Raw genomic sequence first — 50,958 nt, 5'->3', positions numbered from 1 at the left:
GCTTTTATTTTATATTTGCTCATAATATGATGTTTCATTAGGGATGCACATAGTTCGGATTGGTTCAGATTTTAGCAAAATTGGAACCGAACCAAATATAATCGATTCTACAAATTTAGAACCGAACCAATCCAATTACCCTATAGAACCGAACCAATCCAAACCAACCTTAGTTCAGATCGAATCTCAATTCTCATACTTATTATTTTTAGTAGTAAAATTAAAATAGTTAAAACTTAAAACTAAGCAAAATAAATATTAAACAAAGCATCACGCATAAACAAAACATAAACAAAGCATCGTGCATAACACAAAAATAACAAATCTTTAGTCTGATCTTACATTGGTTTATCGATGCACCCAAAATTACTAGAATTTATTTTTAAAAATGAAAATTCCATGGATATTTCAAATGAGGGAGTGATCGATAGAGAAATTCTTATAATTCAAATATCTGTAATTAATGAAAAGGCAAAAAAAAAAATATTAAAATCATATTCAATTATGAGTGTGACATAAAACACTCATAAAATGAAATAAAAAGAAAGTTGAAATTCATTAAGAAAATTGTTATTTTTTTAAAATCTATTGTTAAAGCATATAAAAATTAGTACAAATATATATATATATATATATATATATGGGGGCGGTTCATGGGACGTCCCGTAAACCAGCTGAGAAACAGATGATTGAGAGTCGTTGGATATGATGAAAACAATGGTTCGGATCGCATGGGACGTCAAATCATTTTTTTTATAATAAATGTAACGAATTTCAAATACCTCATTCTATTTTATTTTAATTTTTTTAAAACCCTCCTCCTCTCTCTCTCTCTCTCACTGCTGTCTCACTGTGTAACACGAAACCCTCACATTCCTCTCTCTCTCTCTCTCTCTCTCTCTCTCTCTCTCTCTCACTGTGTAATACGAATGACGAAGCCCTCTAATTAATTTATTTTAATTATTTTTTTTTTAAAACCTTCTTCTCTCTCACTGTCTCACTGTGTAACACAAATGACGAAGCCCTCTCATTCCTCATTCTCTTCTCTACTTATCTCTTTCAATCTTTATCCTCTATTCCCTCTATCAAACAATATTCCATTCACGGTTCCTCTCCATCCAAACAAAATACCTCACTTCATGGACGATGTTATCATGTAAAAAGTGAACACAGGGCGTATGTTACTATTTTTTTTTTTTTTTTTTATAAGTGTAAAAATATATTAAAGAGAAATTTGATGTCCCCGTTACATAAACACTTGACTTCACCACCTGAAATTATCTCTTGGTGGACCTGAACAGAAGAAATACCCAACATATACTCAAACACAATGGTTAGAAATCCCCAATAAAGCTGAATTTGTTGTATCCTCAGTGGGGGGCTCAAGCTTACTTAATCAAATAACAAAGTTGCCAACATTTCAGATTATATAAGTGGGGACCCAATAGAGAGAGAGAGAGAGAGGAATGAGAGGGCTTCATCGATTTGTGTTACACAGTGAGACAGTGAGAGAGAGAAGAGGGTTTTAAAAAAATTAAAATAAAATAGAATGATGTACTTGAAATTCGTTACATTTATTATAAAAGAAATGATTTGATGTCCCATGCGATTCAAACCATTGTTTTCATCATATCCAACAACTCTCAACCATTTGTTTCTCAGCTGGTTTATGGGACGTCCCACGAACCGCCCCCTATATATATATATATATATACTTCGGATTAGTTCGGTTCTCGAATTAGTTTGATTCTATTATACCCCTAATCCAGAATTGAACAAAATCAATCGGATTTTTTTTTTTACAATCCGCACCCGAACCAAGTCATGCTCAATCCAAATCAATCCAATCCAAAAGGCTTCGGATTGGTTCGGTTATCGGATTTACCCAATCCAGTGTGCACCCCTATGTTTCATATTCACTTACATCCTCTTGCAATTGCATGGTCTTTTGAAAAAAGAGCATACAATTGATTTTAAATAACCACTTTTGACCTCATGAAAAAATTGATAACGAATTGCCGCAAGTAATAAATCGAGTTTGATTGTGGTTATTGTTTATCCGTGAAGTCTATCATTATCACATCTCACTCATTTTTGACCCTGTTAGAGTCGATGACACACTAAATCAGGTCCATCATGATCTCTCCCATAAGCATACAAATTAGGATTGCATGACTTAAATAGGAAAGTCTCATTAAATAGATTTTAAATAAAATGATATTTGAGACCGTGAGACATAAGTTTTTGGATTAGTAAGGTTTGTATAAAAATAGAGGAAGGTGTGATTTTTATTGAAGAAAATAATAATAATTATTATAATTATTATTATGATAAAGAATGTTAAAAAAAAAAGATTTAGGTCTGGCGATGGCGCCATCAAGATCAATGTGCTCAATAGAGCTTAAGCCATGATACCATGAAAAAAAAACTAATTTAGTGATGAATTCTTGAATGATTATTACATGAACCCTACTAAGGTATTTATAGAGATTACATCAATCAAGATATAAAAACTAACCTAATAGAGATATACTAATTATCTATAATTTCCTAATGTAGAATATCTTAATAAATATTGCTATATATATTTTTCTCAATCACAACTTCATCCTTCATTTTATTATGAGATACATTAACAATGAAACAATGTATCTAATGCTTCATAATATGATGCATCCTATTCTCTTATAATCATCATCAATAGGATTATCATAATAATCATCATGGTCTTCGTTATCATCATTATAATCGCAGTCACAATCACAAGGTTAGTCATCATCTCCAAGAAAATGAAGATTGGGATAAAAACTCAAATGTTTTTAAATTACTTTTCATTAGTCTATAAGTGAAGACCAAAGTCAAGGGGCACGTCACCATTTCGTATATAGTAATATCGAATATTCATTGATTATATTATCATCAATGTCTTTGTTAACTTGATTTCATCATCATCACCATGACAGGGAAGAAAAATCAAGGGTTTTTAAGTCATTTTTCATTATATTAGAAATAAACACTGAGGTCAAGGGGCATCTCACCATTTTAAAAACACGAATATTTCAAATATAAAACAAAACATGGAGGAGCAATTTTAAAACATAGCACCAATGGCTTCCACGTGCTTTGCACATCCAAGCCCTAATTAGTATTTTTTTTTTTTTTTCAAAATTACTGAATTAGTCGTATTTTTAATATTTGCAAAAATTATTTGTATCCTATTTTGTAATTATATTTTCCTTTTATGAAAATGGTGATCTAACGTAGGGTCAACTTTGGGCCGGGTTTAGCTCAACCCGTCCCCAACCCTGATTATTAGTGTTCACCTTGAAGTTGTGCCAGCCTCGACTCGGGCCTAAATGTTTTAATCTATCCCTACCCCTAATGGTATTTCTAAACCCAAACCTACCCCGCGCTCTAATCATGGTTTTTAAACTCGTTCAAGACTGAAACGTATCACTCGAGTGAACTCGATATCAGAGCTGAATGAGACCAACTCATAAAGTATTTTGAGACGACTGCGTATCGTGAGATAGGCGAGTTGAATGATATTTTTTAATATCTCGGGTGATACAAAAGGACAATGTAGAAAATAATTAACTCATGAGTTAAAAGAGACGTATCGGATGAGATTTTCAAAATCTCATCTAAGTTAACCGAAACAAACAAGTTAAAGCCTCAACCCTCTATTCTTTCACCCCCAAATCGATTTTTTTAGGTTTATTTTTTAATAGGAATCATTTCTGAATTTTTTTTCAAAATTTTCAGATTTTTTAAATGGTTAAAAATCATTGTCTCAATGTCGAATGAGACAACTCGAACAAGACGAGATGTACCATCCAAGTCATCTTGATATCATAGTTGAACGAGATGAGACGTGATAATAAGTTTAAAAACCATGTTTTTAACACAATTTTTTTTCTTTTTCTTAATCAAATTGAAAAATCTCCAATTTTTTTATCAAAGCAAATCTTTATAAGATTTTAGAAGATGCATATCCACATATAGATAAACCTCAATTCCAAGAGAAGTAGAGAATGGAATGGAGAGCTCTAAATTTCTTACGAGGGGCATATATATTTTAAAAATCAGTGCAGGTGTATCAAAACCGTCCCGGCCCTGAATCCAACTCGATTTTTCATTTTCAAGCTGATGATATACCCCTTGACTGCAGTCTTCTTAAAGATTAGTAAAATGATCCAAATATCCCTCATCTTTAATCTCTAATTATAAGAACTCGTGAATTTTAGTCATCGAGAATCCATTGTTTTCAACCCCAAAGGATTGGTGAGATGGCCAAGACCATACCTCCGCATGCAGAGATCTTGAATTTGATTTACCCCTTAGGAACCACATCAGAGATTTATCCTAGAAATTACCTTGTGTGTGTGTGCGTGCACATGTGTGTGCGTGTGTGTGTGTGTGTGTGTGTGTGTGTGTGTGTGTGTGTGTGTGTGTGGAGGGTACTGCACGTGCTCGAAGATTAGTAGGGTGCTCTAAGAGTCCAGATACCTAGGTCTCAAGAAAGAAAATAAAAAAAATTTGTTTCAACTTTTGCTGACTGCAGTCTTCTGTGCTCGACTAATTTGAAAATGAATGAAATACCCTACTTTCAACAGCTCTTAGGGGGTACATGAAAAAGGAGAGTTCACTACGAATGTTGAACATTCAAGAGTTCAGCTCTAAGGTTCAGCTCTCAAAAGTTTACAGTGAGAGTTTATTATAACTGTGGTGTTCGGTTGTTGTGAGAGTTCAATTTCTATCCTATATTTCTTCCCCAAATTGCAAAAAAAATCTAAAAGCTTCAAAACCAATGATGGCATTTTGAAAAAAGAAAATTCATCGACCTGTATGAAATAAGTTAAAAATTCCATTGCTCAAATAAATGCATTGGACATATGCAATTACAGTACATACATAATTATTATAATACACCAAATCTTTGGGACAAGGCTTCAATGATGATGATAAAACATAATTATGGCAACTGTTGCGTTACTATCCTATATTTGAACAGAATACATCAATGGCTACATATAAGAGTTAAGTATACATACCACCAACGTTCGCTCGAGACTGAAGTGAGACATGGATATTAAATCTTCTTATTAACTGTTTCCCCTGGTCTTCGGTCAGGGTTGGTAGCTTCCGAATGATTTGATGGTCTAGTCTGTGACAAACCAAACATTCTCACCACTGTTAGAAGTATGTTAGGTAAATCTAGGAGGTCATGTCATAACTTTGATTGTTGTCTCCAAGGGCATCCGCCTTCAAATGCCTGCTCCAATACATCTTCCATCCGCTTTGCCAACAATATCTGTTCAAACAATCAGCAGTGAGGCTTCAACCATATTACATTTCAACGAAATGGATCTCTTTTTATCATTTTTTATTTTTATTTTTTGGTTTCTGCTATTGCCACTATAGGTAAGTCGGGGATTGAACCTGGGAACACAAAGTTCCAGTGCAACTGGCTTGGAATCTAAGAGGGACTCTTATTAAAAGAATAAATATTACTTAGTTTTGAAAGGATGGCCTCCTATGCCAAGGCTAACTTGATAATATGACCAAAAGTACCTGACTATCATCATTTTGTAGAAGAAAAAATTGGTGGCACAGTAGAATTTTCACATCGGGTATGTTACGTTTCATTAATAGGATATACATAAGGACACTAGTATTTCCCAAATGAATATTTCGATGAGAAAGTAGAATTTATATTTAAGGGAAATAAAGTTTTGAATCCAAAATTAGGTCGTCTCCAAATTCTAGACATGGAACATGCTTAAACCATCTAGAAAAACTAGTACTAGTTACTGGGATGAATCAAGGTTACATGCAATTTTATGTGACTATGTTGCACATTTGTATCTTGTGAACATATTCTCTTGGATATATCTAATTCTGAGAAAATGTCCCAACCATTTAATGAAAACTAATAGTATCTCATCTGTGCATATGTGCCCATGGATGCATGCACTTATATTTTGTATTTTGCGCATGATTTTTCTTGAATTAATCTTGTAAGAAAGTGCCATAAGCATTCGACAGAAACAGAAATACCTCTAGGCTGGCAAGAACATGTGATGGTACTTCAACCAAATCTTTTAAGTTTCTTTCTGGCAGGATAACTCTTTTGATCCCATAACGATGCGCAGCCAATATCTGTAGATTCAAGTAAACAAAATACACATAATGGCATAAGCACTTTTTTTCTGCTAGACTTGATTTCTAAGATCTGGTTAAATAATTATTTCAAACCAAATGCATGCATATAATGGATGTGAAACAACTGAACTCATCATCATTGCCGGTCCAAAGCCCAGATAAAGGAGTTAAATCAGGCTGGAAGCTGGTCTAAAAATTCTCTCAACTCCTAACATAAATCCTAATCATAAAATTAAAAAACAATACTAAATTATTAATATTTCTGAAATCCCTAACCACTATAATACATATGGTGCACATCCTCATCAATCTGCAATATCCAACTGACAGGATACTTTCTTGTATTGGGCATGGCCACAAATCATAGGACAGCGGCTGATTAAATGATTCTAAATATCTGATTGTGGACTATTGCTTAGAGTATACTGAACATTCAGGTATGGACCATGATGAAAAATTTATAAAACAATAAATAGGTGATGATAATGCAGTTGGCGCAGATAGTTGATCTCAATCAGTGTGGGTTTTTTTTTTTTATACAAATATAATATATTGGAAAAAGACGGAAAATAAGATACAAGGAGGCCGAGAAAGCCTCACAAAGAGCAGCAAAGAAAAGGAAAACTACAGCATCAGTGATTGCATAAAGAGTTCCATCTAAAAACAAAGTCATCAAAAGTAATCCCCACGAATTCTATGTTCTGTTTAGACCAAAGGTATAAAAAGCCCAAGATCTCCAAGAAACCTGAATGAGAGCTACTAATCTTACTCTTGAACACCCTGTTATTTCTCTCGTTCCAAACCCCACAAGCAATAGCCAAGGGCCTTTGTAATATAAATAGAGTTGCCCGTGCCTATGGCACATGGGTGGAAGAGGAAAAAGAATAAATTTGGAAGGATATTATTCGAAAAGGGCAAAAGAGGAAAAGTGATACAGAAAGTTATAAGGGTGGTTTTTGGAAAAGGGGAAGAAGAGAAAAGACAATAAAGTTGGGGGTATTCTTGGGAAGGGGAAGAATAAAGAGGACAAAGGAGGAAAGACAACCATCCTCGAGATACATTGTTTAAGTGGTATAAATCCTGAAATAAAGGAGTGGGGTCCACTGTCCACTGTTGTGTTTTATTATACATGGTGTATATTAGAGAAGAGCTCACAGATAAGTTCATGAGGAACACACCTTATCCTTTATACCACCAACAGGTAATACAAGACCCCTTAGAGTCATTTCTCCAGTCATTGCTGTGTCTGCTCTCACTTTCTTCTGACTGAACAGTGAAACCAATGATGTTACCAGAGTCACACCTGCTGAGGGTCCATCCTTAGGTACTGCTCCAGCAGGAAAATGTATATGAATATCACGGTTTTCCATCAAATTCATTTCACCAGCATCTGTCAAATTAAGATCTGCTGCTCTCGCTCTCACCTATTAAATTAAAGAACATTAGAATACAAGATAATAATGGAACATATACAATTACAACTTCTTCCAAGGAAAATGGATAAAAAGGAAATCAACCCCATGTACAGTCCCTTTTATGCTGGCAAACATGAGCATATAAGCTCTTCTACAAAGCATCTTAATTTGTGACTGAATTAACTCAGATTTATGCTTAAATCAAATTTTATATATTTTAATAGTAAAGACATTTCTGCATTTTGGACGTGTGACGTGTCATATCAAACAATGACGTATGCGTGTGCCGACAGTGACAAACGTGTCTGTCATTGTTACACTAGCAGGTGTTTGTTTATTCGTGATAAACAGCGGCACCATATATTTTATTAAATCAGGCTATACTTGATCCCTGATAGCACTCTTGCTTGTGGGGCCCATATGGACATCATTTTGGACGATCCAACCGCACAATAATTCATTCTCAACATAAAGATCGTCATCACCAAGAAGGCAAAAACTAGTACATATTAATATTATTAACTATATGAAAAAAGACTGCCTTACATGAACAATCCAGATTCTTCGTATTCAAGTGAAGTTTTGATGAAGTAACCCAGAATGGGTTGAAATTTTGTGAGGATGTTCAAGGAATGAACAATTTACTATTCGACTAGATGGTCTAAAATATTATTCCCTAGGCCCCATGGGAGGGAGGACAAACAGGGAGTATCTCCATTATCTATATTTATATATAAAGCAAGAGGTTGAAATTAAAATACTTGTATAAAATACAGAGACATGAATAAAGAATACCCATGTTAGTGCTATCTGTGCTGATTCTTTGATAACATCGCCAAGTTGCCCAGTAAGATGCAAATCACCCTTTCCCACTGTTGCTGTGGCCTCAACAAACTGAACCTCCCCCCCAAAGGTGGTCCACACAAGCCCAACTGATACTCCGGGAGTTGTAACTCGTTCTGCAGTTTCTTTGTCATCAAATCTTGGAGGCTGCATTCCAATATATCAACAAACTGTACTGTCAGAACTGTTTAGTATAGCAACAAACTTAAAGTGGTATATTAGTATAAAAGGAAATCTGGGTATTTGTGACAGAACACACTCAGCCTTATTTCAAGTGTCATTCTAATAACAAATGTGCCCAAAGGAAGAATAAATTACCCCTAAGACTTTTTCCAGCATTGTCTCGTCAACAACCAAAGCCGAGGTACTCCTAAAAGCATTTGATATCTCATGATTGTTCACACCCATTGGAATCACTTCCATCTCTACCTCAGCCCCATCAGCAAGCCTGGTATCCAGCAGTGGTGCAGCCATTGGGTGCAAATCTTTGCTGAGTGGGGATGTATGTTGTTGCTCAGCAACTCTAACAGCAGCTGCACGTGCCAAGGCAGCTAAGCTCCTCTCCAGATTCCTCACACCGGCTTCTCTAGTATATCTCTGAATTACAAGTTTCACCATAGCCTAACACAACAACAGTCTTATTGAGACAAAAGTTACAATAAGATTATGTGCAATGCAGGTTTTAATAGACAAATCACATGTTAATAGAATAACATCTGATAAGACATTTCACATAGAGAAAAGAATTCCATGAAGCTACATTGCCTAAACACGAAGAGAAGTGTCATGTTGCAATAGGTGCATCAGCATTTTATGGATCTAATGTGCTAGTCCTTTTCTAGGCATCAGAAAATCTAAGTGGCTTGATATCTAAACAAGATTTCCAACTTGATTAGCCAGGTCAAGGACAATCTAAGGCAACCCATTGATGAAGGAAGAAAATGTTCCAAATTTTGGATCCGATCCAGGAAAGTATCAATCACTAAACCCTTTTCTTGGCATGTAGAGGGCTGGTGTACCTAATCCAGACATTCTTTCATGGATTTTGTGTTTAGATGGGATAGTTTCTGTAACTAGTAGTTTTGTTTTGGTTGTTTTTGTTTTTCCTTGGGGGCTATCTCAGCCTCCTTTGTATTCTCCTTTTTGATATTTATAAAATTGTTATACTTATAAAAAAAAAAAAGCATTCTATATGATAGAAGACCCTTCAGATAGTCCTTGTGCACAGTGAACTTTACCAGGCCACACATGCAGTCCAAGGTATATCACTTTTTCCCCCAAGGCATAACAGCCCCTAAATACTTCAATTTTATGAAATAAAAAGGGTATAAAAGTTTTTCTCTCTTTTTGCCATATGGGGGAGACAGTTACGTAGCAAAAAGATGAATAATGCTGAAGTGACCTCAGGCTGGAACCTCACACTTCTTGACGTGAAAGTGTATGGGTACCATCGATGCTTTTCATCGAGATATGAGTGAAAAAGCATCTATGGTTCCTATCCACTTTCACGTCAAAAAGCGTGATATAAGGTTCCAGCTTGAGGTCACTCCAGCACGACTCCAAAAATATTGATCCCTTTAGAATGCCAATTCAGCAATACTATCCTTCCCAGAATTCTTTTCTATATGAACCCATGCGCATGCACTATTTCAGCCTAATGTCATGGACGTGTTTTGAATGAGCCAAGAAGGTGTCAGGGGTGGAAATTTTGGACAAACTGCAAAGTGGCATGAAACCTTCATTATCTATGAGGAAAAAGATAGAAAAAGAGGACCAAAAGCAATTTCCATCGTCCACAATTGCTTGAGTCTAGTATATCATCCAATTCATGTAGAATACCATCGACGTACCAGAGGAAAATCATTTTAAAAATGTTGAATGAATCACTAAAGAAATAGGAGAAAGCATCATGTGAAATGGAGGCATACTTTAAATGGTTAAAACAAAACAAAAGTCCTAATTCAATAAAAAGAAAAATGCATGAGCTACAACACTGCAGTATGATTTGATAGTATGCGCTACAGTACCAAATGTATACAATCAACAGACTTAAACCATGGAAAGGTTTTTATTGATATCTTTAGATGCCAAGTAGGCTATGATGGCATGTATCTGGAGAACTATTAATACATAATCACCTCATTTAAAATGTTTCAAGTTGAACTACCTCAGGAATCTGGAGAAAATCAGAGCTCAATCCATGCTGATCCAGAACTCGTGGTATTAAATGCCGCATGGCTATTTTTAGCTTTTCCTCAGGTGTATATCCAGGCAGCTCAATGACTTCCATTCGATCTAGAAGTGGTGGAGGAATAGGCTGTATCCTATTTGCAGTTGCAACAAAAATCACCTTTGAAATGTCAAATGGAACATTCAAATAACTGATGATACTCGGTTAAGGAATCCATTTAGATATTACAAGTCAATTGATAAGACGCGAAATAGTAAGATTGATATAATGTATCAATCAACGTGCCTGCATGCCACATGAACATTAATACATTAGTAGAATATAAACATGGGCTATAAGATTTAGAGCTTATATTTTCCTCTTCTCTAAATGTTTACACATGTTTAAAACCTTGTCGAATAAACACGGCCTTAAATATAGATAATCAGTCAAACAACAAATGCCAAACTTCACTCTAAGTAGGTAGTTGTTTTGTACATATTTCAACATGTCAAACAGAAAACACTAGATAAATAGTGATCATAAGAGCCAAACTGCATGCAAAAGACCAGAAAATCGAACCCATCTTCCCAATGGTTTTACCATTGAAAATGCTTAATTTATTCGAGAGAGGAATTTGGTTAACAAGCTTTGGTAGAAATGACTGAAGGACAAGGGACTGGTAAGTCAAACTTGAGAATGTTAAAAACAAGTAATAATCATTAGTGAAAAAAGAAAACAGATAAACAAAGGAACAATTTAAAGAACTTGTCACTGGAATTCACTGTAGAGAAAACAGGATACTGATCATTGAATGATTTGTTCTGCTCTGGATCAAGAACCTCCAGAAGTGCAGAAGCAGGATCTCCGCGAACGTCAGAGCCGGTTTTATCAATCTCATCAAGCAGCATAACTGGATTGTTAACAGCTACTCGCTACAATTTAAAACATTAAATATATGTTTTAGTATTTACCAAAAAGAAATAAAAGCCAAAATAAATCACATTGGAACAAGCCCAAATGCTGAATTAAGTGAAGCACAACCTGAATCTAAATTCAGCAGAACATGAAAATATAAAATAGAAGAAATTTAAAGTAAGCTATCGATGGAAGTTGAATTTCAGTATGGTGTACTACTCAGGTTACATGTTGGCATAATGCACACTGGAACATGGGAATTCGAGGTTTCATAAACTATTACTACTACTACTATACTTTGTTTTTGTTTTGTTTGTGGATGAAAGATTGGAGGTTAGGCCTATGGATGAATCCTTTTACATCTATCTACCAGCTGGCCCCAGCCCACATGAGCATATGGAATTTACATGCACATGCTATGCGCCGAACCCTCACTCTCAACAAAGAGGGAAAGTTTATGCTAAGTGTGTGGAAAAAAAGAGACAACACATTGGTTTAGTTTAAGGTAGCAACAATATAAATATATATATATGGGTATCCAGACTTAGTCCAACTATTCCCATGGACACTTGAGTCACCCTTTCCAACACGTCCCAAGTGTACTGGCCTCTTAAAGCACCAGGGGGATGGCCAACGAGGAGGTTTGAACTCAAGACCTCTTCCTAAATAGTTTTATTTATACCGCCATAGATGAGGAATTCAGGATGTCCACAAATCAGACCTCCATCCAGATGCACCTATGATGTGTGCTTAAAAGACATTCAAGTCATCAGGATGTCTCCACTCCATAGGCCCCATAGATTTCTCACACCATATATTGAAGCATTCAGACGTACCTATAGACCTCTTTTGGACCGTAGAAAAGAATGAAATAGATTGGATTATTACCATTGTATAGTCCATTTGTTGAGGAAGATCTCCTGGGTAGGTATTTAGCAGACGTTCAAGTCCACCTAATCTCTCACGCCATATATTGAAGCAATCAGTCGTTCCTATTGTTGACAATCATTTACCCCAAAAGACCAATCTGATGGGGAAGGCACAACTATGAATATAAGAGGGTCACAGGTCGAACTGGGGCAAGATACACGAGCACGTGACACTCCCGAGGCGGATAACACAACACTCAACACTCCCCCTCACCCATAAGAGTGGAAAATTCCTTTCAAGGAGACTTGAACCCGTGACCTATACAAACCTAGCGCTCTGATACCATGTTGACAACCATTTACCCCAAAAGACTGATCTGATGGGGAAGGCGCAACTATAAATATAAAAGGGCCACCGGTCAAACTAGGGCTCAATACATGAACACGTGGCACCCAAAAGTAGAGGTGGATAACACAACACTCAACAGTGATAAATTTGGGGGTCCAACTCAAAACCAATTGGCAATGAATGAAAAGGCCCACGAGCTTATAAGGAGAGAGATAAGGCAGTTTGTGTTCAATGTGGGACTAAATTCAACATACCCCCGCACGTGTGGGACAGATTGGGCCAAAGCACGTGAAGATATGAACTGGGCGACGTGGAGGAAAGAAAGGCCCGCTCTAATACCATGATAAATTTGGGGTCCATCTCAAAACCAATTGGCAATGAGGTGAGAGCCTAAGAGCTTATAAGGAGAGAGACAAGGTAATTTGTGTCCGATGTGGAACTAAGCTCAACACCTATAAGCTTGTGCCTTTTTTTTTTTTTTTTTGGGTGGGGGGGGGCATCACTTTATTTTCTTTTGGACCATAGAAAATAATGAAATAGATTGGATAATTGGCAATGTACAAGACAATTGTTGTTAGAATGGAGATTTCCAAGGTAGGGCCCACTAAAGATAGGTCTGGAACCTTTTGGTACGACCAAGAGATATTAGGCATCCTAATTGACCTCTTGTTTGTAAATATTAAGAAGTAAGAAAAACGCATAAAGGATCCCAACCCTTTTGATATGACCACACGAATAGTGCAGGTGAATCTTGGACCAGGAAAAACCTAACTGTAAAGATACAATGAGATGGCTGTTGAGCATTCTTATTGACCTTTGGTGTTAGCAAATAGTAAGAACTGAGAAAAATGCATTGATGATCCAGTTTGAACCTTTAGTCCTTCAACAAGACGTCCTGGCATGCTTCCTATGTATGTCCTCCTATGCCCTCTAATATCGGCCTCATCCTTGACACCACCAAGAGATATCCGTACAAATTTTCTGTCAAGAGCAGCTGCAATTGATGATGCCAAAGAAGTCTTTCCAACACCTGGTGGACCCACAAAGCACAATACTGGGCCTCTGGCATCTGGTTTAAGCTGCAATCCAGTTGATGTAAATCAGGCCTACATTACTCATTCAATAAAAAAATAGAAACCAAAATAAAGGTGATGAGAATTAGATAGAGAATCAACCTTGCGAACAGCCAAATATTCAATAATTCGTTGTTTGACTTTGACTAAACCATAATGGTCATTGTCAAGACGCTCTTTTGCAGCTCTTAAGTCCAGTTCATGTTCATCACTAGCCTTTTGCCAAGGTAGATCAGAAAGAAGTTCAAGGTAGACACGCGAACTACTATATCCAGGTTGCTGAGGCTGCATTTTTTTCAGTCGCCTGAGATTAAAAATTTCCAGGTTGGAACTATAAGAAATTGCCTCACTCTGTGTCTAGAGTATAAGCAAAATATCATGCATTTGACCATATATAAATGGAATATCAAAGTTAAAAATTCATAATGAACAAATAATCAGCAAAATTGCCTCAAGCTAAGTGGTAGAACATTTATTTCAAGAAAAAATAATAATTCAATTTTCTTTCATTCGCATTTTGAAGTTTTTTGCTGTTTTTACTATGAAGAGAGATGGAGAGTTTGGGGGGAGGGGGAAGAGAGTATATAATGCAAGGACTGTTTATGGGATCAAGATAAGGGGGATGCATTAAAATGAAATTCAAGGGAGGAATCCTGACCATTTAAATGTGAAATCCAACAGTCAGTATTTATCTTAGACATCCGTGATGTATTCTCGTGATATGTCTTTTATCCTGACCATCGGATTTTGCATTTACACGGTCTAAATTATGTGTGATGAGTTCCTTTTCCATGAGCTCAAAGATCCAAACCCATATATGTGGGTGTATGTGTATTCAGGATTGGGTAACTCATGAAAAACACATGATCATAACCGTTAAAAACAATATCCAATGCTCAGGAATTATGTGTATCCGGATAATACATATCCCATTAATACATTGATGCTAGAAAACTTGCTTCAATACCAAATTGATGTAGGATGAAGGGGTTTCAAGCTGATATAATTTCGCAATGGCCAAAGGAAAAGATCCAAGAAGAATAAAAATATCAAGAATCGATTACAAATATTTATGAACTGAACATCCATTACAAAATCAACGTAGAAGCAAAGCATAGAAGATTGTTGGGGAATCACCATACCCAAGTTACAGAATTACTCAAATCGGTTCAGGGAATCAGAATATATTATTTCAGTACCCATTTTTTATGGTTCTAGTGATTTTTGAAGATTAATAAAGGTCCAGTAGTGTGATTGAAAGTGGGTAGAAAAATGTGTTTGGCGGCTGGTTTGTGAAAAGCAGTAGTATGGTTGATTTGTGTAATCAGCAGTGTAGTGCAGTTGGATTGGTTTGGGTAAACCAGAGGTGTAGTATGGCACATTTGCGTAAATAAGTTGAGTTACATTGGTTCACAATGATCAGACATGTCCCTTTAGCTCTTTATTTTTGTATTTGTATTATAGCATACCGTAACTCCCTCTGTGCATGCTTCCAAACATTTGGGGGCATTCCTGCACTCTGCATCTTTCTTTCCAGGGCAGCAACATCATCCTCATCATCATCATTATCACCAAGCTCCTCTTTTATAGCCCTCATCTGAAAAATATTATTTAAAGAAAATTTTGGCAAAGTAAAAGAACAATTTCAGAGGATATTAAACTATAATTTTTTAGTAGTCAAGCTAAACTAAAAGAAAATTTCAAAGTATCCTGAGAAACAACACAAACACACTGAGAAAAACATAATGAAGATGAAGCAGATTTTTTAAACTAAAATTATAAAATATGATAAAATAATCACAAAGCATGAAATATTTTTTTTAATAAGCATAAAATTTTATTGAAAAAGAGGAGGCCAAGGCGACACCCAGCATTACAAAAGAGGGGACAAGAGAAATAGACTAAACATCAAAAAGACCAAAACTATAATACTCTCATGCATCACATAGAGAATCCCGATTGAACATGAAGTCCTCAAAAAAAAAAAAAATCCTTTAAACTCCATAAAGATATTGCTCCAAGAGAAGAATAATCCCAAAATCGATGCGATGACCTCATGAAAAGGATGCACCTCTCCATCAAAGATCCTAAAATTTCGCTCCAGCCAGAATGCCCCAACAGATAGCAAAGGGAGTTATAAACTATAGGATTCTTTTTATATAAAAATAGCTTTCAGGTGCCAACATTGAAAAAGATCAAGGACTGAGGATGGAAAGCACCAATGAAATCTGAAGAGAAAGAGAAAATGAACTCAAACTTCTCTTATAAAGGGACAATGAATAAGATTGCCCAAAACATGGTATATTTGAGATAGAGAACACATGAGTACTCAAAAAATACAGGCATAGAACTTCAAACTAATAATCTCCATGTGAAATATTCAGCAACCCAGTAAAATCCTTAAGAACCAAACGATCTATAAGCAAACTTTATGTATTGTCCAACTTCTAGGGCATGCCGCATAAGGCTCCAGCCCCACATGAAGTAACAATGATGTTAAACAAAAACAAACTTTTCTAATGAAGCAGTTGCCAACAATGTAACCTGTTTGTTCAGAGCTATTTTTCACTGGCCACATATTTTTAAGAAAATGGAAATCACTTAATAAGCTTAAGTGAGCAAGCAAACCTGCTGTCTCAGAAGAAACTCCTTCTGTGATTTCGACAATTGTCCTTCAACCTTTTGTGTTATCTTCTCTGCTACACGAATTGACTGTTACAAGGAAACTATTACATGCATGCAGAGTATCTCTATCTGTAAAAATCACAGGTGCACTAATTCACGATTGTAATTTAACCCAATATTTACCTGTAAATGTCTGTCAACTAACTCAGTGGCTTTTGAAAGCCTTACTTTCAAATCAACTGAATCCAACATAGATAGCTGCTCCTCGAAGCTTATTTCAAAGCTAGCAACAAAAATATCTGCTAGTCTGTGTACAGGAACAGTCTCGAGATGAACTTTTGTCCTTCCAACTGTTTTCTGCTTCTGAGACAAGAAATGATAACTTAAAAAGTTAGTGTGACTGTGAGATTAAGAGACAAAAGTATCCACTAATCATGCCCAAAATAACATCTTACATTAGGTGTTTACGAGGTACTATCATAAAAATTTTGCAAAAATTCCCTTTCCTCAAGGACCGACATTGCAAGGAATTAGATTTTGTTTCTGAGAATTCTGGTATAACTTATTCATTCTGAGGAAATTTCAATGAACAGTTCATTTGCACTAGAATTTTATACTTGCATCCCCTAAAATTAAGTTGACATTTTAAATGTTTAGGGAACCAAATGTCTCAGTCCTTCAAACCCCGTTGGTTCTTCAAGAAATTGATTCCTACATCCCCAGTTCTTTTTCTCCTCATTTCAAAGCTAGCAATAGGATAGTTTTCTAGGGCAGGAAACGGGTTCTTTGGTCGTTTGCCTGTTTCTATTTGCTGGAGAATGTGGAGAATGCAATAGTCGGATTTTCTTAGGGAAAGAGCAGGATTTCTAATCCCCAATTATCAGCATTATTGGGTTGTCCTTTCGGTGCAAGCAATTTGAGGACTAGGACTATTTTGTTTTGAGAATTTTGTTCTGTAAGTGAGATCTTATTTGCCTTTGCTTTTTTGTGTCTTTGCTATTGTGTGTTCCATGCCCTCATTTGTTTTGGGCTGTCTTGCAGGTAGATCTTCTCAACCTCCTTTCTTTTAATAATATTTCTTGTATTCATCTAAAAAAAATATATTAACTTTCAAAAAAAAAATTCCTGAATGTTTCCATTATTCCCTCCAGGCTGTTGCCCTGTCAGAGGTTGTTGCCCCATGGAAAACTCGACAAGGCTTTTTTCAAAAGAAAAAAAGAAATGTAAATAGAAACTTTTTATAAGCATGGATTAACTCTCCCTTAAGTTATGTAATTTCTTTCATATAATATAACACAGTACAAATTCATTATTTACCCAAAAAATATATGGGTGATTTAAAGATACCCCCACCACATTTTGGTGAAAACATAGGGGAGTATATCAAATACTCACCAAAATGTGGAGGGAATATTTAAATCCCCCAAAATATATCAATCACAAAAAAAGAAAAAAAAATACACAAAACTAGGTAATAAAGGTCAAGTTGTTGGACGCAAGGAAACAAAGGAGAAAACAAAGCTCTGGAGTGGTAATAAAATCCTAATAGCAGGTGTGGCATCTCCAATGAGTAAGGTGGACACATTGAGAAAGCCTAGAAAAGACTGTTGATGTAGGATGATCGATGATAGTGCCCCTTAGTAAGTCAGAAGGTAAAATGATAAAGAACACTTTGCATGGAAATTATGTGCATTTCAAATGTTTCATTCCTTAATTGACCAGATAACAGACTTGGAAGTATCCAAATATACATTAAAAATAGTATACATACTAAAAATCAAATGTTTTACCTGCTCAAGAACAGAGATTAGCTCCATGGCAGTAGCTTTGAATTGGCGAGACAATGCTACAAGATCTGGGTCTTGCTCTGCTTGGTCCATCTCTAAATAAGATTAAAAAAAGAAGAAAGAAAAAAAAACTCAGCATTTTGACAGCCGGAGAGTTGAAGCTAAATTCCACACACGCAATTGAAAATATTATTATACATTTGAAGGAGATAACAGACAACATTTGTTGTAGAATCACATATAAATTTCTAACACTAAATTAAATTGTATCATACTGTATACATGTTGACTATAAGATTTGGAGGTGTACGTGGAACAAAGTTTGAGTGTAAAGGCTACTTTGGTGACTAGGTAGTACAGATGTTCTTTTTCAGCATGAAACCTCAAATTTCTTATGATATGATGCACATGCGGACCACATGAATGAAAAATAATGAAGGCAATCTGACCAGCAAAAGTTCCAATCACTCTCTGGAATTTGCAATTAAATGCATTGTGATGCTTACTGATCAATGAAAGCTCTGCCTTCTCACTTACAGGCATCCACGACCATGTTGGTCCATCCGAGCTTATACCCTAGCACTACATCAATCAAAATTGGCAAGTTTGTCTTGCTTGCCATCGTGCCTGTTTTGGCTTTTAAAGAGGCCTTTGACAGGACAGAACCTGACAGTATGGAACTAGATGTTCATAAGGATTGGAAAGCCCTGCCACCCAGTAAGAATAGTTGTTTTTTCCAAGTTGGTACACTCAATCAAAAGGCCAAGACAAAAAGGCCTTTGAATCTGACTACCCAACCTGTGCATACAAGAAATAAGGGATTATGGTAAGAATGAGCCAGCCCCACCCTAGACAACATTAAATGCATACAGTTTCACCAGAGAGTCACCCATATAATCCGCATATCCTGTCATCATCATCAAAGCCTAATCCTAAAAATCTGGGATTGGGGCGCAAATCATGTTCCTCCATTCAGTATCATGAGCTGAATGAACCAAATGCTCAGGAATCATGCTAGGAGGTGGCAAAAATTTTACACTGACTCCCAACCTGACAAAAACCTCCCCTATCTAGGCTCGGGTCTGGCCATGTAGCATAAAAGGAACACAGGTGGAATAGGGTAAAATAAATTCTTAATTTGAATTGCAGTTTAAGGATATACCAGTGATCATAACCTATCACTATTGTTTTGTTTTATTTTATTTTTTGAATCCATAGATCATAATTTATCATATGAAAATGTATAGTTAATATAAATAATGTAGGATCCACAATAAATCAACTCTAAATGATCAAGTAATTGGAGTTTGCATTGCAGATTATATGGGTAATGAAAACCCTCCATTATAGGTACAATCACCCATTTTAGCAAACTCGTTATAAAGTACATGGAATGTAATATTTGGAATAACAAAAAAAAACAAGAGCTATTATTCAAAACTGTACTATTGAACAGAGACGAGTCCAAAGAGTCTGGATGATTAAACCAACAATAAATCATGCACCAAAACCTTCTGTGCAGAAGAATTTTTAGCATAGGAGTTACTTTCACTCCATAACATATGGATATTCTATATCTTTTTTTTTTTATAAGTATAAAGATTTTATAAATATCAAAAAGAGAAGGAGATTACAATGGAGGCTGAGAGAGCCCTCAAGATGGAAAGCAAAAATAGAGAAGACAAGAAAAGATCATAATAGTTACATAAGCTACCCATCTAAATACAAAGTCCTCGAAAGAGAATCTGGAGAAGTCCTTGCTTGACTTAGCCCAAAAACACAGCAGCCCTAAAATCTCCATGTACACCAAATGCGAGTTGTTCTCCTTGCACTAGAACACCCTATTGTTTCTTTCTTTCTAAAGACCCCAAGCTATGGCCAAAGGAAGGATAGCCCAAAGGAGCATTTTTCTATGAGAGAAGATGTTGAAAGCCCACTCTTCTAGCATCATTAGAAAGTTTTGGGGAAAAACCCAATACATGTGAAACAAAGACAAAAAAGAAGACCAAATTCCTTAGGAGAAAGAGCAATGAAGAAGAGTGTAGTCCACGGATTCACCATCACTCTTACAAAGTGGACAAAAATTAGGAGTGACTCACCCATGAGATATCAAATTATTCAAAGTAAGAATCCTCCTAAAGAAGGCAAGCCAAATAAAAGATATCTTAGAAGGAACAAGAGAAGACCAAATGAAATATTCTAGATAAGTATTCTCCGAACTTGGAAGAATGACTTTGTAGAAGGAGCAAACAATGAATCTCCTATCCTTAGTCTTGACCCATTCCCTGTTGTCCTAATCATTCTCCCTAATTTGGACTTCATTCAAGAGATTTAAAAGAGATCTTACCTTGGTTATCTCCCAATCATTAAAATTTCTCCAAAAACCCAAATCCCAAGAATTAGTGATTTTGTTACAAATCAGACAATGATTTATCGGTCAATTCCTTTTAAGAGAACAAGCATACAATGATGGGTATTGGGTTGATAGAGCCGAATTGCCGCACCAACTATCTTACCAAAACCTCACCCTATCCCCTAAACTTACTCTAAAACTAATACATCTCTCAAAATCATCAGCAACCTTGAGAATTCCCTTCCAAACACTACAACCATACAACCCCTTGGCTTCCCCGCTATACCACCCGAACCTCTTTTCCCCATACTTAGCACATACAACCCTCCTTCATAAACTCTCTCTCTCTTCACCAGACCATCATAGCCATTTGTGTAAAAGAGCTCTATTAGTTAACCTAATACCTTTAATCCCTATCTCAACATGCTCTACACAATTGCAAATTCCCAAAGTCTATATTTTTTAAACATCCTCCCCTTTGACCACTTCTAGGATGTTCTTTTGTTTTATAAGCCATTTAATAACTTCTAATAGTTGTAAGAGCACTTTTCATCAAGGTTCAGTTCTCTACCGAAACCTATAAATTCTATCTATTAGCCCGTTGTGTTCACGATTTCTACACCCCCAAACCTTTTTAGGGAACATTCCTGGTGTGACATCTGAGAAAACCTTTCTTATAGACATTAATTTTAATTTTCTTGTGTGAAACAAAACAGGAAATCAAGAAACTAGAAAAATGGACAACTCAAAAATGTACACTTTAAGGAAACACAATGAAGAAGGAAACATTAGTTTTTTCCATAATGACAGATTGTAGGATTTTAAAGGAGGTGATATATCGTAAAGATCACTTACCAGCCTTCGTCATATCAAGACGGGAGATCCGGGCAGTGTAATACGTTCCTCTGACATTAAGTTCCTGAACACTGAACCTGCATAGACCTTCAAGAACGACCATATATGTGACCCTTCCACTTGGTTTCTCAACTCCTCTTGAGAGATGTAAAGCTCTAGCAGCAACTCCCCTGAAATTGAAAAGCCACAAGTGACAAATAACAACCACTTTGTTTGTGGATTGCACTAAAGCATCCACCAAGATGGCAAATAACAATATTTTAACAAAGAAATTAAAAGAGGGAGGGGGGGGGGGGAGAGAGAGAGAGAGAGAGAGCAAGAAGTAAGCACGAAATTATGTTCTATATAAGAGTACCGTGTATGCCATTGAATTAATTCCTGTTGATTTTTTCCATCCAGCTTATGAGAATCTGATGTGGCAACAGGACCTTTCAGGCTTCTCTCCCCGGAATCAGTTGCCATACCTTCAATTATAAAAGATTTTTCCCTTTCAATCATATATAGGCAATGTAAACTTAATCTTAGTTGTCATGTAATAAGGAAAAAATCTTATTATAAGTCACCTGGAGATAACATGGTAGCGACGGATGTAGTTTCAGAGGCATCTCGAACAGGCAGGACTCCAATCAACCCCTTGTCTTCCCTCTGCCATAGCTCTTGCTCCACCAATTTAACACTGCACAAATTGAGGGAAAAACACACCCAAACACAATTATTACCAATTTTGAAAATAATATATGTTCTAGCAGTTAATTTCACCCTACAAAGCAACCCAAAGAACAATAATTTTCCATAGTTGATTTTGTGGATCCTCGACAACACAAATATAATTCCACAATCCAGTTGCAGCAAATTCAAAGGAGGTACATAGAGAATAAAAATAATGATTTAGAGACAATTACAAAATTATTTGCTAAATTCCTAATTTACAAGATGAAAATTTGCAGAATATGCATGTAAAATTCCACAATCCAATTGCAGCAAATTCAAAGGAGGCATGTAGAGAGGAAATATAACAGAAAATCAGATTTTTAATGATTTAGATGCACAATTAGCTCAATCATTTGAAAAAATCCCTAAATTGGCTCAATTATTTGCAAAAGTCCTAATTTACAAGATAAAAATCGCAGAATATTCATCTAAAAGTCCACAACCCAATTGCAGCTCAAAGGGAGGCACGTAGAGAAGGAAAAAAACAACAGAAAATCTGTTTTTTTTAATGATTTAGAGACACAACTAGCTCAATCATTTGAAAAAACTCCTAAATTGGCTCAATTATTTGCAAAACTCCAAATTTACAAGATAAATATTGCAGAATATATTCATCTAAAATTCCACAACCCAATTGCAGCAAATTCAAAAGGAGGCGCATAGCGAAGAAATATAACAGAAAATCCATTGTTTAGTGATTTGGAGACGCAATTAGCTCAATCATTTAAAAATTCTTAAATTGGCCCAATTATTTGCAAAATTTCCTAATTTACAAGATAAAAATTGAAGAATATTCTACAAAAATTCCACAATCCAATTGCAGCAAATTAGAAGGAGGCACGTAGAGAATAATATAACAGAAAATCGATTTTTTAATGATTTAAATTAGCTCAATCATTCAGAAAAAAATTCCTAACTTACTCAATTATTTGCAAAATTCCTAATTTACAAGATAAAAATTGCAAAATATTCATCTAAAATTCCACAATCCAATTGCAGAAAATTAGAAGGAGGCGCGTAGAGAAGAAATATAACAGAAAATCGGTTTTCTAATGATTTAGAGACGCAATTAGCTCAATCATTTAGAAAAAAAATATATCCCAAATTACTCGATTATTTGCAAAATTCCTAATTTACAAAATAGAAATTGCAGAATATTCATCTAAAATTCCACATCCCAATTGCAGCAAATTCAACGGAGGCGTGAAGAAAAAAATATATAACATAAAATCGGTTTTTTTTATTTTTATTTAGAGACACAATTAGCTCAACCATTGGAAAAATTCCTAATCTATATGATAAAATATTGCAGAATATTAAAATTCCACGAACAAACAGATAAAAAAAAGCCGAATTCTAGGGCACTAACTGCAAACTTCTCTAGCAAACACAAACTTCCACCTCTACAACAAAAACCCCAAACAAACAAAGAAAAACACGAACAAAATTCATAATTTCGATCAGAAAAATAACATTTTTTTTTTTTTTTGGTTTGACAAAAATCTGAAACAACACCAAAACGGCCCAAAATCTAATTGATCAGAAATCAAAGATACCTGCTAGGTGAAGTACATCGAATTCGAATAATCGCACCAGGCAACAATACTTTGTTCCTAAATGGAAGAATCGCTAACCGATTCGGTAATTCGATCGATTCCGCCATTTTCGCAACTCGAAAGAGAATTTCAAAGAGTAAACTCAAGAACCGCAGAGAAGAAAGAAAGGGTTGCCTTTTATAATTGGAAGATCTCGAAACCAATCATCATCTGGACAGTTTATTTTTTACGATTTTTTTTAATTATTATCAGATTCTTTTCCCATTTTATTCGTTTTTTAATTCTCTGTAAATTCTTGGCCGTTGGATTTAAAGAAAACGTGTTGACGTGTCAAAATATCATGGATGGCTGCGTCAAACTCGATGTTTGCCCTTAGCCATCACAGATGGCTCCATAAGGAGTAATGCTGGAGTCAATTCCTACGACACTAAGCTGATGTGGAGGAGCGAAGTATACCATCGATGCCTTCGTAGGTATCTTGAGGAAAAGCATCTATGGTGGAGGGGCACACGTCCACGTCAGCTCAGTCTCGAACGCAGTATCGTGGATAGTCACTTTAGCATTTTTCCTCCACATGCTGAGTGTCGGACACAGTGTGGTTGTTTTAAATACCACGTGAGGAAAGTAGGAAACATGATTGAGAAATGACCGTTAGCTGGATGGCATTTTTTTACCTTCTTAGGACGATAAGCCCTCTGTGTTTTCAAATTTACAACATGTCCCCTTGACTTTGGTCTTCTCACAGATTAATAATAATGAAAAGATTAATGCTGGAGTGACCTCGGTGGGGGGACACAAGGACATCTTGACATGGTGGCACCTACATGCCCATAGATGTATTTTCCTTGAGATACTAGTAAAATGCATCTACAAACATGTGCCATCATGTCCTAATGATGATGAAAAGATTAATGTTAGAATGACCTTAGCAGGGGAACACGGGGGGACATATTGATATGGTGGCACCTGCATGCCCATAAATGCATTTTCTTTGATATATAAGTAAAATGCATTTACGGACATGCGCGCGCCATCGCGTCAAGATGTCCATGTGCGTCCCCATTGAGGTCACTCTAAACGACTCTAATGAAAATGACTTGAATGTCTTGTCTTCAATTTGTAACAAAAAGTTGTTGGCTTTTTTTCCCTAAAAATATTTTGTCTTTACATTCTCCAAATTTACAGAAAGTTGGTTTAACTAATTCGATCTCTCATTAAGACCGTTGAGAAAAATCTTGATTTCTTTACCCAGAAATTCCATCATCCTATCATTTTCCAAAACTCGTATCTTATTCTTGAGGTTTATAAGATAAAGAAGATATAATTTTAGATTAATGATCTTTTGACACCCATCATGGAATTGTAGATCATTTGTCTCAGGATACGCATAATCATAAAATCTTTTCTTGTATATCCTAAAGTAAATGATCTACAATTATGTGAGGGGGGGGGGGTATCTCTTAGAGAGGGACGTCGTATTATCACAACTCATAATTTTAAAATTGGAGACTAGAGTAAAAAAAATTACCTTAGAGGTTGATAATGCCTAAAGGAAGTAAAAAATCTTTTTTTTTTTTTTTTGTTAGAAAATTCATCAATCTGTAGTGGAATAGTCTCACCAACCCATAGAATAGTCCAGTAGTGGGTGAGTAGAGTCTGTGCTTTGGTAGGCACCAGACAGCATAGCAAGAAGTTTCTCGGTCGTCCTATTACACACGAGAAATAGAAGATGAGTGTATTTAGATTAATTTTTAATGGATGAGAGAAGACCGAAGTCAAAGGTGCATGTCATCATTTTGTAAAGATAGGGTATCTCAAATATTCAAAGAAGCATGGAGTATCTTTGAGATATCTTAATATTTTTCAAATCGATAGATATAGACCCTTTGACGATGTACAACAAAAGATAGAAATTGAAGGACGTATGTGCCCACGTCTACTCCCTCAAGCTAAAAATCTATCTCTTTCAACTATTCAACTTAGGGTAAATTACTTACAAGTATCTTCTCTATGGACGTTGGACCATTTGCCTTGGGAATATACTAGAAAAAGATTTATGATTATACATATCCCAAGGCAAAGGATCTACGGATCTATGATGAGGGCGTGTGTCAAAGGGGGTGTTAGAAAATCACTACACTTATTATATGCCTTAATATTATTACAAAACATCGTAGTCATGGGTTCAAGTCTAGCTAACCAATCAAAATAAATTAATTTGATACGAAATAAACACATTCAACTTGTAAACTAGTCTTTCATAAAATTTTGAAAATTATTTGTGGGCCCACCTCTTCAAGAGGATCATGATGACAATTGTTCAAATTTAATGGATAAAAATCATTTGCCGATCACCAAGTGCCAAACCAAACATTTATTGAATAGGGTTACATAAAGATTTTCCACATAAGAATCATTGTTGAGTGTATCATCTTTGATGCAATTGTCAGGATAGAGAAGATTCACTACCAAGCCGACATGAAAGGGGTAGGATCTCTTAATATTCTTAGGGAAAATTACTTAAAAGACTTGGCTTTTTATAAATAGTCCCTAAGTTTTAGGGTCTCTCTTAATAGTTTGTACAGTAAAACTTTTATTTCTAATCATTCCTTGAACCTTATTTTTCACATTTCTCATAATTGAATGTCCTAATAGTTTGAATTCACCATTTTCATTCAAAAAAATGTATCTTTGACATCTCAATTGAGTTTCGGTGGCTCCATTAGCTAGAAAAAATTATAAAAAGAAGAAGAAATAATTTTCAATGATTTTTCAAACATTTTCAAGACGTACATAAAAATAAAAAAAAGTAGTTTTTTTTTTTCTTTGTTTTTTGATAAAAATCGAATAAAAATGGTTATTTTGGTCGAAATCATCTAAACGAGTCGTTATCTCAAGTTTGTAGTCGATCTTTTAACATGTTTTAGTCGAAAAACTTGAAAATCGAAAATTGGTGGATTTTACCGGTATTGAATTCATCACTTTGTATTGCCAAGTTCGGCAATAAAAAAAAAAGTGGTGAACTCGACAATAAAAAGTAGTGATTTCGACAATAAAAATTGTGAATTTGACAATAAATAAAAATGGTGAATTCAACAAAAAAAAAAAAAAAAGGGTGAACTTAACAATTAAAAATGGTGAGTTCAATGATAAATAAAAAGTGGTGAGTTTGCCAATAATGAGGGATCATTAAGAAATAATAAATTTACTAAATGAACTATCAAACTACCGCAAAAAACCTAAGGATTATTTAGAAAGAAATCCCTCCATCAGTGTCTGTTAAGTAATTTTTCCATATTTTAAAGGTACTTTAAAAAGTGGCAAGTGAATGTGAAACTCAACCAAAGTTGGATTGGCTCAATAAAATTTTGAATTTTCTCAATAATAAGACTCATTTGAACCAACTCACTCAAGTTTATTTGGGAACTCAGTTGAAGCAAAAAGGGGTAGCCAAAGTTTTCTGGTTCTTTTTGTGAAAATAAATAAAATATTAATACAATTATAATTTTTGACAAATTATATATATTTTTGGGCTATTTCTTAAATTTAATATAGGGTATAGTCGATTATTTCACCAAAGTTATTGAATTGATCCCACGACCTCAAAGTTGTTTTGTTGAACCAGCATAGCTATAGGTCTAAGCCCCAATCTAATTTCATAATAATTAATTTTCAACTAAAATGATTCTCTATTATAGGAGTGCATTTGCCATTTACTTATCTACCCTTCTCATGAACCTACATTCAATTCAAGGGCATAATAGTAAATTCATCAAATGTTCATATAACTCAAGGGCATACAAAAATTACATCATAAATCTCTACATAACCGAATGGGACAATACTTAGGAGGCTTGTTTTTTGAAAATATTCACTTAAAAATCCACTCACAAGTAATATGAATCATAAAGGACAAACATTGTAAAAAAAATCCTCCCAAGGATATTTTGAAGTATTTTTGAAAAAAAAAAATTGGATTAAACTTGAATCACTTTAAAGAAATCATCTTTAAAAACGTCTCTTTCAAATTAATTTTTATAGTTTTTTAATACAATGCCCATTCACGTTTAAATATTTGAGATACTCCCATGACTTAGAACCAATGGATGGTCTACAATTCTTCAACTTGTAAATATGGGGTTAGAAGTTTCGGACTGGGTTAGTTTTTTGTTAGGATGATCACCTTATAAAAAATCAGCCCAGTCCGAAACTTCTAACCCATGTAGGATAAAACACGTTGGCCAAATAGTTGGCCCTTGAACATGATGTAATATCTAATACTAATTATGATAGTGAGGATCTCTTTTTTTACTTATAAGGTTTCAAGTGTTATAGGATTGTTTTATAAGCTATTTGTAGCCATTATGGTACTTTGCCTAAAATTGTTCTAGATGAAACCAATATAAGTAAATCATTTATATGGGATGACATGTTCGATAATGTTTTTAGAGAATTGTACGTTGGTACCCATTTTCTTCTTTGACAAAATAACATCATTTCTTCTTCATTGTAACCCTTTTCTTTCTAATATAATTGATTATATAAGACATTAGAAATTCCATTAAACACTCTTATAATGAGTTATGGGGTTGATTATGGGGCTGATCATGGATTTTCTAACTCCCAAATCCCAAATGACCCACTAACATAAGTCTAAGTTTTCTATAATTACATCAGTGTTATCCCCTAGTTGTAATTGCCATTACTAATTATTATTTTTTAATGTATAATCGAGGATTATTTTTTTTGTCAATCATCAAAGGATGTAACATTATGAACAAACAAACTAGGTAGTTAGATTTTTCATTTTCAAAATAAATTTCCAACATTTGGGGAATAAGATCGGTAGAATGATCAACTCTTGGAGCGTCCAATTAAGGCTTAGAGGTCTTAGTTTATAAGGTTTGTTAATTTTTTAGCCCAGGACCAACCCAAATTTTGATCGGGGTTCAAAAATATCAACTCGAGCTAACATAAGCTTGAAATATGCCATTTGTAACTCAACTTGAGGCCAAGTTGAATTCATTGAGCTTGTTTAGGGCATAGTCAATATAGAGACTTACACTCTTATCTGACTAAATATAAACATTTGCAGTATACAATAATTATCATTTATGATATATACCGTCATGGTAAAACTATGGAAGTGAAGAAGAAAAAATACTCCATACGTCTTCTTGTGAGGTATGGCATGCCATGAAAATGGATAGATATGATCAGTCCTTCAAAGCTAGATCTTGAATATGATGCAGTTTTGGATAGTCAGATTGATTAGTTGGAGGTAATTTACAATTTGTGAATACTTTGGATCCAAAAATCGTATTTTCCTACCTAGTAGCATATGAAGAATACTTATAGGTGTACTTGCCAAAAGTCAAGATCATTTGATATTTTTTTAAGATTACTTTGGTTTCAACATAAAGAACATTCTTATTGAATGATCTTCAATTAGCATATCTACTAACAAGATAAAGAGGGATCTTCCACAAGTCATTAAATGATTTTCTCTCTCTTATTGAAGATACAAAAGATAGATAGTGGCAGATACATCTTTGGGTCCTAGATGTGACATGATGCAAGCTTTTGATGTAACCATTTGTTTTTTTGCGTGGATTTTGTAACCAATAATGAAGATTTTATTTAACACAAGAAACTTTATTGTTTGTTTTGTGGAAAAAGCAATGTTGACGATATTGCATTCACACTCTAAAAAAATGAGAAAAATATCATACAAATTATCTTCTCATTTTCTTCAAATTAGTTTTATTTTTTTTATATATGACGGGGAGCTTGAACTTATGTCCGGCTAGGTGGGGCCAGAAGAGCCAAGGCATATGGGTCCCTCTCTTGGGAACGTGCAACGCCCACACATGGGTAATCCCAAGGAAATACTACTCATACTGGGTATCAAACTCACAACCTACAGACAATTATTTATGCTAAACTAATAACAAAGATTTTATTTTATAAACATAATCCAAATTATTCCATGAAAATCAAATTAGCAAAAGAAAGCTGTCTATAAAATTTACACCCATGATACATTAATTGAATATCAAACCATTAATGATATTAATCCTAAAATCTAATCAACGTGCAAAGATCTAGATCAAATCCACGTGAAGATATATTAGTTGAACCCCTTACAAAATAACTACTTACAGTAAAGATCCAAATAACTTGACATGTATATAGATTCTTACTCAATCCAAAATTTTAAATATGTGATTTGAATCTATGTCATTCTATACAATTTTGGTTCAAGGACTAGGCTCTAGACTTGTTTAACCAATCCACATAAAGATACACAAGTTGAACTCATTGTAAATTAAAATTACTTATAGTAAGATTCCAAATGGATTGAAATAAAATATAAAATCTTACCCAATCCAAAATCTAAAAACACAATTACTAGGGAAAAACATGGTAATGAGAGTTTGACAAGAACTAAAGAAAAAAAATCAAATGAAAAAAGGGATTAGTAAAAATATTTAAGCACAAATAAATATATTCATAAATGGATTACAAACTTTTTTAGTGACGTGAATGAACTAATTGCAATAAGAGGATTTGGAGGCTTTTGCGAGCTTATCGAAGAAACAAAAGCTAAAGCAATCAAGCAAAGTTCCTCAAAGAAAAATAATAAGTTCAACAAAATCTAGGTGATGATTGATACCAAATATTCGATGAGCATCTAATCAAGAAGGGTATATGATCATAAATTAGGTCATCTTCCCAAATTTGTTTGATGTTATCTCTATTTTGAAGTACTTTGACATGTAAATAACCTTTATATGTAAATAAAAACAACAACAACAAAGAAAGTTGAATATACAAACTTTTTTGGCACTCCCTTCCTCACAATTGTATGTGTACCATATTGAAATTTGTGGAACACATGATTATATTTTTTGGGAACTCATGCTGTTGTTGTTGTTACAGGCATTTATTCTCATAAAATTTAAATGCCTATGTGGTTGGCTATTCTTACATTATCTCATTGTGCTGAAATTACCTATGACATTTAATTTATTTTTATCGTTTTTTGTGTGTGTGTGTGTGTGTGCGCGCTATATAGATCGCAGGGTGTTAGGAAGGATATCGCAACTGTATATCCTCTTAGGCACAACAATATTGTAATCACGATCTCTTTCAAATGCGATGCGAGAAAACATCGTGCCACTTCTACTGAGCAAGTTCATATTTAATGCTACTCCCTGTCTTTTCTTTCCTTTTAAAAGACAAATTTTAGTGTTTTGGGTTTCCTTTCTTAATATGACACTAAGGTCGTGTTTGATTGCATGGAAAGTTAATTTTTACAAATTTTGAAATCTGTGAAAAAATTGAAATGAAAAATGAATAGGGTGGGAAACATAAATTTTTGTGTTTGATTGTATGGAAAGTCAATTTCCATGAATTTTGAAATCCGTGGAAAATTTGAAAGGGAAAATGAATAGGGTGGGAAATATAAGTTTTTGTGTTTAATTGCATTTTTCTGTGCTTGATTGTATTTGGGGAAAATACCATAAAAAGTCAAGAACGGGGGGAGGAAGAGAGAGAGCTTGGGCTTCACATTTTTGCAAAACAATAATTTTATATTTTTCATATGAATTTGCACAAGTGTACGATTGTGCATTTTTTGTAGACAAAATAATTTTACATTTTTTATGGAAGATATTTTCCCCTCACAACCCTACGAAAATGATTTACACATCTACATCAATCCTTAGCCCCAAACCAATTATCTTTTGATATTTTCTTTGCTATAACCAAACATTGGAATTCATTTTTCTCAATAATTCACATTCCCATAAACATTTATCCATACAATAAATTTCTTTTCCTTACAATATGGTTTCAAAGGGGACTTGAGTTCAAAACACTTTCTTGGGCACCCCCCCTAGTGTTTTAAGAGGCCAATATATCTGAAGGGGTGACTCACGTGTCCATGAGAATAGTTAGACTCTAAGTCTGAATACCCATGTATCGATTTTTTTTTTTAAACATGAGATCGATATGACTCATTTGAGTCATCTCGACCATTCAACGAGACAGATTTACACATCTTCTCATGCTTCACACCATCTCATGAGATACAACGAGACATCTAAAACAATATTTTAATAATTTGGGTCGAATAAGTAAAAGTAGGTCAAGTCCACTGGGATTTTGTATATTTTAATTAAAATAATAATTTTTTTTTAAATTTAAATATTTATTATAAAGGATTTAAGATTTAAAGATGAGCAAGACTTAGTCTTGAAGGTGTTAGCTTTGTTATTCTTTTGGTGTAAAATATTTAAAAAATTTAGGGACAACTTTTTTCGAAGATTTCCTTAATAGATGGGAGAGGGTGTGCAATGTAAGTATGGGATAAATCTAGCATTTTTTTTTATTGTGGGTGCCCTTTGTTAGGTTTGTAATATTTTCTTTGGGATGGTCTACTCGATCTCTGTTTTTTCTCATGATTGAATTTATCTTTATCTATAAATAAATAAATAAAAAGTTTATAATCTAAATAAACATGATTTTACGACTAAACATCTTCAATTCTAATATTATTTTATATAAAAAATTGTTTTAATTTTTTTCATATAAATATATATATGAATAAATAATGGTAAACCGAGTTAAATGGTTTATCTCATTTTGATCCGACAAAACTCGATCACTCATGTACGAAATGAGATCTGAAACAGAGATTTGAAACCCCACCTAGCGGTAGCAGCTCCCTAATCAAAATAAGATAGAGATTTCGCAGGAGGAAGTGAAAAAAGAAAAAAGAAAAAAGAAAAATGGCGGTATCCTCACCGTCCCCCACCAACCAGAGCCCTGACACCCCCACCCCAAACCCCACGCCCACGCCCACGGCCTCCACAAGCTCTCCTACTACAGCTACCATCGCCGCCACCATTGCTGCCATTACCAATGGCGCCACAGCACCTCAGCGCGACCCACCTAAGAACTTACGTGGCCTCAACAAACCCAAGTGTTCAAAGTGCGGTAACGTCGCTCGTTCTAGGTTCGTTCATAAAACCCTAACTGTGTGTCTTTTTTTATTATTATTATTCTTAATAAGCTATTTTAGCAATATTTTTCCTTAAAAGATTTTAAGAACCCCGTTGTTCAAACCCTAAACCCTTAGATTCCCTTTAATATGTGTGTATTTCGAACCCTAATTTTAGGATTTCATTTGGTGAAAACCCAAGGGTCGGTCCGTTTCCACTGGTGCGAGTCTGAATGTAACAAATCACATGTTAGGTATATAAACCACTCCGTCTAAATGTCTCTAGACCTATTGAAATGTGGTGTATTCTGTTGGCAGTACACTGAGTTGCGGGAGTGGGGGCAACACCCTTGACCAAATTTTTTTTAGGGTTATGAAAAATGCAATTATGTAATATTTTCTTAAGGCTTTTATATTTTTAAGGAGATAGATGTGTTTTAGCAGCTTCTGGTTTTATAAATAGAGATCTCTAGGGCTGTAAACCTGTGAGAGAAAATAGTAATTATTATTGATTGATCCGTGGATGTAGGGACATTGTTGAACTATGTAAATCCTTGTGCGTGTTGTGCGATTTCTGTTCTATTTGCTGCTTCGTTTTCCACACGCTGGACACTTCTTGGGGTTTTCTCAAGGTTTTTTCCCATAACTCGTAGTGTTGGGCAAATCTTGGGGCTTTTCTCAGTATTTTCGTGTAGCTTGTAGCTCTCCCAGAACATGGTTTCAAAACTCGTCTAAGACCGAGATGTATTGCCTAAGTCGTCTCGGTATCAGGTATGGACAAGACAGACGGGCAAGTGAATGTATTGGACGAGATTTAAAAAATCACGTTCATTTTTCTCATTGTTGAACGAGATGTCTCAAACGTATCGAAAAAATCGTCCGAGACAACTTGGTATTTGACATGGATGAGATGAGACGTGAAATCGAGTTTTAAAACCATGGAGCAGTCACTAAGTTAGGGTTTGGGAATGAGCAAGCAAGGGAAAAATCCGGTAAAATCGAGAAATAATTGAAAAAAATTGAGTTTGGGTTAAGACTGTGTAATTGATCCTATTAATTGGTATTCTCATTTTATAGCATCAAATTATAATAATAAATCACCAAACCCCACATCGATGTCATCCATGCATAAAAAAAAAATCACATGTCCACAACCAATTCAAGGTTTATGTTCAAAAAAAGATTACAATCATGAATCTATGTTAGGATTCATCAACCGGTTACAACTTCAAATTCAATGTCGTCCTCATTATTGTTAAATCTTATTATTATTGCGAGTACTAAATTTTTGGTCCTACATTTAGTTTAGTTTGTCCGTCTCCTTAGATTGATTAAAATTGCTTTAGGTTTTTTCCTTATCTCCTTTCTAGTGGGGTTAGGGGTTTATACAAAGACTCCATCAATTAAGTCAGATGAGCATCCAACAGAGAAAGTGCTTAAAAACGAGAAAATTTCATACGTTGACTTCTCAATGGTCCTCCTTTTTATAGTTGTTTATCCATAAGAGTTATGATATTATCATGCTCTTGGGAGTTGACACGTAACTAAATGAATGTGTCATTGTTCAACTAGATTTGCTTAGTCCACGTTTAAATATTGTGGGCCTACAGTTGGTTTGTACTTTGCAAGTATGAGTTAAGTTGCTTGCTTTGATTGGTTAACAAATTAGCCGGTTAACTACTCCATTAGAATGATGTTAGCGAGTCAGTTAACCACTCATGTCAGAGTACATGTGTGAGTAGGTGAACTGTCCTGCCTTGTCGGGTTAGTATGATCATTCTACTAGTTATCCATTTTGGACTTCACTCTTGATTACCTTCTACTGATGGTACTTTTTTTTATTAGTACTTCTCAGCATTTATTAAGATGTAGTCGCATGAGTGGATTTTTCCTGTTCCCATAGATGACACTTTTTTACCTCAATAATGACCTGCAAGGAAAATGGATTTCGTTATCTATTACATCCAAGGGGCGAGTCAATATTTAAACAATTAAACACAAGTGGTTAATCAACCTACAAAATAGTCTCGAACAATTGGGATAGGTTCGTTCAATTTTACAAATATATTTGGAAATGTAAAACAATGTTACTGTAAAAGCCCTGTTCTGGCTTGGGAACACCCTTACAAAGCTCTAAAAAAGAACAAAATAGAAGTTACAAGGAGATTCCCCCAGACATCAAGTGATGGATACATATCGACAATAGGAGGGTCAACAACGAGTCGTAGTGGGAATTAGGTCCTCTACGACAACCTCAACTTATTCTTCGGGAGACTTGGGGATCCTGTAGGGGGAGAAAATGTCATTCTAGTCTTTATTGTATTTTTTTTATGGCAATGAAAATTAGATGAAATTGGAGTTCATGAGACTACTTGTTTGGTTCCATGCCCATCTTCTTCGCCTCCCCAAGCTTCTCTTCTAATGCTAGAACTCGTTGGTCCTTTGTATTAATCAACACTTATTACTTAGTCGCCCCCAACTTTGTGATGAACACATAGTCATTATGCCAAGCTATTTCATTGCGAAGGCCCTCATTGTCCTTCTTGGCCGCATTTTTAACTCATAAGGTCTCGATTGTGAACTATAGTTTCTTCGCAGTCAGGTCATTCTTGACCTAGCTTAGATGATTAATTAACTAATCAAATTTTACAATACCGCCATCCATTCACTTATGCACCTCCAAAGAAGACATACAAGAAGCAAAACACAAAACAAGATACAAACGGTGGCGAAAAGCTACTTATGTGAATATATCTTGAGGCCATAATGTGAAGGAGAGTCTCATGGGACAATGACTTCAATTGTTCTAATGATCTCTATTTCTGGGTGTTTCATCATGCATAGAAGAGTGTAAGATACGTTTGGGTTGTCATGCACTTATTTCATGACGTAAAGCAAATTATTTCCCCGTAGTACACATTTGGCTGGTAGACAAGCTTGGAACTCTTGGCACTCGGAGCCAGATACTTTGCACGAGAATATGCTTATAGCGGCAAAGTAATCCTCATTTGGTATAGTAACCCCTTATTCTGTGAGACGCGCTTGCTTCTCGAAATGCAACAAATTCATCTCCCAATCCCAGTTGGGGGTTCACAATTTGAGAAACATGGGATTCAACCCTCGTCTATTTTGGAGTTGACTGCTCTAGAATGATCTCATGCTCACTCAAGACCAAATTGAATTGAATACCCATGGGGGTTTCTACGAGAGAAGGTTGTGCCTTATGCAACTCGATTCCGATTGGCAAGATGGGTTTACTCCACCGCGGCTTTGACTTATTTGCAGAGGTTCTGGATTTAGAAGAGACGAGCAAGAGTAAGCACCTTGGCTTTCCCTTTATTTGGTTACGTGGTATGTGGTACGTGGGAGGTTCCCTTGCAAGCACAACAGAGTCTGGGATGGTGGCACTTGAAGGTATGGTCAGACAACGAGTCTTCTCGTTCCTCTTATTCCCCTTCATAGTTCCAAATACCAATAGTGGGAAGGAAGGTTCTTCGATCTAACTAACATTTTTTAGGAAGAAGGTTGTTAAGATGAGCGAGAGTAGCGATATGTCGTCACTAAGGTAAACACTGACTTTGTGCGTTTGCAAAAATGACAAAGCAACATTTTAGCAACAAAATAAAATTTTCTTTTGAGGTTTGTTGTTAGAACAATATTTTTATTGTTCCACTTGCAGGGGATGTTGAAGAATTTGTCATCGAGATCTGGGAGCTCCTAATTACCAGACACAATGACAAATTCTTTTCACTCACGTCTTGTCTGAAGACGGAATACTGGGTATAATGAGGTGGTAACCCTTTATGATCACAAAATTGAAGTAACTAAGGTTGTGATGGCCTTGGCCTGAACAATGTTGTAGATAATAACAATGAAACAGGTGGTTAGCCTGGATAAGGATGCCTTTCTCATCCCAAAAGATGGATCATCCCAGTCAGCTAGTGATACGAGTTACCGTTGAACTGACTGGGAGGGCGATTAATGAGCCAAGGAACTTCTCGAACAAGAGGGTCAAACAAGATATACAGGCTAACACTAAGTTGGCTTGCATAGATGCAAATTTATTTGCTATCTACAACTTTGCCCATCTGGTCTCCTCAGTGAGGATCGATATCATTTAGGATGTTGACGTGATGCCTAAGGCTCTAAGGTGTTAGGAAGAACACCAATTAAGGAAAATAGAAACATCGAGAGAGAATGCATGTGTAAGAGAAACTAATCCAAAGAGGCAACAAATGGGCTAATAGAAGGTTCAACACCATGGAGACTAGCTTATTGGTTTTTAAAAACAAAAAATGTAACATAAAGAATCAACAAAGTCAAAGAGAAAAAGAGAAAAAGAGGAAAAAATGCTTGAGAATGGACAAGGGGTGTTGATGACCAGAGGAATGATTGAACATGATGAAGAAAATGAAATATGAAGAGAGAACAAAGACTCAGAGAGTAGTTCTTGAATAGTGGCACCCCCAATTAGTTATAGGAAGCGATAAATCCAACTCTTTAACTTGATCTCCTTGAAAGAATACATGAAATGATAATGGCCTTATTTAAGGCGTTTTGAAGAGAGCAAACGACTACGCTAGTAAGGCGGCGTCATACTAGTAAGCCACTTGAGAAACATTTGTACCACGTCATCCCATGCCAAAAAGAAGACCAACAAATTGTGACATGTGGACCACTAGGATGAATTTCAAGAGGCAAATACAAGGAAATGCCATGCGTCACCAAACGTAGAACCGTAATCGTTTCCCCTCATTAAAATATCACTTGTCTTCTCCGCAATTTGAAATTTGCACCAAACTACATTAAATCTTGGCATGGGAGACCTATGGTCCCTTGTCCTAGAGGAGCATCTATGGGAGTAGAGAAAATCTACTCTTGTGATTATGCATTAGTTGCAAAGAGAGGTCTCAAGAAAGAAAGATATACTTGTAAGTATGAGGAATTGGGAGTATAGTTCAGAATGGAAAATCCCATAGAGTTATCATGTTAATCCAACAAAACATGGTAGTTTATCTACTCACGCATGCACTCTAACAAGGGTGGTTAATTAATTCATTGACATTATTCTAACGAAGTAGTTAACTGACAAAGTTGTTTACCAATCAAAACAAACTACCTATCTCGTACTTGTAAAGTACAAACTAAGTGTTTGTCCATGTCATTTAGGCATGTCTAATTGGATGTCAACATTTGTTTATCTAGCTACGTATCGGTTTTTTAGAACATGATAATATTAGAACTCTTAAAGATACAATCATCATAACAAATCTATGAAAAGGGGACTATTGGAAAGTCAAGGTGTGCAATTTTTTTCTTTTTTAAGTTTTAACTTTGTTGGATTCTTATATGGCTTGATCATCGAAGTCTTTGCAAGGCCCTTCCCAATGAAAAATGATAGGAGGAAAGAACTAGAGGCAATTTCGATCGATTGAAGGGGGAGAAACAAAGACTAAACGTAGGGTTGGAACTTTTACACCCACAATTATCATTTTATTCTAAGCATTATTCAAATCCAGCATCATATTTTTGGTTTTCTATGAAATTCATTTTTCTTTTATTGTCCTTGCACATGGAATGCATGATTTTCTTCTTTTTTGAAATTTTTGATAATGGTAAGAACTTAAAAGATCTTTGGCTTGTGCTTGTGCTTTTTAAGGTACCATTGCTTAATATTTAATACTTTCTTTGGGATCACCACTAGGGATTTCCGCATCTAGTGTGGTTCTTCGGTGACATAATAATTAATGTTGTCATCTTTGCATAATTAATCTTTGAATAAGATGAAAGAGATTTAGTACTAAACTTCCCTATATTTTTGTTGTAATAGAAATTTTATTTCATTATTATTTCCTAAGAAGCAAGGAGCAGCAGACATTAAGGTTATATGTCTATTAATGTGGTGGGAAGCTTGTACAAGATCATTGTTAAGGCTCTGGCTATGAAAATTCATGCCATCCTTCCTTCTGTGATTTCTCTAAAACAAGAGGCCAGAAGGGAATTTAATTGCAATAGTGTACTGATTCTATAACTTAGCCAGCAAACCCTATGATCTAATATGGAGAAGGTTCATGGTCATGTTAATTGAGATTTTGCAAACTAATTTCTTTTTAAGATGAGGTTTTGACACGAATGGAGAAGATGGATTCAAAAAATGTGCTTCTGCATCTTTTCTATTTTAGTGAATGATTATCTGGGTGGGTGGTTATTTTAGAAGCCTCGGGGCTTTGAGACAAGGTTACTTCATTTCTCATTTCCTGCTTATTGTTGTGGCTGTGGCATTAGGTAAAATGGTGCTTAAAGCTATTGCATGTCAGGCTATGAAAGGCTTTGTCATTGCTATAGAGGGTCCGAGGATATCACATTTATCTTTCATTAATGGTACTTTTCTTTTTCTTGGGGACATCTTAAATGGATTTGTAATTTTTGAGAGGCTTTTTATGTTATTTTGGTTTAAGTATTAACTTGACTGAGAGAACAGTTTTTGGAGTTGGTAGAATGGAAGAGTTTAGGTGCTTTTTGGTACTTTATTTTGATAAGTATCAGAGTTTATTAAACTGAAAGAACAGAAGATATATACAAGGAGGAGGCCAAGGACGCAAGAAAATGCCTACAATTTGAGATAGAGCGCTTACTACCACCAAGGATCACACCCTCCCACCTACAACCGAAACCTTCAAAGAACATGACCTGGCGCTCTTTGATAAGTTCTGAGAAAGAAGTAAGAGCTTTCACAAGAAGAATGATTTCATGTACCAAGTTCTCCCTGTCAAAGGTCATCTTGTTCCCCTCTTTTTGATGCAAACGTAATCTTTTACTCAAAATTTTCTTTCTTGAACTGAGGGCTGTGTTGTATAAAGTTTGTATGAGGGACAAAAGGTAAAAGGTGATACCAAAGGAGTTGAAGAAATGAGTCCAAGTGTCATGGGCAAGATTACTATAGGTTAAAAAAAAGAGCATTCAATCTCTTGAAACACGTTTCACCTTGAGATACAAACCAAATCTGACCAGTAAGATCCAATCTGATGGAAAAAAAAAAATCTTTGATGAGGTGACCCGTGCTAACTCCAACAATTAATTCTGCATCTATTTCAGAAAACGGGAATTGCTTCTACAGTTGGGAGCCAAATCTACAATGAGAAAATGGTTCCTGATTCAGGGATGTCATATGTAGTAATGCGGGAACGACGCATGCCCTGGTGTAGGTGAGATCTCTTACAAAGAAAGATTGTGCATGCACATTATAGTTAAGATCTCTGGTGAAGGAAAGACCAATCAGGGGCATGTCTGACAACAAGTAAACACGGTATGGAGGGAAACTGGTGTGATTCTTGGAACATTGAACAATGACTAAATAAGCTGTCAGGGAAGGCATGGTCCGGAGAAGATAGGAATCTGACAAAAAACATGGGTTCTGGAAGGGATGGGTGAGATGACGTCTCACTAATGAAGAACTCAAGTTATAAAAGGAGCCTCTTGGGTGTGGGAGTGGAACTGTAGGCATCCCGTTGGAGTCAAAGCAGATTAGATAAGAATACCTTGAACAAACTATTTAAACCATGCAACATTAGGAGTGAAATAGGGAAATCTGCCTAAATATTGTAATGAAAAACTAGGTAAATGACAGATTGTTATTAGCTTTACATGAGGGTATAGAAATTGATTCTAATAATTCTATTAGTTATGAGATCGTGAGAATTTTATCCAAGCACCTCATGCACACACAAAAGAAAGTTACTTTATAAGAGATTTTGGGATGTGTCATTGGGGCTTTGGCTTTGATCTAAGTCTTCCCACAGAGGCTAGTTGTCCTAAGGCTACCTTTGTTTGGAGTTCCAAAACCCTTTCTAAAGTTGCTTTCTTTGTTTTAATTGCTTCTCTACAATTTTAATTGTTGACTATGACCAATCGTAAAAATTCGTTCTGAATCATTGTTCTCTATGGAAGGCTTATAATGAATCTGTTGGCTCTCTCTTTTTTACATTTTGTTTTGTCTAGAGAAGTTCAGGATTCTTTATTTAGTCAGTCTGGAATTTTTGGGTAGTGTGTGTTAAATTTTCTTCGAAGTTCTCGTCTAGAGGCCAATTGTTTTGGATGATCTTTTCTTTCGTGATTTGTTGGGGACTATGGAAGGAGAGACATGAGTGTATTTGAGAGCAAGGACGAGGATATTCAATCATTTCCTTAATTATCTAATCACTTGTGTATAAATGTTCCAAGTTCTTTAGAGATTTTAGGGTGTTTCTTTTTTATATATTTTTTTCCCAAATGGAATCTTCTTGTTAATGATGTAAGATATTTTTTTGAGTTGTGTTTTTTTTGTTTTTTTTTCCTTCGTAGATCTCCTCTATCTCTTAGGTTTGTCTGTATCTGTGCTTTCTCTTCAATAATTAATGATTATATAAAAAATGCTTCTTCAATACATAATTTTCTTAGAACTTCATCCCTAGCACATGTATCTTCGAAAGCATCTGCCAAAACATAGTTAGTACTCAGTATGACCCATTCAAAATGTTGTCTTTGACACATTCAAGCTTCCTAGGTCCTGTGATATTCCTTAAGGCCCACCTAACTACTACGTGACAAGAAACACTCCTGTTGAATTTTTAACGTGTAAAATTACATCCATTGTATCCAGCTATGTAAGGAACAAAATAGCCGTATCCTTGACTCATGAGGTCATTTTTAGTAGTCTTGGGTTCATCTAGCAATTCGAAGATTTTAATATTATTCTTTGAGGATTTTCTTTCTAATTGTGAGCTAGTTTGTAATGAGTGATTGTAACTTTGGGGGTTGGGATTTTGTTTGCTTGTTGTAAGTTTTTTTTGTTTTTTTAATTTTTTAATTTTTTTCCATCTGTATGAGGTAGGTCTTCTCAACTCCCTTTCTTCTCTTTTGATAATACCTCTTATGTTTGTCAGAAAAAAATACCTCTCTTGCTGGGGTATGCATTGCCAACTGGATTCTTATAGCCTGTAAATTTTGCGGCTGTACAAGGTTTTTTTTTTTTGGATAGATCATAAGTAGTGTGTGTTATGTCTAGATGATTGGTACTTAACTTTTTAAGTGTAAAAGCTGTCCAATTTTTGTCCTGTGTGGGCTTAGAATCGTGGGACTTTATCTTTGATTGATTGAAGAAATCTTTGGGTATTCATGCATGCTTTCTTTGGGTATAATCCTAAACCCTGGTTTTGCTTAGATGTGTGGTTTTCCAATTGTTATGCAGACAGCAATATGGCTATTGTCCTGATTCTGATTCTTTACTTGGTTTTATATGTATCCACGCCAATAATTAGCCTTAGACTCGTCTTTTTTGTGGACCCCACTCCTGTATAGAAAAGTTTGTTCAAATTATCTGCCCCAACATATGCATGTCACACACATGCAAAGCTGGGGAAGGTATTCCATACATTCAATCATGGCTGTCTGGGAGATCCCTTAGAACACAAATATCCCAGTTAGATGATCAAACCATATGTACCTGTTTCACAGTTCATTAAATACTAGGTTGTTTGCAATTTGCCACATTTTGTGTGTGTTAAATTTAGGTAGAAATAATGTAATTTTGGCATCTTAATTTCCTAAACTCTTTCACGGTTTCATGGGGTTTTAATGGAATTAGGTAAATATTATTCTTACTTTTCACAGGGATTTTGGTGAATTTAAGCAATTGTTTAATCATCCAAAACTTGATGATATCAGTTGAAAGAATTTTCTTTTCGGGTAGTTGCAGATGAATTAGAAAGAATGGTTTCTTGTTGGCATCGTGTAGCTATTTGCAACTACTTTTTCATAGAGATGGTTTAGATGTTTAATTTACATGGATGGCTGAAATGTTTTGTTTTGTTTATTTGTTTATTTGTTTTTTGTTTTTCTGTTTGGGCCTTTCGATGAACTAATACCATTGACTATGTAGGTGTCCTTACCAATCGTGCAAGAGTTGCTGTGCAAAAGCTCAAAATCCCTGTCATATACATGGTATGCAAACTATCACAAATCACGATGGACAATTTCTTTTTACCTTCTGTGGATTATTTGAATATCTGTCTAATAAAATTTCAACTTGTCAGAAAATATTATTTGAATATCAAATCATTAATTCTATAGTTCTATCGGGCTTATGATCACTCATCAGCAACTAATGAAAAGAGTAGAATGGCAAAATAGGATTCGTACTGCTAACTCCAGTAGTTGGGATAAGGCATAAAAGATTATGATGGTTTGCCTTGGACGGATGGTGGGATCACATACCTCTCCCTACAAGTTGTAGACACATTCTTCAATCTGGATTGTGGACCATGGTTTCAAAACTCGGTTTGACGTCTCGTCCATGGTTGAGACCGAGTTATCAGACGAGTCAACTTGTCTCAGATGAGATAAACCATTTAACTTGGTTTCTAATGATTTATTTATGTATATTTAAATGAAAATAGTTATAATTTTTATTATTATTAAAATGAGGGAGATTAGAAGATGTTTACTCATAAAATCATGTTTTATTTATGTAATAAATATTTAATTTCTAAGAAAAGTAATTATTTTAAATCAAAATTTACAAAATCCCAGTTGATTCAGCAGAGTATTACTGACTCGGCCGAGATTTTCAAAATATCGTCCAATTCATCTTGTTTATCTCACGAGATGGTGTGAAGACTGTCACACCATGTATATCCGTCTCGTTGCTGAACGATACCGAGATGACTTGGGTGAATCATCTGAGTCTTAGATGAGATTTAAAACCATGATCTAGACTGTAACCCATGAGGCTCCCTTGGGTCCACAAAGCAAATTACCCACGGTTGTATGTACTTAACATTGTCAACATTTGTGTTCATGGTTTGAGCTCTTGGTTCAAGCCTGAGAATCATCCATCGATGAGACTCAAGAATTTCAGATGATTTGGATGAGACAACTCTGACTTGGAACCATGGTAGCTTCTGTTCTTTGGGGGGTCTCCTCTCATAATATATCTCAGAGCTCATTCTGCTGTGGAGTAATGAAACAGACAGATTTTTTTTGTTTATATTTTTTCATTATGATCAAATATTGTTTCAAGGATAGCCATTTTTGTCTTATCTCTGGATTGATGTTACAGTTTTGAAAGCAAATGCGACCTTTTCAGAGAAGACACCATCTTCAAGCTCTCCTTTGTTTGACCAGCAATCCACTGATATATCTCCTGCAGGGTAAGTCATAAAAAAAGAAATCAGCATCTCACAGTTAACTGTATAATCAATCCATGGATGTTATAGTCTGCTCAAAACTATTTGGACTGTTTTTCATCATGAAACCTATCTTCTCACTTCAAGATAATCAATCAATTAAGTGTTATTGCAAAGTATCTAGGACTGGCTACAGGAATTGTTTTCTGCCATGGCGGTCTATCTGGGTTCAATTCCTTGGCATGAATTTGAACCCCCCATCCAAACCAACCAAAGCTCACGCCTTACTCAAAGAGGCGTTAAAAAGGCTTTTGCCTCAGAAAATGCGCATACCTTTATGGTGTCTTTAAGCAGGTCCTATGCTTTATGGGGATGTGTTCTATTTCTCTCTTGTAGTATCATTACTCAATAATCTTTATATTTATAAAGTTGTTTATGTTTTAGCATTCATTATCTGGGTCGTCTTCTTGATTGATTTTGTTTCTTTGTTATATCCCCCCCCCCCCCCCCCCATGTCAAACCTATGACTATGCTTCTAGTATTAGAGTTGGTTCTCTGCTTTTTTTAGTTAAGAGTGATTACTAAACTTGACACCTTGCTTTTTGTGCGAGGGATTAAAACTTTGAAAGTTAGAAAGCACAAACCGATGGATGTCGTAAAATTTGACTTGATTTTAATGAGTTTGATATATGAATTAGACAATAAACTTTGGAATGTGAAATTGTGAATTGTCATAAGTTCTTTCCTCCTTTTCTATCTTATTATAATTATTTATATATTTGTATATTTAACTATTAATCTATCTAAAATGAATGCTCGTGAAGCTTATGCCCTACGTCTTAAGCCTTGCGTCTCAAAGCTTTGGCTAGTGAGATGCCTTGTCTCACGCCTAGGTATTTAAAAACAATGCTTCAAGATACTAAAAGCTTGAAATGTTTTTTAAGTTGGGAATTGTTTGTATTCATATTTCTGTCTCTTCCTGGCAATGGTAGTTAAAAACTTGCTATCTTCCAGAACTGGCCTTCCATCAAAACCTCTTTGCAAAACTTCATGAGCTGTGAACCTCAGTTTTTAACAGGAGATTAATGTATATCATTGCTCTTTGAACTTTTTTATTGAATCATATATCAGAATTTTCTTTTGTCACTTTGTTTACCCTGAGAACTATTTATCGTGCTGGTAAGGTTTCCCTTTTTCGATGAACTTACTCGAATTACCTGTTACCAAGGCTGGTCGGTGAGTTCACAGTGCATGGCTGACCTTGAGTGTTGGTTCCAACTTATGTGCTTGTTTGGTTTCAGGGCCTCAATGAGGGTTTCTTCTCTTCGGCAACTTTCTCAATTCAGTGGAGCCCAAATTCCTCCTCGAGCGAGGAGGCCACTGACCAGAAAGGTGCACATACTCAGCGAGTTCGTTTTATTTCTTTGTTGGTGATTATTATGTATTCAGTGTGTTGTTAGAATACGAGAGATTCTATTTCCACACCAAATTTTGCTAACGCCAGCCCAATTCATATGTAAATCACCAAAGAATTAGCACACATCTTGGGGTGGTGTTAGCAAAATTTGGTGTGGCAATAGAAGCTCTCTAGAATAATTTTCCTGACCTTAGTGTTCTGTTTCAGGATGCTGCAACAATAAATCAGTGGAGGTTTTCCAAGTTGAAGGAATACAAGGACGGAAACACTGAAGCTGAAAACGAAGCTTTTGATCGATACATGCAGAATGTTAGTTTACTCGAGGAAGCATTTTCCGTTAATTCTTCGCTCAAAGATGTCACCCCAGATGAGCCACCTACCACCTCGACCAATGGGGAAGAAAAAACTAGGAGAATGATCTTAGATCTTAAAACAAAGCTAAGATCGAATCCTAGAACAGCCGAAGCCCTCAGACGGCGCATGCAAGGCATCGTTGACCGAGGAATGAAGAAGTTGGAGAATTGGCAATTCAATGAAGAACATGGGCCCGCCGATGCCAACGATCTGGATGGTTTGAAGGAACTTAAAAGGCCAAAGAAGACGAAAAATTTACGAGCAGAAAAAACTTCAGCTGTGGGTGAACTTATTGATAAATTGAATAAAGCTCGAAATGAGGACGACTTGCAATCATGCTTGCAGATCAAGTCCAAGTTGTTTAATCGGCACATGAGAGTTCGCCCATCCAATAACAATGTTCAGGAGCAGATACTTGGGGATGTGTCTACACCTAGACGTGGTACGGATTGTTTGCTTCCCAAGTTGTGTAGTACTGTGGAAGTTAATCAAGAAATTCTTCACACAATTGACACGCATTTTTCTTCCCTGGAGCAGATAGAAGATCTTTGATTTTGGCAGTTAGTCAATCTTCAGGACATACACTAAAAACTAATGAGCATTTAAGCTTGTTTTTTGATTGGTAGGAATAGAGTTGGAGCTTAGTTTAGTCTAGTGAGAGTTAGAGGTTTTGACGGTGTCGCGAGGCGATGATGGTTACTCTTGAAATTGGGAGATGGTATTATGAGCTAGATGTCTTTGTTTCGCGAGTAATCTTAATGTTAAGTAGAAGCGTGGCAATGGTCATTTTCCTAGTATTGTAAGAGGTCCTTGTGTATTATTCTTCTCTTGAATGGTAGTGTAAAATCAAATTTTTTTTTTTGTTAATCTAGCAATATCCAGCCTTAGTGCTAATTTTTTTTTTTAGATTTACAAATGATCCAACTTTATACGTTTTGAGTTATATTTCACGGCAAGATTGTCGTTTAATGTTCTTTATATCAATAATGAACGTGCTTCCTATAATTTTTGGTATGGACAGGTGCAATTAACTTGAGGGCACCACTTCATTCTACGGACATAACAAAACACTCTGTACATGCCCAAGTCTCATGCTATTGAAAGAGATTTCATATTTGCTATCGCTATCTCCATTAATTATCGTCATTTTGGATCTACTTCATTCTTTTACTTGGTCTGTAATAGGCCCTTGTTAAATTTTGTCCAAATCATTTCAGTCGACTTTGTCGAAGATGTAGATCATATATAAAAAAAAAGTGTATTAAATAAAATTGAATTTCTTGCCATGAAATAGATTACAAGAATAGCGCAAAACCATGTTCTTTAATAAGAGAAGATAGTCTAGAGAAAGATATCAATAATGGTGAGATCTTTGATGATTTGATATTAAAAAATAATTTCTATTGATAGAAACCTTACCATTACTTGTTGCTATTTTTTCATTTATTATAAAAATTTAAAATTTAAAAAATAAAAATATCATTTTATTATTTAAAATGTATTAACAAACCTGTCCAAATGTACTTTTGTAAATTTAAAAATATATGTAGTGTGGGTTTATTCAACAATACTGCACATGCTATTATGATGTCGTTTAAGGTTCCTCGAAATCTTGGGCTTTTCCCATTGCACATTTTATTACTAATTTCATATTATTATAGATCGATTATTTCTATAATTTTCTATGAATTATTCAAAGGCATCTTTCTAATTGAAAGAATATGAATTTATGTCGATATGGGTCAACATGCTCATCCTTGTGTCATTATAATAATAATAGATTTAACTAGGAAGAAATGGTAATCAGTCATAATCAAGTTAGAAAGATTAAAGAAATCATGAATAATGTACCCGTGTAATCATAAAAGTTCAACCCTAGATTGAAGGCCCTTGGATCCTGTACATCATGCATGAATCTTGAACCCTTGAAGTCATTGGGGGTGTGAATGATTGAGACATAAGCATTTTCTCAAAAAAGAAAATCAATTTTTTTTTAAAAAAATTGATCTAGAGAAAATGGAAATTTTGCTGGTGTTACATACTAATAAATAGTTTTTTACTTTGGGGAGAAAAAGAAAACATTAAGATTTGCTCGCTCGAGAAAATCATTTTCCTATAGTATTGGGTGAGCGAATATTTTCCTGTAAAGGTAGGAAAATTGATTCCTTTGGAAAAATAGTGATTTATGGCGAAAATTTTCGATCAAACACAGTCAAATCCAAACATCATAGGTTCCTCATTTTCAAAGAAATCAAAAATGGCCTAAAGGTTGTCTGCCATTTAAATGGTAGAGGACAATGATGCTTTAAATAAATATTTTTATTTTTTTATTTTTTATGTGCGTGGTGTGATATTCTACTAGAAAAATAATAACCACAACACCTTTAAATTTTTAAAAAAAATAATAATAACCCCAACTCACTTTCGAAAATCTCCATCAATAAATGGCTGAGGCGAAAGAATACTTCTAATGCAATGTAATAAGGTGTATTGTGACATATCAAACCATTTTCTTGTGATTATTGTTGTGTTGATCTATTTTATAAAATGTAATTTATTTTTCAATTTTTAAGAAAAATGTACTAAAAATTTTATACTAATCCCAAAGAAACCTGAACTGATATTATTGGAAGATTTCCTTAAATCTGTGAAGTCCATTGTTTAAATGGTCTTTAAGGTTGGTGAATTAGTTCATCATCAACTTATATTTAACATGGTGGCTCCTAAGAAAGTGACACAAAACCAAACATGTCACACTTACGCATTTGAAGGTGACTTCATATAAATTGATCAAATGACCCTTAAATCAAGCCAAACATTTCATAAGAAGTCAATCCAAAATAAATAAAAATATATAAAACAAGAAAAAAAAAAAAAGAAAAAAAAAAAGAAAAAGAAAAGGGGGAGTTCTTTGAGTAATTGGTCCCATCCAACAGTAATACAGAAATTAAAAGTTTTTATCTAACATACCTCCCTCACTAATGCTGTAAATTAGGCATGCCTCCCTATGTTTAAAATGCTTGAATGCCTCGCTTGACATTTTCAAAACACCCTTCAAGATTTTATTATTATATAATCCACCATACCTAATTATCCACGCACAATGTCTTTTGTCTAGAGTTCCTTGATATTAAAAGAAAAAATAAAATCATGAGGTGAGAATTTTGTTTATGAGATGTCTAGTATTCTTATTGGCTTGGGCTTCAAGGGGCAAAACAGTATCAAGGGGGACTTTTTCTGAGCAAAGAACAGTCTCGGATCAGGTTACCCAATTAGGCCCATGTGGGGCTCGGGGGCAGTGTTCCCGAGACAATTTTTTGTATATATATATTTTTTCGAGTTAGGGTTTTTTATTTTTTTAAATGTTTTTGCTCTGTGAGGTTCCTAGCAGCAGAGATCAAAGAGTCTATGATTGTAAATCAGTCCAACCAAATTCAACTAGGATCCTATCACAATCTGGCCAATTTGATAAATTTGTGGTTAATCATCGATTTGATTATCAAAACGTATAAATTTAATGGTGATTTTGACATGACCTCTACATTTTGGTGAATATTTGAGATACCCATGCTTTTAAACTGATGACATGTTTTCTTGACTTCGGCTTAATCTAAGAGATTCATGAAAATGATTTATATGCCCTCATCTTCAGCTTGTAGTTAACAACCCTTTTTTTCTTCCCCAAAACCTTTATCTTATGCTTTTGCGTTGTTAAAATTAATTTTTTATCTTCATCCTCAATCGTATGATTCGATTTTTTTTCGAACTTCAAGAATAAAATATGACTTTTAGATATATGGAAGACGATGGAATCAATAATATAATAATAAATGATTTTCTGAAGGGGTTGCTTAAAACTGTGGATTGAAGATGAGATTGAATAGCTTGGAGATGAAATACTTTTGAAAGAAAAATCAAGGGTTTTTGCTAGAGATTGAAGATGAGGGCATTTAAGACATTTTTTCTTAGACTATGAGAGAAGACTAAGGTTAAGGGGCATGTCCTCGGTTTGCAAATATAAAGGGTATTTAATGCAAGAACCTTAGATGGTTAAGAGTTGCTCGATTGTCATTAACCATGTCATGGACTACATCATGGGCTTGTTATTTAAAGCCTCTAGTTTAAAGGCCCTCTTAATCTTGGGCTTTTTGATCATAATTAAAAATGCCCACAAAGAAGACTGGGAGTTGTTTATAACCCAGCCTCCGTGCGTATAGGATCCAAACTCAACCATATAAAAAACACAATTATGTGAAAAAAAAAAAAAAAAAAAAAGACAAAACGAAAAAAAGTTTACCTATTATTGTTATATTCCCTCACCACGATTGAAAGATAAGATGTACCCTTATTTTACATGCATGGAATCAAATCAATTTAGTGCCATAAAAGGATCATTGGAAGTTGCCAAGAAAGGGTCTTTAGAAGGAAAGTCGCCCTTAAATGGTGGGTGCATGGCTGATTCTCTTCCTATCTAGGGTACCTAAACTAGTTGTTTCAGAGAGAGAGAGAGAGAGAGATGTATAAAAGATGGATAATGTGCTCGACAAGATATAACAATGTAATGTATTAAATGATAAATGGGCATCAATTTCCTTATCTCAAGTAACGATGGAGAGATTGAAGGGGAGGTGCGTTTCTCGAGTACTATATGACAGACGAGTACCAATTAAAAGAAAAAAAACGAAAATTTTATAAGACAACATGTCTAACTATGCTTTATGGTGGTGAATGTTCAGTTGTCAATTAAATAAGCAATTTGTTTAATAAATTGCACGTTGTAGAGATTAGAATGTTGAGTGGAAGGATTAAGAAAGATAAAATTTGTAACAAATGCATTTAAGAAAATTTAAAAGTAGCACCAATAGGTAATAAAATAAGAGAAAGTTGACAAAGATGGTTTGGGCATTTCAACGAAGGTCGATTATATTCCAAATTAGAATAAAGATTCAAGTTGAAAATTCTAAAAGAGCAAATGAAAAACCTAAAAGAACGTGGATGAAAATAATGTAAGCATATATGAAAATGGTCTCAATAACAAAATACTTGGCTTTTGAGAGTATAATGATGGGAACAAAAATCATTTAACACACTCCCAAATCTACATATTATATGTATGGGAAAATATTGCATGAACCAAGGGACCATGTAGAGTATGGACCTCGGTTCACATTTTGGTCAAATCAACTACCCTGTTCATCTAAATGACAACTCAGCCCTCTCGAAGAAAATGGATTTTTGGGAAACAATCAAGGTTCAGTGTGTACTAATGTTTCCTTTTTCTTCCTTTTTTTTTTTTTTTAATTTAAAAAAAAAAATTATTTCTGATGCA

General features: G+C 35.1%; 2 protein-coding genes across 2 annotated transcripts; one reads left to right on the top strand and one right to left on the bottom strand.

The window, feature by feature from the left end:
* Positions 1–4,849: 4,849 nt before the first annotated feature.
* Positions 4,850–23,891, bottom strand: LOC147408192 (lon protease homolog 2, peroxisomal). Its single transcript, XM_086437081.1, has 17 exons — positions 23,690–23,891; positions 21,986–22,098; positions 21,778–21,886; positions 21,423–21,592; positions 18,218–18,309; positions 16,611–16,790; positions 16,431–16,514; positions 15,272–15,399; positions 13,905–14,106; positions 13,602–13,808; positions 11,398–11,528; positions 10,591–10,804; positions 8,742–9,044; positions 8,376–8,570; positions 7,344–7,589; positions 6,061–6,162; positions 4,850–5,314 (listed from the first exon to the last, which is right to left on the bottom strand). Exons 1-17 carry the CDS (start codon positions 23,794–23,796, stop codon positions 5,231–5,233), a joined length of 2,667 nt encoding a protein of 888 aa, XP_086293207.1. The 5' UTR covers positions 23,797–23,891; the 3' UTR covers positions 4,850–5,230.
* Positions 23,892–32,335: 8,444 nt separating this feature from the next.
* On the top strand, positions 32,336–46,523 carry LOC147408191 (electron carrier/iron ion-binding protein). The gene is made up of 5 exons (XM_086437080.1): positions 32,336–32,711; positions 42,613–42,674; positions 43,792–43,882; positions 45,160–45,250; positions 45,483–46,523. The coding sequence occupies exons 1-5, from the start codon at positions 32,485–32,487 to the stop codon at positions 46,179–46,181; spliced, it is 1,170 nt and encodes a 389-aa protein (XP_086293206.1). The 5' UTR covers positions 32,336–32,484; the 3' UTR covers positions 46,182–46,523.
* The last annotated feature ends 4,435 nt before the right edge of the window (positions 46,524–50,958 follow it).

Source organism: Akebia trifoliata, chromosome 3 (assembly GCF_017979445.1).
Source record: "Akebia trifoliata isolate Shusen 1 chromosome 3, ASM1797944v1, whole genome shotgun sequence".
In the NCBI taxonomy this organism is placed as follows: domain Eukaryota; kingdom Viridiplantae; phylum Streptophyta; class Magnoliopsida; order Ranunculales; family Lardizabalaceae; genus Akebia; species Akebia trifoliata.
This window is presented reverse-complemented; position numbering and strand designations above follow the sequence as displayed.

Excerpts from the sequence above, each read along its gene's own strand:
- LOC147408192 (XM_086437081.1), bottom strand. The coding sequence starts at position 23,796 with ATGGCGGAATCGATCGAATTACCGAATCGGTTAGCGATTCTTCCATTT. Across the intron at positions 22,099-23,689 it reads CGATGTACTTCACCTAGCAG|TGTTAAATTGGTGGAGCAAG; the intron begins GTATCTTTGATT and ends CAATTTGTGCAG. Across the intron at positions 5,315-6,060 it reads ATGTTCTTGCCAGCCTAGAG|ATATTGTTGGCAAAGCGGAT; the intron begins GTATTTCTGTTT and ends TTGTTTGAACAG.
- LOC147408191 (XM_086437080.1), top strand. The coding sequence starts at position 32,485 with ATGGCGGTATCCTCACCGTCCCCCACCAACCAGAGCCCTGACACCCCC. Across the intron at positions 32,712-42,612 it reads GGTAACGTCGCTCGTTCTAG|GTGTCCTTACCAATCGTGCA; the intron begins GTTCGTTCATAA and ends TTGACTATGTAG. Across the intron at positions 43,883-45,159 it reads ACTGATATATCTCCTGCAGG|GGCCTCAATGAGGGTTTCTT; the intron begins GTAAGTCATAAA and ends GTTTGGTTTCAG.